Raw genomic sequence first — 68426 nt, forward strand, 5'->3', positions numbered from 1 at the left:
TTCTGGGCAACCCTTGACTCGATCTCCATTGCGGTGCCTCACTGATGGCAGCCATGACAGTTGTATCCGGGTATTTTGATTAGCCACGTCCTGAGTCCCCCGGAAGTGACGCGACGCGGAAGGATCCGAGTTTGGCAGAGGGAAGACTGAAGTGAAGGGTTTCCCGGGAGAGGGTGTGATAGGTCCGCTGACGGCGGGAGGGAGGTTGTGGTCTTTACATCAACTCCAGTTCATTTTATGTGTTTGTCTTTGTGCTTAACGCGATCATTGCTGTGCCATTTTATTCTTTCAACAACCCCAGGAATTAGAGACTGTAATTTCCATTTTAAGAATTGGAGAAACTGAGGCTAAGAGAGGGCAATTTGTCCAAGATCATGCAGCCATATTTGGTGAAGCTGGGCCAACCGAGACAAGCTCTCTGGTGACTCCGTTTTGGAAAGCCCAAGCTGTTGGCGCTTGGCAGCCTGGTATAGCATTTCTGCAAGTATCTTGTTCAGCTCAGTAGTATTTTGTCCTGGGGATGGGGCCAAGCCCAACCATTGTGATTTTTATTCTGCTTTCTTTAGGGTACAGATTTTTCCTCCTCTCCAGTGCCAGGGATTGAAATCCAGGAGCTTGTCCAGGAGTGCTATTTTAAGCAATTTATTTCAAACTCTGCAAAATCAAGCTTCATCTATTCTCATCCTCCACTTCCTACTATTACTTATTAATAGAACAGATGCAGAGGAAAGAGAAGAGAAAAATAAGACAGGATCTGGGAGGAGAATAGAAAAATAAAAGAATTTGCTGATTTAGGAGTTGACGTTATGTTGGGATTCCAAGGTAGCATGAAGCAATAGTCTAGCACAAGCCTGGTTGCCCACTAAAAGGTAGATTCACATACAATATATGTGTTTTTCCACCCAAATTTAGCACACACGTTGATAACACTTAACCAAAAATACACCTTTATGTTCGTATGTTAACAAAATTTGGTATGGTTGAACAATAAAATATGTGAAGTAAAATCCCATAGTTTCCCTTAGTGTCCCCTGTTGGTAAAGATGGTGCCCGGAGTGCTTCTCTTCTGGGAGCTCAGGTCCATGACCACTGAATGGGCAGGAACCATCACCTCCAATCCCTGTGAATGGTGTGAACTTTGAATGGCCCGCCTCCAATCCTTGAAGTGGCATGAACTCTCAGCCAATGAAGAAGTAACAGCCCACTTGCCTTGCTCCTCCTCATCCTGCATTAAGCCCATAAATATCAACACCCTGTTCCTGTTTGTTGTCTTACTCCCTCACCCTCCCTCTTCCCCCTCCCCCCTTCTCTTCTCCCTCCTCTCTCTCTCCCCCTCTCCTCCCTTCTCTCTCTCTCTTTCTCTCTCTCTCTCTCTGTCGCCCCCCCACCTTCTCTTCTGCGACTGGCCACTAGGGTCCTGCTGTTTTGGCTTGTTGAGTTTACAGAGCTTTTCCATCATCCTTTACATCCCCTGTTACCATGTCATTTATTCATGCGGTGATTTGCAGCATAACTAAGCATTGAACTGGAAACTGCCCACAGCATTCTAGTGTAATAACACTGAAACACAGAAGTGAGGTACTTGACTGTAAGGTCCTTGCTTAGCATCTGGATGGCCATCTTAAGTGACAGCCCCATTTTAAGGAAAAAGTTTTGCTTTCTGCCCAAGGGTATTTCTGAGAAAGGCTCACCACTCCCTCATACCAACCCAACCACTAACTGCTTGCATTAGGGCCCTTGGGGCTTGCTGGGCCTGCCCTATAAAAGTCACAGAACCCAAGCCTGTTTTGCCTCTCTCGTCTACAAAGAGATGGCCTTTATTTTTCAGCTCATATGTATCTCTGCCTGGTCTTCATTTCTCACTTACGTGTCTCTTGTTCCTTGCTTTCCCTTCACTAACAAAGTGCATGTTTTCAAAATAAATACCTTCATGTTAATCTGACTGTTCTGAGAAACAGTGTTAAGATGGTATTAAATATGCAGGAATATTATAGGTGATTACTCTGATATCAGAGTAATCACCTATAAGAAATTCACTTTCTGGTGAGGGGCACTTTTAGTGTCTTGCAGAGGACTGCTTTATGTCATCACATAGCTTTTTCACTGTGCCAGCTTAAGAAGAGAGAAAAAGGATGAGGCAAAGGCAAAGAGAGCTAGAGGAAAGGAGGGAGAGGTAGAAAGCAAAGATCCATTCTGATGACCCCGTTTAACCTTGATTACTCCCTAGGGCCACATCTCCAAATATAGTCACACTGGGGATTAGGGCTTTAACACATGAATGGGGTTTGCTGGATACGAATATTCAGTTCATAATAGAGTGTGACTCTGGATCAAAGATCTTTTGTGGGGGTAGGGAACATTAGATCTGTTTGTGCCTTAGACTCTTATGTAGGAGATAATGCTGTAGACTTTGCAGCCTCCTGTAGTTTGGATCTTAAATGTTCCCCAAAAGGTCCAGGTGTAAAAGACATGGTCACATTACTTGGGGGCTATAGTAGTTGAAATTAGGTTTAGTTGTGAGCATGGAGTAATAGACATCTCCAAAATAAGAGCATGTCTGTAATCCCAGTGGCTTGGGAGGTTGAGACAGGAGGATTGTGAGTTCAAAGCCAGCCTCAGCAACAGCGAGACACTGTCTCTAAATAAAATACAAAATAGGGATGGGGATGTGGCTCAGTGGTCGAGTGCCTCTGAGTTCAATTCCCGGTACCCCCACATAGTTATTTAAACATGACAATTTTTTTCCTTCATATAGAAGTCTGGATGAAATCAGCTTAGTTTAATATGGTGTTTCATTGAGTGAGGACTCCAGGTACTTACTATCTTATTGTCCCACTATATTTGGCTTCTGTTTTCCAAAATCACTTCTTCATCCATGATGGCTCCTAAGGCTCTTGTCATTTCAGTGAAGGGAAAGGACTAAGGGATTCAAAGAAAAGCCCACCTCTTCCATTTAAGGACAATTCCCAAAAATTGTACACAAACTTCTATAAGATAAGTGGGAAAAGTAGTATTTGTTTTCCTTATAAACCAATGCCCACGTTTAAAAATGGGGTGGGGATTCTGTTACTCAGTAACAGGTGTCAGAAAACTACAGCCACTTTTTAAAAATAAAATTTTATTTGAATGTAGCCAAGGTCATTTGACCTGTTGCCTATATCCATGTTTTTTAAGCAGCTTTATTGACATACAATTCACATGCCATACAATTCACCTGTTTAAAGTTTTACAGTGCCTTTTAGTGTTTACAGAATTGTGCATCTATCACTGCAGTCAATTCTAAAATATTTTCATTGACACCTCTTCCCCCACATTTTCTTTATCCACTCATCTGTTTAAGGGCACCTAGATTGGTTCCATAGCTCAGATATTGTGACTTGAGCTGCTGTAAACATTGTTGTGGCTGCATCACTGTAATATGCTTATTTTAAGTCCTTTGTGTATATGCAAAAGGAATGGGATAACTGGGTCAAATGGTGGTTCTATTCCAAATTTTCCGAGGAATCTCCAAATTACCTTTCAGTGTGGTTGCACCAATTTGCAATTTCCAAGAGCCATGTATGAGTGTACCTTTCCCCCACATCCTCACCAACATTTATTGTTACTTGTATTCTTGATAATTGCCATTCTGGCTGGAGTTAGATGGAATCTCAGTGTAGTTTTAATTTGCATTTCTTTAATTGCTAGAGGTGTTGACTCTTTTACATATATTTGACTGATCATTTTTCTTCTGTGAAGTGTCTTTTCAGTTTCTTTCCCATTTATTGATTGGATTGATTTTTTTTTTTTTTTTGGTGTTAAATTTTTTGAGTTCTTTATATATCCTGGAGATTAATGCTCTATCTGAGGTACAAGTGGTAAAGCTTATCTCCCATTCTGTAGGCTCTCTCTTTACATTCTTGTTTCCTTTGCTGTGAAGAAGCTTTTTAGTTTGATACCATCCCATTTATTGATTCATAATTTTACTTCTCGCACTTTAGGAGTCTTGTTGAGGAATTTGGTTCCTAAGCCAACGTGTTTGGAGAGTTGGGCCTCTTTTTCTTCTGTTAGGTTCAGGGTCTCTGTTCTAATGTCTAGGTCATCATGTCTGGTTTGGTGTCAATATCATGCACTTTTTTGTTAATATAGCTCTGTAATATTATTTACGATCTGGTATGGTAATACCTTCTGTTTCACTTTTCTTGCCAGGAATTGCTGGGCCATTATGGGCCTCTTATTTTTCCAAGTGAATTTCATGATTGCTTTTTCTATTTCTATAAAGAATATCATTGGAACCTTAATGGAAATTGCATTAAATCTGTATAGTGCTTTTGGTAAGATGGCCATTTTTTTGTATATATTTTTTTAGTTGTCAATGGACCTTTATTTTATTTATTTATTTATATTCTGTACTGAGAATTAAAACCAGTTCCTCACACATGCTAGGCAAGTGCTCTACCACTGAGCCCCAGCCCCAGCCCAAGATGGCCATTTTGACAGTATTAATCTTGCCTATCCAAGAACATGGGAGATCTTTCCATCTTTTAAGGTCTTCTTCAGTTTCTTTCTTTGGAGTTCTGTAGTTTTCACTGTAGAGGTGCTTCACTCCTTTTGTTAGCCTCAGCTATCATGAATGGGAATGTTTTCCTAATTTCTCTTGCAGTTGATTCATCACTGCATCTTTTTACATCTAATTTAAAAATCTTATTTTGGACTCAATGCTGTTGAATTGTGCCAAATATCACAGAGGCTGTAGATCTCCATAGCTTCACTATTCTGCATTTCTTGAGTATTTATGGAATAATGGTCTTTACTATGGTACCAGTAGAGACAGAATTGGTACCCTCTTTATGATTATGAACTGGTAAGATAGTTACCACCAGGATAGAAAATTGTCATTTCTGTACCTCCCACTTCTATGAGTACCAGACCACAACTGGCAAACCCAAACTATTGGTTGAGACTCACACTGAGTACTGGGAATAACTCCAGAGCTTATTATAGTCCATTCCCATTCCTTATAGAACTAGAGCTAGCAGAGCAATATTTGTAGCTGAATACATGCTTCCTAACACATGGACATATAGTTTTAAAAAAGAATATCAATAACCTCAGGAAAAATAACCACCAAAAATGGTGGTCCATAACAAAGAGAAATAAACAAACCTATTGATATTCTACTTTTCCCTGAGGTTGACTTATCTCTCCCTTATCTGAGGTTTGAACATGTGAGCAAATAAATCCTCCTTTATGTTTGAACTCATTTGCATTGAGTTCCCAAAACTTGCAACCAAAGGCACATCAATTAATATGGAATGTGGACCTGCCAAAATGGTTATACAGCATAACATTATTCATGCTAAAAAGAAGTGACTGTCAGAAATAAACCCTTGAAAAATATAAAAAGTTGTTCACTATCAACTATGATAGAAATTAATTGTGACTACCAGCATTTATTTTCTCCTATTATTCTTGGGCACCTTCCTTGGATCTAGGTGTCACCAACAGAATGTGAGAAGCAGTGATGTGTTATTTTCAAGTTGTTATGGTTAAGAAAGGGTATTGGCTTATTCTTTGTCTTTTTCTGAAAGACTGATATGGAGAATTCAGAGAATTCTGAGATTCTAGGGAAAGGTGAAATCATTGCCTATAAGAAACCTAGGTACCCTGACCAACTGCATGGAACTGAGCCTTCTCACTATGTCTATTAACCCATGTTAGACTGGGACTTGAAGAAACAATTATCCTTTATTCTGTTAAGATAATGAAAAATTTAAAAACCCAACCTGACATGTTGCCTACTCTAATGTATTGATAGCTTTAAACACTCCCTTATAAGCTATGTGTGGTGGCATGCACATGAAGCTATTTGGGAGGCTGAGTCAGGAGGATCCCTTGAGTCCAAGAGTTTGAAGTCAGTCTGGGCAACATAAGAAGACCCTGTCTCAAAACAAGAGCTATTTTCTTATATATTTTGATGTAACTGACTAATATGGGCAAAGATATTGTGTAAAAATATCGACCATTGGATAAACATGATTAAGATTTAACCAAAAACTGGTTCTAGTGGCTCTGGGAGAACATGCTTTTATTCTCCACTGCTCAGTCTATGTAGATTTCTCTAGTATGAGGTATGAAGGAGGCAGCTTTCTGAAGCATTGGGCCACTATGCTCAACTTTAAACATGGGTTGCTGAGGCATAGCTTGGAAACATAGAATAGTGTTGGACTGTGCCTTCTCGAGTCACTGTTCACTTTTACCCACTCCTCAGACCCACATGTACACATGTCTGGAGCCCTGCAAGCTGGCTGTCTTGTGAGCCAGTCACCCAGCCTTTGTCTATGCAACTGCCTAGAGCTGCCTTTGATTAAGCCACAGAGAGATAAGCACTAGTTGGCTATGGCTCCCAGTTCTAGCAGCATCTACAGAAGTACTCTGACTTGTTCTGAGCCCTTTACTTCCTGCCTATAGCCTGTCTACCAAAGTTAGTTCCCCTGTTCCCGAGAGTTACTAACTTGTTCTGTGCAATAGGGTACGCATATACTTTTATACAATTGCATCTTCTAATTCATGAATGTGGTATTTATTTAAGTATATTCCATTTATTTAAGTATACTTTGATGTCTTTACCAAAGCCTTAGAATTTTCTCTACAAAAGTCTCAAAAACGTTTTATTTTAATGTTTACTCCAGGAATAGTACTTCTTTATTGCTCTAGTAAATGGCATTATCTTTATTTAGTTTTTAACTATTGGTTGGGGATGTAACAGATTTTCATGTTGATTTTGCATATCCAGCAACTTTGCTGAACTTTCACATTCATTCATATATAGGTTCTTTCAAATTTTCTGTATCCCAAATCATATAATCTGTGAATAATGACAAATTATTTTTCTATTCATATTTTTGTTTCTTTTTCTTGCTTCATGTATCAGTAAGGATACCAAATATAATGTTCAGTAGAAATGGTATTAATGTCACTCTTCTCTTGCTGGTGTCAGGTGGAATGCCTTTAATTGTCCATTCTTAAGTATGGTGTTTACAGTATTTTTGTATATGAGCTTTATCAGATTAAGGAATTTTCTTTGAGATTTTTAATACATCCTTAATTATTTTATTGATGCTTCATACCTGATGTTGGCATTTTAGTTCCCTTTTTCTGAAATAACAAATTATCATGAAGTTACTGGATTAGAGAACCACACATTTATTATCTCACAGTTCTGCAAATAAGAAGCCTTGCTGGATAAAATCAAGATATCAACAGGGTTTTGTTCTCCCTAGAAACTCAAGAAGATAATGTGGTTGCTTGCTTATTCCAGCTTCCAGGGGGCCATGAGCATTTCTTGGTTCATGGTTCCTTCCTCCATTTTCTAAGCCATCAGCATTGGATCTTCAAAATCTCTTTTCTACTCTGATCCTCCCATCTTCTTGGTATTAGGACTCTTGAATTTAAATTGGATCCACCTAGATAATTCAGTGTATCTTCCTATCCGACAATTCTTGTGTTGTTCTCTTTAGTTATACATGACAGTAGAATGTATTTTGACCACCTGACAATTCTTAACATACATTTACAAAGTCCCTTTGCTATGAAGGTAACATAGATTTTCATGACTATGTCATGGGCATTTTGGGAGGCATTATTCTATATAGCACAGGTAGAAATATTGATTATTAATTTTCCTCACCTTTGGCCAAGGAGTTCATATATAAATTGGGTGAACTTTGAAATACAGATATACAGATACTACTTCAATGAATCACTTTTTTGTTGTTGTGTATTTCATTTTTAAGATAGTATATTATACTGTACCTCTCATATTTTTACTGCTCAACACTTCTCCTGTTCTTCTGGGAGCAACCCCAATCCCAACTTTATAGTTGCTGCATGGGAGGCTCTAGCCACTAGAGTAAATTTGAAAGCTTTGGATTTTTCAAATTGAACCTGGAAAAGAGTCAGGTTAGTCTTTCTCATCTCATAGAGGCAGAAAGGGTGGAAGAGCATAGATAGAAAAGTTTAGCAACTATCAATAGTGACATTCTGTACTATTTGTACAAAAGTCTTTTGTTGCAAAATAGAGTGAAACTATTAAGAGAAGTCAAAATAGAAGATTGATGGGAAAAGATCTGAGAGTTTCTGTGTCAGTTTCAGGGAGTTCCTGAGACTCTGTAGTTGTGTGTTTAACCTTTCCGTCCATTACAAAGGATATCATACTTTAGTTTTTCCCAATGAATTTATCTTTCTAGCTTTATCATAATAAAGATTTAATGCCTGTAAAATAAAAAAACTATTATGAAGCATGAAGTACAGGGCTTCTCCCCTCCTTCTTCCAATTTATTATTCCCATTGCACTGCATCAACTGCTTTTAACAGTTTGCTTAAAATCTTTCCATATTTTTTCTAGGTATATTACACATATGAAATTATATTATTGTATAATCCATGTTTGTCACTGTCTAGTTCAGCAATATATTATGGAAGTTTTTCTATGTCAAGATATATGAAATGTACTTCCACTTTTTAATAGATGCATAATATTCTTTTTAAAAATATTTATTTTATGGTTGTAGTTGGACACAATAGCTTTATTTTATTTATTTATTGTTATACAGTGCTGAGGATCAAATCCAGGGCCTTGCACGTTCTAGGCAAGCATTCTACCACTGAGCCACAACCTCAGCCCTTGATGCATGATATTCTATTGTATGGTTTGCCCTGATTTATTTGGGTAATTTCCAATTTATGTACATTTATGATGTTTCAAATTTCATGTACTACAAAACAAAGATATAAATCCTTTTGTTTATTTATCAATATTGTACACATACTATATGCCAGGCATTATTCTAGACAAAAATAGGCACTATTCTATGTGTGTATGGGGGGTAAAAATAAACAAATGTGAACTAAATAATTTCACCTATTGAAGATTTCTGAAGACAACAGGGCAATCTGATGAGGAGTGCTAAAGGTAGGTGTAGAACTTCTTTAGCTGGAGGATCTGGGTTGTTTCCACAAGGTGACACTTGACCTAAGTCCTGAGAGAAGCAAAGGAATCATCCCTGTATGACTAAGACAGAAGAAACACACAAAAGTCCTATGGCAATAATAACTTGGCGGTTTGGAGAAACAGAAGAGACCAGTTACAGTTATGGGTCTCATTTGCAATCAGTAGAAGACAATGTAACAATTTAAGTAGAAGAGGAATTCACTGAAAGACACTTGGCAGTTCACAGAATTTCTGGAATGGCCAGAATATCATCTTGGAGACTAGCTCACCAAGACAAATCCCCAAAAAAATCACACTACAAAACTGGTCTAGTGAGAACAGTTGCCAGCCATGACTGCTGGTTATATTTGCTGTGGCTTGCACCAATGACAATACTGAGGTTCTGTAAATATAGAAAAATAGAATGGACATTAGTGTACAACTATCTATCTATCTTTGTAACATGGTTTTAATTTAAATATCAACGCCACTGGTTTGACAATACTTCCTGTATTGGCTCTCCTATTTCAATGTGCTTGCCACAGTCTGTAACCTATATTTGCAATACTACTTTCCAATTTAAAACCTCTCATTCAAGTAGACCTTAATGTATCTTTGTACAATTGTACTGTAGGTTTTAAAGAGAAGCACATTTCAAATTTGACAGGTGGTGTTAAATTACCTTCTTTAGATGTTGTAGCAGTTTATACTCCCACAAATAGTTTGAAGATGACCACTTCCTTGTCAATTCTAGATTTGTTTTGTAGAGCAGGTTTATAGAGTTGGCCAGGCCTGGACTTGATTCTGGCTTCAAGATTCAGTGACTGTCTATCATTTGGAAAATCAATTCACTTTCAGGGCTTCATTTACCTTGTATGTGTGAGGTTTCAAAGATAAACATGTTGCCAAGACTGCTGATTTCCCCCTAATATCCATTCTCCCTTTCTATATTTACCGAACCTCAAATTTAATCTAGATCCATAGCTAGTCAGAATCAATGTGATTTCACCAGTTTCCCTTAGTTATATTCAGGGGCAAAACCTACAGACTTGATGTCAGCAATGATACTGGAGAGAAAAATTCAGATGTTTATGCCACTGAGTTAAAGTGATTCAGAACAGTCAAGACTCTGGATGTGAAGAAATTTTTGAAATATACCAAATAATTTATTTTATATATTCATATTAAAAATACAAATACATATTACATATTAATATATGTTTCATAGGAGTGATATATAATTGAGTTCATGCCTAAATAAATTGAAAAGTTCTATTTCAATATGTCCACAATAAAAAATTTAAGTAATAAGACTCATGTACATTGCTTGTGGGACTGCAAATTGATGCAGCCAATATGGAAAGCAGTATGGAGAATCCTTGGAAAACTGGGAATGGAACCACCATTTGACCTAGTTATCCCACTCCTCAAATAACTGTACTCAAATGACTTAAAAACAGCATACTACAAAGGACACAGTCACATCAATGTTTATAGCAGCACAATTCACAATAGATAAACTGTGGAACCAACCTAGATGCCCTTCAGTAGATGAATGGATACAGAAAATTGGTATATATACACAATGGAATATTATTCAGCATTAAAAGGGAATAAAATCATGGCATTTGCAGGTAAATGGATGAAGCTGGAGAAGATAATCCTAAGTGAAATTAACCAATCCCCAAAAAATAAATGCCAAATGATTTTCTGATTTAAGGATGCTGATCCATAATATGCGGTGGGAGGGGGGTGGGAGGATTAAATGAACTCTAGATAAGGCAAAGGGGAAAAGGGAAGGGAGGGGGCATCAGGGTAGGAAAGATGGTGGCATGCAATGGTCATCACTACCCTAAGTATATGTAAGAAGACATGAAGGATGTGACTCTACTTTGTGTACAACCAGAGACATGAAAAATTGAGTTCTATATGGGTAATATGAATTGTAATGCATTCTGTTGTCATATATAACAGATCAAAATTTTAAAAAATTTAAGTGGTAAGAAAGGATTATTGGAGCAGAGGTTGTAGCTCAGTGGTAGGGCATTTGCTTAGCATGTTTGAGGCACTGTGTTTGATCCTCAGCATCACATAAAAATGAATAAATAAAATAAAGGTATTGTATCTATCTACATTTAAAAAATATTTTTAAAAAGAGAAAGCTTTTTCATTATTGGAAACATTTTTTTTATGTTCTTGGACTCAATTTAAAAATAGACAGTAGTTCCTGGCATGGTGGCACATACCTATAATCCCAGAGGCTTGAGAGGCTGAGGCAAGAGGATCACAAGTTTAAGGCCAGCATCAGCTTCATAGCAAGACCCTGAGCAACTCCGAGACCCTGTCTCAAATAATTAAAAATATAAAAAGGGCTGGGGATGTGGCTCTGGGTTCAATGCCTGTTACAAAAAAATGACAATAGTTGTATTTTTTAACAGATACCTCACCCTCAAGCTTAGCAGGGCACAGGGCTGCCAAAAATAAAGAGTCAGTGTCCCTTGTAACTAGGTCATGTGACTTAGTGCTAACTAGAACATGAGATATGTGCAAATCTCAAGTCACAACTTTGAAAGGTTTGTGCCTCTTCCCTTCTCCTTATCCCTCTCCCTTTACTGATTGGAATCAGGATAGAGTGGTGAGTCACTTGGGCCATAAACCAAGGGTAACAAATTAGGAATGGCTGGGAAATGAGATGGAACGGGTTTAGGTCTCCAACACTGTAAGCTACCACACTAGTCCTAGACTACTTAAACCAGATTGTTGCATGAAAGGGAAATAAGTTCCAGTCTGCTCTTGTCCACTGTATTTTTTTAAATTAAATTTGTTATATATGAAAACAGGATGCATTACAATTCACAAAGAGCACAATTTTTTATATCTCTGTTTGTACTTTGTCCACTGTATTTTTATGTCTCCATAATAGTTGCTAAACTTATACCATAATGAATTTGACCTACTTCGTTGACTCATGGTGAATATTAAATAAGATCATGTATGTAGAGTGCCTAGCACAAGCATGTAATTAATGTGTGCTGAAGTAGCTTGTCTTAAATTCTTATTATAAGCCATGGCAGATTTTAAATTTTAATTCAATTTCTTTTTTCCTTTCTTTGTGAATTTGGTACCTACTTACTAAGTGTCTACTACATGCCAATAACTATACTTGACCCTAGGTACAGAATGGGGGATAGATACAATATCTAGAAATAAAATATCCAGAATGAAAATCTAGGATTTATAATATAGGTGCTTAGTTTCCATGTAGCAAGCAGGTCTTGAAGTGGAGATAAATGTCTGATAGTATTGAGAGGGAGTGAGGGACAGCCTGGAAGACCAGCAACTCTGGCACACCCCCACCATTGCAGTTGAAAACAGACAATAACCCTGAGTAACTTATTTTCTTCTATCTTACTAGGAAGGCTGCATTGAGGACTAGTAAGAAATAACAACTACAAAGATGAGTCAATTATCACTAGTCATTAAGGTTTGTAATTTCTATGAGAGAGGAAACAAGTAGAGAATTCACAACCAAAATGAAACAACTAATGACTAATAAGTAAAATTAATATTCTCAGTTTGATGAAAAGGTATTTGATGCATAAAATAAGAACACGTGATTTTAAAAAATCCATTAAATATCTTAGAAATGAAAAATGTGATTGTTGAAATAAACCCTTGGTATGTAGACTGAATAGCAGAGTAGAAGTAAATGAAGATGTGGTGAATTGGTATGTTGAACCACAAAGGGAATAAGAAGAGAGGTCAGAAGAAGACCTAGCTAATGTGTGCTCAGTGCTTACTGTGTTAAAGGCATTATCTTATCCTTTGTACATATGGAACCCATACAATTCTAAGAATAAACCTGTCAGGAATGTGCTATTACAATTCCTATTACACTGATAAAGAACATAAAAACACAAACAAATCAAGATCTCAGCCCAAATTTTACATCTAGTAAATAGGAGAGCCATGCTTTGAATCTAAGAAGTTTGATTTCAGAGTTTATATTTTAAAAACATTAGGTTGTAGTGGAATGATAGAATGTTTAAATGAAATATTGAGAGATGTAAAGCATTAATTCAAAGGCATTAGCATCCATGAAGAATTCCAGCAAGGACAGAATACAGAGGATAGAAAAGAAGAAACACAGAAATAACAACAAAAATAATATTTAATGATAATAAATTAATAATAATAAATTTCCCCAGAACAAATGAAAGACAAATGAAAGTGACTTATCTATATTGAACATACCATAGAGAAGCCTGCATACATTGTAGAGAAATTTAAAATATCAGGGATGAAAAAATAATTTTAAAAGTTATCAGGGATCTCCTACAAAAGGAGAATCATTTAAGTTGGATTTTCACCAATATTGGATGGAAAAAAAGGAAAAACTAGCAACATTTTCAAATTATTAAGAAAAAAGAATTATGGAGCCAAGAATTCTGTACTTAGTCAAAACTCCTTTTCAGTTGAAAGGTGGAAAGAGTATATTTGAAGATATTTCAAAGACTCAAAAATCTTGCACCTGCAGAACCATAAAAGGAGCACCTCTGGAAAGAAGATACAATTGAATGCAAGACACAGAGTTCCATATACACTTAGTGAAATTTATTTTTGTTCATAAATTTTTTTATTTAGTTGTTGATGGATCTTTATTTGTTTATTTATATGCAGTGCTGAAAATGAACCCAGTGCCTCATATATGCTAGGCAAGCGCTCTACCATTGAACCACAACCCTAGCCTTACAAAATGTTTTGTTGTAGCTATCTGGTGTGCATATTTTAACCAATATTTTTGTCAGATGTTGTTTTCCAAAAATGGACATAGAAATATATTCAGTCCCACATGATTTTCCAGAAACTCCTCACTCCCCAGCACAGGAATTAGATTATATATATATATATATTATATATATATATATATTTTTTTTAATCTGGGCAGTTTGTAATGGTTCTAAACAACAGAGTACGCCAAAGTGATGTTTTGTGACTTGAGGGTTGCAAGATACAGCTTCAGTTTGGTTCTCTTTTATTGAACAGTTTGATCTGGGGAAACCAGCCACCATAATGTGAGGGAACACAAACTAGGTGACAAAGAGACAGTATATGGAAAGGAAAGGAAGTGAACCTTCCAGCCAGCCTCCACCACCAGATTTCTAAGAGAATGAGTCATCAGATGATTCCAGCACCTAGCCTTAGAGTCTTCTGATTTGGTCTCCAGACATTGTAAATCAAGACAAGCCATCTCCTCACAACCCTGTCTGAGTTTCTGATCCACAAAATCTATAAGAATAAAATTGGGTTTTATAATACTGAGTTTGGAGAGTAACTTTTTTCACAGTCATACGAACTAAAATATGTTCACAGAGTAGAAAACTTGTATAGGAGAAGACTAAAGGGAAATAAATATGATAAAGTTTTGTCATGTCTGGGGAATGAAATGAAAATTTACTCAAAAATTATTAAAAGAGTAAGTTTAACACAGTCTGTGATGATCATCTAAGGATAAGATAAGCACTAAATAATATGCTTCAATTGCAATTTTTAAAAAATCAACTTTACCCTGTGTGGAAGAGACATCTAAAAATAATACAAAGTCATTAAAAATAGATTTAAAAAAAAAAACATGGTAGGGCTGGGCTTGTGGCTCAGTTGTAGAGCGCTCACCTAGCATGTGTGAGAAGGCACAGGGATTGATTCTTAGCACAACATATAAATTAAGGTCCATTGACAACAAAAAAAAAGAAAAAACATGGCAGCAGACCTAAGTTAGCAAAGATAATATCAGACCATAGTATAGCTGACTGTGAAACTATTAAGATCAAGGGACAATTTCATAATGATGAAAGTAATAACCCATCATCAAAATCATGAACTTTGCTGTGGATAGCCTTATAGACTCAATAAGCATTGCTGTGTTCTATGGAAAAGGAAGGATAATTCATAAAGAAGATCCAAGAGCTCAGATGGTAGAACTAGGAGATTTGAAGACTCATTCCTGTGCATGATTTGGAATGAGTCCTAATCAAAGATCTTTTTGCCCAGCTGGATTTCAGAACTGGTGCAGATCATGCATTGTGCTGGCCCCTTCTCCCCCAAACCTACCCTTTTAAACAAAAGCATCTACAGTGGTTATCCCATGCCTACACCACCATTCTGTGTTTGGCATGGAAAATGCAGAAGGTCCTTTAAGTTCACATGCCTTCAGACTGAGAGGAACAATACTAGAGGTGCTTTTGTTAAGAACTACACCCAGCGAGACCCATTCATATCTGGGACCTATAAATTCAAGGATTTTGAGTTCTTGCTGTAATGAAATTTTTGAGGGTTATTGTGTACTACATATATTAATGGCATTAACAACTGGGGAGAGATAGTAGAATGTGATAACCAGCCACCAAGACAGCTTCCTGTGATTTTTGCCTCTTGGTGTGAACACACTTGTGTAATCCCTTCCTGCATTGAATACAGTTGGTCTCTGTAAACAGCACAACATTGTGTAAAGGAGAGAATGTAATTTCTGAGACTTAGTAATTAAAGACCAGGTGGCTTCTATTTTGTGTTCTCTTGGATCGTTTTCTTCAGTGAAAGTCAACTACCATGCCAGAAGTACACTCAACCAGCCCAATGGAAAGGTCCATGTGACATTACATTGGGACCACCTGCTAACAGCACTACTTTGCCAGAAATATGAGTAAGACACCTTGGAAGTGGATCTTAAGTCAAGCTATGAGTGATTGCAGTCTTGGCAAGCATCTGAGCAGTCTAAGAGACTGTGCCAGAAACAACTGGCTAAGCTGTTCCTGGACCCCTCACCCATACAAACACCATATGAGATAATAAATGTGCATTGAAATTTTATCTGCTAAGCTTTGGGGTAATTTTTGATGTAATTATAAATAGCTAACCCATGAAATTTTCACAAATCTGAGGATATTTTTTTCATTAAAAACTACAACTGAGGTAAATATTTAAAAATCATACTAAATATACATAAGAGCCAAAGTACTAAAATCAAACACAAAGGGAAATTTTTTAAAAAGAGAAACTCTTTTATAAAAAAATAAAAAAAGATAATGGAACAAAAATTGGTTAGATAGCTGTGACTTCTCAACAGAAACAATGGAAGTCAGAGGCAGTGGAAAGATATCTTTAATATGGCACGAGAAAATAAAAATCGCCAACCTGGAATTTCATATCAATCAACGATGAAGTCCTAAAGGAAAAGAAATGCATCTTCAAGCAAGTGAAAGCTGAAAAATTCATCACCAGCCAACATATACTAAAAGATATTAATAAGGGTTACATTTTTTCAGGAAGAAGGAAAAGGAGCCCAGATGGAAGCTCAGAGTTATAAAATAGTATGAGAGCATGTAAAAGTAAATCTGTCTCTTGGGTTTTAAAATATAGAAAGAATTAAAGTACATTAACAAAACCTTATTAGCAGGAAAGATGGATTACTGAGGTAGAGTGATCTCTTTTTATTGGGCAAAGGATAAAGTATTAATATACATTAGACATTAATAAGTCAAGGATGAATAATATAAGCTATAGGTAAAGCACTTGAAGACAAATATAGATGACTATCTAAACTGAGAAAAGTGACAGAAAGGAATAATAAAACACCCAAAGAGAAATAAAAGCACAAAAGTGATAGGAAAAGCTGAGCATTGTGGCACAGGCCTGGAATCCCAGTGTATTAGTAAGGATTCTCTATAGGAACAAAGCCAACAGGAAATATATTCCTACATACATATATATGTATGTATATTATACCTGTGTATAATATAGAAAATATATACATATCAACCAGAAGCTGGATAGTCCCACAATGGCTGTCTGCAGGCTGGAGAGTTGGAGGAACCAGTAGCTGCTATATCCAAGAAGCTGAAGCCTCAGAACAGAGGTATCAATGAGGCAGCCTCCCTGGAGAGTCACTAGGCAGAGTCTGCTTTGGAAGAGTTAAGGAGCTGTAATTCACATAACTCAGCTATGGAACCTAGCTAATTCATTAATTTTTTCAACAGATTAATGAATAAAGAAAATGTGGTATATATATGCAATGGAATATCACTCAGCCTTAAGAAGAATGAAATTATGGCATTTGCTGGTACATGGATGGAACTGAAAACTAAGGTGCTAAGTGACATAAACCGATCTCCAAAAACCAAAGGCTGAAATGTTCTCTCTGATATGCAGATGTGGACTCACAATAGGTAGGGGAGCAAGGAGTGGAGGGTCATCAAATTGGGAGGAATAGGAGGAGGTGGGGAAATGGGAATGGGAAACACAATAGAAAAACAGTAGAGTGAATTGGACATATTCCTAGTTTCATATATGAATTCATGACCATTGTAACCCCACATCAGGTACAACCACAAGAATGGGAAGTTATACTCCATATATGTGTGATATGTCAAAATACATTCTACTGTCATGTGTAACTAAAAAGAACAATTTTTTAAAAAAAGTTAGGGAGCTGGAGTCTGATATCCTCAGGCAATTGTAGCAGCAATCAAGAACCCTATCTGTATCTGGGATTGTAGCTCAGTGGTGGAGTGTTTGCCTTGCACATATGAGGCACTGGGTTTAATCCTCAGCACCACACAAAAATAAATTTAAAAAATAAAGGTATTGAGTCCATCTACAACTAAAAAAATTTTTTTAAAGAACCCCATCTATTGCTGCTTCCTTTTTCTTCCAAACTTTTTTTCCATCCAAAGCCTCCAATCTATTGGACTGTGCTGTCCACACTTAAAAGTGGATCTCTGCTTCAGTTCACTGTACCACATGCTAATCATTCCCAGAAACACCCTCACTGAGACACCCAGAAGCCTCTTAATCCAATCTCTTAATCCAATCAAGTTGACAATTCAGATTAATCATCACACATAGTTACTCTGGAGGATGAGGTAGGAGGATCACAAATTTGAGGGCAGCCTGGACCCTGTCTCAAAATAAAATTTAAAAATGGGCTGGGGATATAACTCATTGCCAGAGTGCTTGCTTAGCCCTGGGTTCCCTGATATATCACACACACACACACACACACACACACACACACACACACACGCGCGCGCGCGCGCAAGTTTGAACTAAATGTGGAATCATGAAGATTAGAAGTTGGGGTTGGGGAAGTAGACATAAAGAACCTTAACTTGATCAGTGCATGCACACACTGAAATAACACACTGATCCCATTAATATGTGAGATTAATACATGTTAATGAAAATAAGAAATTGAATGTTTTATATTTCATTTACCTATTAAAGTGCATGAATATATAAATTAGACCAAGCTTGCTGATGTTGTTGGGCAAATCTATAACTCTACCCAGTGTGTTAAAATCCCTCTTCGAGCTGGGTGTGCTGGTGCATGCCTGTATTCCCAGCCCCTGAATAGACCAAAGCCTTTGAGGTTAGCCCAGAAAGTTAAAAGATCCTGTCTTCAAATAAAATTAAAAGGGCTAGGGATGTAAGTCAGTGGTGCAGTGCTTGCCTAGCCTACACAAAGCCTAGGTTTAATCCCCAGTACTGACAAAAGACAAAAACACACAAACAAACAAAAAGTCCGATTTGATTATAGATTCCTCACATTTTTTTCATTTAGTTGAGAATTTCTGCTTTATAAATTCCAAGCTTATGTTGTTGTTTGTAAGTTCAGGATTGTGATAAATCATTTTTATTGTTCTTTTTATTATTACTATATAGTGACTGTTTTTGATTCCTGTTAAAGCTTGTATCTAAAAATGATACTGTGGACCCATATTAATGTTTTCAACCCATCCTCCTTTAGTTTACTATTTCCTTAGTGTATCTTTCCACCCTTTACTTTGAAACTTCTGTATAATTTTGTTTTAGTTTCTCTCTTACCCATAACACAGAGATAGAATTTATTTTTGAAATATTCTGAGAATCTATATTTCAATATATAAGTTTAACCTGTTAAAATGATTGTTGATATATTTGAACTTATTTTGCATAATGGTATATCTACATGTTTAATTTACCACCTTGTATCATTATGTCCTTAAGTTTTCCTTTCTCATATTGGATTAAAAAACCCTATCTTTGGGCTGGGGTTGTGGCTCAGCAGTACAGTGCTCACCCAGCACGTGTGTTCAATCCCTGGGTTCAATCCTCAGCACCACATAAAAATAAATAAAATAAAGCTATTGTGTCCAACTACAACTAAAAATTAATACTAAAAAAAGAATTAAGCTATGAATGCTTAAATCTTTTAAAAATATTACTGCCTTTGATTTCTTTCCTGACCTGGAAACTATGAAATGTTTATTCTTTTAATAGTAATCCTTAATATATGATGTACATAATTATATATAAAATTTTCTAGCAATGTCCGTAACTATTTCTTTTGAATACAATATGAACTTTATTGTTGAATGCCAAGCCCAATTCCAAATCTTGTACTTGTAATTGCATATAGTTTTAGCTTCAACTTTTTTCAAAAATAGTAAAATTTTTTTGAAAAATTTATTAATTTATTGAATAATTTTGTAAGTTTGAGGAGTCACCAATTTTGCTAAATCTTCTCCCTTCCCTCTAGACTCACTTACCTTCTGGCTAAAGTGCTTTATTTAATAGTATTTGTAGAGAGATATATAATAGGTAAATTTACTTAGTCTTCATGAAGACAAATATCTTTATTTTGCCCTCATTGTACTTATTATGTAAGCTAGATATGAAATCCTAGGTTGACAGTCATTTTCTCTTAACACCTAAAAAATTATGACAATGTCTACAGCATCTATGATATGTTTAAAAATATGTTTTAAGACTATTATTCATTTGTATTTAATGTTTTTTTTCCTCACTGGAGACTTTTTAAAAAATTCTCTTTATTTTTGATATTTTGAAATTTTTCTATGGCATGTGCAGGTATGTTTTAATTTACTCTATGCAATTCTTGTACATTTTCAAATGGAGGATTCTTGTCTTTCTTCAATTTAGAAAATGCCCTGCCCTCATCTTTTGAAACACTTTTTTTTTTCACCATTAACACATTGGCATACTTCTGGTATTCCTGTAAGTGATGCATGTCAGAAACATTCAATATCTTCTCCATACCATTAACTGTTCTTTTAATACATTTATCTTTCTTTGCTATAGCTCAGGGAAATTCCTCAGTGCTATTTCGCACTTACTTTGCTATTATAGCCACTGCAGACTTCATCCAGTCTGTTAAGTTATGGTATTTTATTTTATTATGGTATTTTTCCATTTCTGAGATTTCTAATTATAATTTTAATGGATTGGCTTTAATATCAATCAGTGTTTTATTTCTACCTGCCTCATAATTCATTGCCTGTTCTTTTCAGCATCATTCTTCCATTTGCCTTTGTGAAGCAGTTCAATTTCTTCTGGAGTGAATTTATATTTTAAGGTTTGATTTTATTGACTACTTTCATAGCATTAGATTACATTATGAAGTTCAGAATTTGATTATCAGGTTCAATATGAGAAGTCTGGGAAGTTTTGTCTTTTATTTCTCTTTCTCTCACTTTTACTCTTCCCCATCTAGTTATTTTGAAGTTGTGTTTCTCAGCTTACCTCAGTCCACAGGGTGGAACAAGATTTTATATTATAAATTATAGGCCACCTGTTGCAGAGTAAACAGAGGCTATCATAGCTTCCAATACAGTCAGTAGTGTTTTTTCCTCTGGGACTTTCTTGTATTTGACAGGGATTTTCTTCTGATTTATATCTCTTATTTTCTGATTTCTATGTTTTGCTATTTTTGAGTTTGCTACTTAATTTTAGGGAAGAATTACCTATTTAGGAAAGAGTGTGAGTTAAATTTTGGAGAATATTTGCTTCTGAACATGTCTTGATTCTACTCATTTAAATAATAGTTTAATTTCTCTTTGAATTAAAAGATACAAGTTGATTGTTGTCTAGCGATTTGTGAAATGCTTGAGAAACCTGGTTCTATTTTTATTCATAATCTTTTTTATGTGACCTTTTTTTCATTCTGTAAGATTTTAGGCTTTGTATTCTAATGTAAATTTTATAATGATGTATTTTGATATGGTCGTGTTGGTGAAATTCAGTGTGAAATTCATTATGTAAGTTCTTGTCTATGTGAAATTCAGTATGGAAATTCAGTCTGGGAAATTTATTGTATTTAATAATTCACTCTCATTTCCCTTCCCTCAGTTTCTGGAGCTTTTATTAATTGGATGTTAGATTTTAATTTTTGTTTTCTATTAGCTATTGTGAATACTACTGCTATGAATACAGGTGTACAAATTCTCTCCTCAATACCCTTTTCAATTCTTTTGGATGTATACCCAGAAGTGGAATTGCGGATCATAGATAATTCTATCTTAATTGTTTGCATAAGATATGTTTTTCTGGGGCTAGGCTGTGGCTCAGGACAGCACTTGCCTAGCATGTGTGAGGCAATGGGTTTGTCCTCAGCAACACATAAAAATAAATAAAATAAAATAAAATAAAATAAAGGTCCATCAATAACGAAAAACATTTTAAAAATACATATATTTTTCCATCCTTTCACTCTCACTGTCCGTAACTATTTCTTCTGAATACAATATGACCTTCATTGTTGAATGCCAAGCCCAACTCCAAATCCTGTATTTGTAATTGCATATAGTTTTAGCTTCAACTTTTTTCAAAAATAGTAAAATGTTTTTTGAAAAATTTATTAATTTATTAATTTGATATGGTCATGTTGGTGAACTTCAGTGTGAAATTCAACCTATTTGTATCTTTAAATCTAAACAGAGTAGTATATAGTAGTATATGGTTGGATTGTGGGGTTGTTTTAAACCCATTCTGACAATCTCAGCTTTTTTATTGGAGAGCTTAATTCATTTATATTTAAAGTAATCAAGAAGGGACTTATTCCATTTTGCTATTTGCTTTCTATATGCTGTATAGGTTTTGTTCCTTACTTGCTGCATTACTTTTTTTTGTAGTTGATTGTTTTTGTAGTAAGGTATTTTAATTCCCTTCTCATTTGATTGTTTTGTAGTAAGGTATTTTAATTCCCTTCTCATTTCCTTTTGTATGTACTCTATAATTATGTTCTTATATAACATCTTAGAGTTATAATGGTAATTATTAAGTAATCACTAAATTAATGAATTTACTTATACCAGTTGAACTTTAATAACTTACCCTAAAGTCTGCTCTTTCATTCCTCTGTGCCCAACTCTTCTAATTATTTTAATTAGTGATATCACAAAATTACATTTTTATACATTGTACTTTTAAAAATAAACTAGTGATTGGTTTTTAAAATTCATTAGTCTCTTAGATTATGTGGAAAATGAAATATGTTGTTACAAACCAAAGTTAGAATAATGCTAAGTTTTAGAGTAATAATTATTTTAGATAAATATATTAGTTTCTCAAATCCAGTAGAAAACAAACATAAAGTTAGAAATTATTGTTACATAATGCTAGTTTCTTTTAAATTGCACATATATTTACCTTTATTGAGATGCTTATTTCTTGATGACTTTAAGCTACTGTCTAGTGTCCTTTCTTTTCAACCTGTAGGGCTCCCTTTAGCATTTCTTATGGAGCAGATCTAGCGTAAAATCATTTCTCTGCTTCTCTTTCTCTTCTTTCTGGAACTCCCCAAATGCATATGTTGGCACATTTGATGATGTTTCCCTGCTCCTTCAGGTTTTGTGCACGTTCTTCATTTCTTTTCCTTTCTGCCCCTCAGCCAGGATAATTTCAATTATTCTATATTCAACTTCACTGATTCTTTCTTGTGTCCGCTCAGAATTGCTTTGACTTCTTTTTGATAGGTTTTCCCTATCATTTTATTGATATTTCCGATTTGTTCATACAGAATTTTGCCAACTTTTCTCTCACATCTTCCTTTAACTCTTCGGACGTTATTAAGAAAAACGGAGAAGGGTTCAATTTAGCGGTCTACTTGAACTAGAAAAGGGTTCTAGAACCAGTCAACATTCCAGGACAAAAATGGTTCAGAATGCCCTCACCTCCTTCAAAGGGTGCAATGAAATTTTATAACCAGGAAAACAAGAAGTGACATAGGGATTACGTGATTGGTGCAGCGTGGTGTTTGCCTATTGGGCATAATTTGGCAACCTTCAGCCTGGGATTGGCAAAGCGGTAAACTGCTGTGATTGGCTGAAATTTAGTTGCTTAGCTACGAGAGTATACTCTGAGTTTAAGTTACAATCTACTGCTGATCAAGTCAGGCTGCGGGCACGGTGTACCATACCTCTTTGAACTCCGGGAAGCTGGTTTAGTTCTACTTAATACAATTCAATGGAATCTTTGAGACGGTGGTTTTAATGTCTACCTAATGGGTCTGGTCTTTCTCAGTGACGGTTTTGGTTGGTTTATTTTTTTCCCTTTAAATGGACCATACTTTCTTTTTTTTCTTCTCTCTACCCCTCCCTTCCCTTTTTCTTTCCTGCACTGGGGCTTGAACTCAAGAGTGCTTTTCCACCGAGCTACATCCCCAGCGACCCCCTACCCTTCTTTGAGTTTTTATTTTGAGATGGGATCTTGCTAAGGCCTAGGGCCTCGCTAAATTGCTGAGGCTGGCCTGAAACCTCCGCCTCCCGACTGGCTGGGATTACAGGCATCTGTCCTGGCACCCGGGCATACTTTCCTTTTTCTTTTGTCATTATTTGGTGTTTTTGAAAGTTGGATATGTGAATCTAATGACGTGAGTGAAAGAAATGACCACGCCACTCAGAGCGACCAAGAGACCTTTATTGCAGCAATGTCTGATTAACAGGGAAGGAAGAGAAAAGAGAGAAAGAGAGTAGAGAAAGAAGAAAGAGAGAGGGAGAGAGCAAAGTGAGAAAGAGAGAGAGAGGGAAGAAAGAGAGAGGGAGGGAGAGAGAAAAGAGTGCGTGCAAGAGAGGGAGGGCCCAGCAGGAGAGAGTTTTTATAGCCCAAATCTAATGGGGTCTCTGGGTCTGCAAGCTTCCTTTTTGGCCTACAGTGACTAGATCATACAGTAGTTGCTAAGGGTGTCATCTTCTGCCTTCAGGCAGATGGGGTAGGGGTCAGATGTGGATTTCCTTTGCATCAGACAGGTGGGGGTGGAGTGTTCAACCTTGAGTGGGACTGAGTGTTCAGACTTGAGGCAAACAAGCTGATAAGGAACCAGATGAGTGAGGGCGAGGGTTGAGTGTTCAGCCCACCCTGCAGCTAACATTTGTTCAGCCTGCTCTGTGACTAACAGTGAGAACTCTGGCAATCAGATTCCTCTCCTTCCCAGGAGTTTACTTTTTTGTTTACTTGCTTTGGTTTTGTTTTGTTTTGTAGCCTGTCAAGGTATACACTTAAGGTCTCTTCAGATTTTTTTCTGAGCCTGTACCTTTCCCTGGGCACATGAAATGACTTCTTATTTTCCCCTGGTTATACAGCTTCATTTGAATGTCTTAGTCTGGCTCTCAGAAGGGATAAAAGCCTAGCGTGCTGACACACACGGGTAATCCCAGGGACTCTGAGGATGACTCAGGAGGATCTCAAGGTCAAAGCCAGCCTCGGGGAATTTAGCAAGATCCTAAGCAACTTAACTAGACTACCTCAAAATAAGAAATAAAAAAGGCTGGGGATGTGGCTTAGTGGTTGAATGCTCCTGGGTTCAATCCCTGGTACTCTCCCCCACCATCCCACCACCAAATAATGAAAGGGAAGTAAAAGGCACTGACCCTTTATATTCTCTTGCAGTTGCTTCAGCCAGAGGAGGAGGTGGGTTTTGTTACCTTGCTACCTTGGAGAACCAGCTTGGGTAGGGTGGTGGTGGTGCAAAGATGACTGTCCCCCTCTGTAGCTGTGTTTAGAAACACAAGGGTGAGGCTCTTGACTTCATCCCCAGGACACCCCACCACCACCAATACACACACACACACACACACACACACACACACACACGACCTCACCCTTCAAAACAGAAGAAGATCCCTGTGTTTGAAGAACAAATATTTGGTCCTTATTGTCCAAATCACTCTTGCAAGCTCTGTGTAGGTTGATCCAAGAAAAAGCACCCAGCTGCCAGCCTAGGAGATACAGGGTGGGGGATGAGCTAAGAGCTCAAGTTGACCAAAATTAACTGCAATTTACCATCCAACACTTCCCTGGAAGTTTCAAGCCTTAAATAGACCTTTAAAATTCCAAAATAGTTACATCAGAGACATTCTACCAATCCTTGGATAGGTAGGGTGCCAGATGCCTGGTGCTTCCTACTCTGAGATCCTTCCAGAATACTTTTCTAAATATCTTTCATTTTTTGTAAGCCATTTTTTGGAGGAGATTTTTTATTTGTACTCCATGGATTCTGTTAATTATTTTTATTATTAATTCTTAAAATAATCTGTGTCAGTACTTGTAAAGTTGGAAGAGTGTTTTCAGCTCCCCTTCCTATTTATCTAGAAAGTGGTTTAATCCTTCTGTTACACTTTGAGCTAGGAGCTGAATGTTGATAGCTTATATCGATTTTTTCGGTTATTCAGCTGCCTAAGTAACGGAAAAACAGAAGAAAAGTGGAGTAACATCAGTCTACTTATGAACATTTTTCATTTAAATTCGTTGAGTCTCTGTTGTCTTAGAGGCAGTTCCCTTTGTCTTTGAGGAACATAGGCTATGTTGATGACAAGATCAGTCTTCAAGTAGAGGCCTATGGACCTATGGATGTATTCTTCTCTTCACTCTCAGTTGATTTATTCAGTAATGCAAAAATGGTTTTTGGTACCAACTTCCCCTTTTCTGCTGTGATCTAGTCTTCCTCTAGCCTTCTATTTTAGTCAAACTTTTCCAGTCCTTTTCCAAAGGACCTAACAAGAACAATTTTAAAGGAGAAAAGGTTTATTGGGGGCTCTCACAGTTTCAAAGGTCTCAGTGCACAGATAGCCAACTCAATTTCCCAAGGCCCAAGGTGAGTGAGGACATGATGCCAGAAGAATGAAAAAACAGCTCAGATGTCACAGAAGGAAAGATAGATAGATAGATAGATAGATGACAGACCTCTGCTCAACAAAGACAAAATATGTACCCTCAATGCATGCCCTCCATGCCTACCTTCTCCAGTCATATTCTACACACCTCCTGTTACTACTAAGTTAATCCCTATAAGGGGATAAATGCACTCATTAGGTCAAGATTACCACAACTCAATCATTTTACCTCTAAACTTCCTTGCATTGTTTCACATGTGAGCTTTTGGGGGACACCTGATATCTAAAACATGACATCTTCATTTCCTGTTAGGAAATCAATGAGTCACAAAGCAGGTTGATCATAGTGTCTCCTTCCTCTTTCCTCCTTTCACCTTATGCCAACTTATGTCATTGAAAATGTTAAAATGTAATTCACATGCAGAAAGGTAGACAGAATTTTATAATGATTTTTTGATTCCTGTTTTTCAGGATTAACAGTTATCAATTCAAGACCAACCTTGTTTCATCTAAATTCTCTCATATGTCTTCTTCTTACTTTTAAAGTAAATTTCAGTTACACTATCATTTCATTTGTAAATATTTTGGCAAGTATTTCTAAGTGATAAACTTTTAAAACTATAATACTACATATGTATCATTTTTAATACCTACATCTTAATATCGACAGTTTTCAAATATCCAATTGTCTCATAAATGCTCTATGTTTTTGTTTGTTTGAATTATAGTGATTGGTAAGTAATTTTTGTCTCTTTTTAATTTGTAGGTTTTCCTTTCAATCTCTTTTTTTCCTTAATAGTTTTGTTAGGCTGAGAAATCATATAATTTGTCCTGTTTAGTTTCTCAAAATTCATACTGATTTTGCCCATAGTGTTGTTTAATATGTTCTTCTGATCTCTGTATTTCCTGTAAATTGATAAGACTATCTCATGGGCACTCTTCTGTTCTTCTGTAATACCTAGTTTTCTATCTTTCTTATTATGCTATTGGCAGATGCCAAATATATTTATTTGCCAACCAAAAATTATTCATCCTTTCTCCTTGTTAGTTAGAACTATAATTTTAGATCAGGTGGTAATTGGCCCCATCTCAGAATATAACTAATGATTGATTTGAGTCAATCACAATGGCAAACAATTACCATCAATTATTTCAGAGGTATGTATGTTACTCAGTCATGACCAGTGAAATATAAAGAGAAACTTATTGGGAGAAAAAAAAAGTTTCTCCCTGATTAAAAATGATAAGAAGAAAGACCTTTTCTGCTTTTGCTCACATCTACTTTGACTGCTGCCAAGGGAGGATAAAATACCTGGTGCCACGGTGGCTACAGGATCTCACTCTTTCTCTTGTTCTTTATAAATTATCTTCTATTTTTCTCTGGAAGCCTTTAGAATTTCCTTTTTGCCATTGATATTCTTAAATCTCACTATAACATGTTGAGGATTTTTTAAAAAATTATATTTCCTATTTGACAATTTATTTAGGAAAAACTTTTTTTTTCCAAATATTTTCTTTTCTCTCATATAAGGCTTCCTATTTTCAAATATTGACACATTTACTTTTGTCTTCCAAATCTTTTGTCTTTTCATTTCTTTCCTTTACTATCTTATCATGCTTTTCTGCATCCTTCTGTGAAAAATCCCTTAATCTGTTCTTACATTCACTGAGTTGTTTGGTGGTTTTTTCATTTTCTCATTTAACCATCAGTTGTTTCTTTTATTTCAACTGCTTATTTATATATTTTGTATTTCCCCATTCTTGCAATAATTTCTTGTTCTTGTTCTATATAATCCCTCATCTCTTTAAGTATTCTTAGCATGTTTACATCTTTGCTGTAGGTAATTCTTCATCAGAAAGTTTATATTGTTTGATTTAATATCTTTCCTTCTAATTTTCTTCTTGTGTCTTGGGAACTTGTACTTGTTTTCTGGTTGTGTGTTTGGGTCGGGTTGAAAACTAGGTCCTAGTTATAGTTAGTGTGTGTTTTTTGTGTGTGAGTTTGAGAAAAGAGGAAAGAATGATCCAAGCAATGAGCAAGTCAGGCCAAACATTTCTGAGATGATTTGCTCTTGGTTGATGAGATTTTCAGCAATTTTCCTTCATCATTTTACTGATCATATGATTATCATCCACACTGGAATGCTTGACTATAAAGAGGGAGAGGTGGGGAAAATAGGTATACATCAAAAATTTCCTGGTCAGAGTTATATTGTCCCTTTACTCAACACTGATGTAATTTTTTGGTATGAGATCAGGGGAAGACTTTTGTATTTTCTGGCATATGTTAAACTCTTGGCTACCCTGTGAATTATAGCATCATCTATTCTCCCCCACCTAAGATGTTCTGAAATCTGTTCTTATAGGAATCCTAGTTGTTTTTGTGTACTTTAATGTCATCCACATGCTCTCCTCTGTGGCACATAATAGGTGTTCAAGAAAGTTCCAGCTGAATAATATTAAAATAGACACTGGAAAAAAACGTTGGGAAGGATACTGCTTGAAGCTCAACAAACATTTGATAGATTGCCAAGAATAATCACCTTATAACCTCTTTGACCAAGAAGTATGACCACATTATGGTAGATTACCTAGGCTCTTTGTCCCTTTTTTTTTCCATTTCTATATGCACTTGAGGGTAAGGAGTTTGAGCTTGAGGTAAGAGATGAGCAAAAGGAAGAGATTCATTTTTAAGGGACTCTTGATCTCCAAATATATAATTTAATTATAATTATAGTTCTTAGGATAGCTTCTTGAAAGCTAGAATCAAGCTATCTAGGCTAAAAAGCATACTTAAATATTTGTAAATGCATATATAAGCTTGTTTATTATGGCATGGTATGATGTGATTTAGAGATGGTGATTTGTAGAGTGAAATGCATTTTCCATTTATATATTATTTTCAGGAGAAAATTTCACTGTTTTATATTGATATACTTTAGGTCTGTGAATCAGATATTTTAAAATTCCCATCAAAATTGCAAGGGCATTCATGGAAATAGAAAAAGTAGTTATGAAATCTCATTGAAAAAATAAGAGGCCAGAATAGGCAAAGCAATACTTAGCAAGAAAAATGAAGCAGGAGACATCACAATACCACACCTTAAATTATACTACAGTGCTATAGTAACAAAAACTGCATGGTATTTGCAACAAAACAGACACATATACCAATGGTACAGAATAGAAGACACAGAGGCAAACCCACATAAATACATTTATCTCAGACAAAGACACCAAAAATATGCATTGGAGAAAAGATAGCCTTTTCAACAAATGGTGCTGGGAAAATTGGAAATTCATATGTAGGATAATGAAATTAAATCCCCATCTCTCACCCTGCATAACACTCAACTCAAAATGGATCAAAGACCTAGGAATTAGACCAGAACCCCTGAACCTGCTAGAAGAAACTGCAGGCCCAATACTTCAACATATTGGCTCAGGACCTGACTTCCTTAACAAGACTCCTAAAGTGCAATAAGTAAAATCAAGAATCAATAGATGGGATGGAATAAAATCTAAAAGCTTTTCCACAGCAAAGGAAGCAATCAAGAGCATGAAGAGGCAGCCCACAGATGGAAGAAAAATCTATGCCACCTGCACCTCAAATAGGGCATTTATATCCAGGAAACACAAAGAACTCAGAAAATTCAACACCAAAAAATAAACAACCAAGTCAATAAATGGACAAAAAAATTAAACAGACACTTTCTCAAGAAGGATATGAAGAGTCAACAAATATATGAAAAAATGTTCAAAATTCTCTAGCAATTAGAGTAATGTAAATTAAAACTACACTGAGATTCCATTTCAGTCTAGTCAGATTGGCAATTATCAAGAATACAAGTAACAATAAATGTTGGTGAGGATGTGGGGAAAAGGTACACTCATACATGGCTCTTGGAATTGCAAATTGGTGCAACCACTCTGGAAAGCAGTATGGAGATTTCTCAGAAAACTTGGAATGGAATTACCAATTGACCCAGTTATCCCACTGCCCAGTTTATACCCAGAGGACTTAGAATCAGCATACTACAGTGATGCAGCCACATCAACATTTATAGCGACACAATTCACAACAGCTAAGCTATGGAGCCAACCTAAGTACCCTTCAACAGATGAATGGATAAAGAAAATGTGGTATATATAGACAATGGAGTATTACTTAGACTTAAAGAAGAATGATTTATGACATTTGCCGGTAAATGGATGGATCTGGAAAGTATCATGCTGAGTGAAATAAGCCAATCCCCAAAACCAAAGGTCAAATGTTTTCTCTGATATGTGGAAGCTAACCCACAATAAGGATGGGGGGAGAAATAGTAGCTCAGTGGATTAGACAAAGGGGAATGAAGGTAAGGGAAAAGGATGGAAAAAGGAAAGACAGTGGTATGAATCTGAGATAATTTTCTTGTGTACCACAGTGACTCTCACCATGTACACATCCACAAGAAATTAATTAAAAAATAACTATGGGTAAATATAGAAAGATCAATAGAGGGAAGGGAGTAGGGGTGGGGAAAAGAAGGGGAAGGAGAGGTATTAGGCTCTGAGTTAGAACAAGATATATTCCATGCTTATATAATTATATCAAAATAGATTCTGCTGTCTCATATGACTAAAAAGAATCAACTAAAAAAAGCAGAAGTTTGTAATTAAGATGGAAACTTTGTGCTATCACCACCAACATTATTGTATCACTTACATTACTGTATGTGCAAAGGATTATGCCGCAATCTTCCAACCAATGGTTAAGTGTGTTTTGCATAACTGAGAATTTTAGAGATCAAATGCCCTGAAGCTAATAAATAGCAGTCAGGTCTTCAGAACCAACTATTTAAAGCATTAATTTAGATACCCTATCCCCATTAACTATTCTTATCAAGTATAAAATATTCCAGAATCTTTTCTTAAGCTATTATTTAGCTTTCTTTTGTAGTTCTTTTTTTTTCAAAAAAAATTTTTAGTTGTAGTTGGACACAATACCTTTATTTTATTTATTTTTATGTGGTGCTGAGGATCCACAACCCCAGCCCCTGTAGTTCTTCCCTTTCTCTCTTTCAGTCCTATTCTTTCCTTCCTGTTTCACTCCTTTTCTTTGCTAACTTCAAGGTTTAATACCTAAGAGGAAAGCAAAAGAATTACTAAGTTTGTGTATTAGGGATGAAAGAAGAGGAAAGGGGACAGATAAGGTAGATCTAATATTTAATTTACTTAATACATATACTTTATTTATTGTATAATATACAAGGAGGTTTGCAAAGTTTTATAGATGAATATATACATATAAGTAAAAGGTACAGTGAATGAAGGAGAGGGTGTACTTTCTTAATGTGAAAAACAAAAACCTCATCAAAACAAACTTTGCCCAACCATCATCTTTCATTAACCCCCCCAAAATCAGTTCCCTTTCCTCTAAGATGTGCATGCCTGCTTCTAGCTTGATTAGAAATGAAGACTGGGAGAGAGAGGGATGTTGTATAAGTCAAAAGAAAATCCATTTTGTAAACATGTTTATCATTCCACCGTGTCCCTTTTGACAATTACATAAGAATTTCTCCTTATGACTACTCTGGTTTTCTGTTCATTCACCTTTTCTTGGTGGAATTTTTAGATCAACAGGCACAGTGACCAATAGAGCTTCCTAAAACAAAATGAGGATCCTTCACATGCTATTTTTATTAAAGAATAGAGAAAATCTTTTGTATGGCTATGAATCGAAATTTTCCAAAGCATACTCTTAAGACAATGAAAAGTATTCATCATATCTATCATTTAAAGTTTTTTTTTTAATATTACAAATGATACACATGCTTAAAAAACAAACACGGAACATAAAATAGAAGCCAAAAATGTCATCTTAAACACCCCTTAATATCTTGTCATATCCTTCTGCACCCCACCCCTCTTTTCTTTTTCTGTTGTTAGTTTGTAACAGTTGTCGCCAGACTCACTTGTGTGTATTTTTAAGAAAGATAATTTGTGTAAAGAATGAGACCGATTTAATAGGGTGCATTTCTGAGATGCTCTAAAGGAGAGAAGAGGGGCCACATTTCTACTCTTGGTCTAGTCCTGTTGGGGGATGTGGGGAGGGGGGGGTAGATTCCTTTGATTGGGACGAGAGCCTCTCTCACTGTAAAGACAACTTTTAGACCTATTGTTAAATATGTATAAGTTGGGAGTTCAACACGTCTCCCAGAGTCGTGGACGGCAGCTTCTTTCGTTGACCGGGACTTCAATGGCTGCTAAAATCTGCTTGTCAGTGGCCAGTGGTGGGAAGACGCCCTTTGCTAAACCGGAACTGATTAAAATCTCAGAGTTGAGACCATTCCCAGTCAGCAAGAGCTTGCCAAGTGCACACAGTTCCTGCTTCTGGTGTCTACTCTGAAGAGCACAGAATGGACGTCTGTCTGCCATTTCATTGGCAGTAGGATCTCTGCAGCTGCTGGTGAGCAAAATGGGGAGCAACAAGTCGGTACACAGGGTATAGCGCTAACTAAAGAACTCAGCGGAGAGTCCGGCTCTATGGCCTACTCGCCAAGATGAGGCGCGGACCCAGCCGGCCTCCGTTGTCTTCCGCTCGCCTCAGGTGCAGCGCGGATCCCTCCGCCGCAACGTGCATTCCCGATAGCGCTGCGCTCGGCTTTCCGGAAATACCCGGATGGAAGGGTAATGGCCGCCATCAGGGACTCGCAGGCAATGGGGACCACGACAGGTATTCCCTGTGAGCGGGACCGCCCAAACCGGCTAGGATGCCGGGACTTCTAGAGCACCAGCTAGGAGCCAAAGAGCGAATTTGTGGGGGCTCTCGGGTCCCCAATACGGGCTAGGGGATCCGCCTCTTGTGATAGGAAGCGCCTGTTAAAATAGTCCCGGCCATGCAGCGCTTCCGCCTAACTTGCTGCAAAGTTTTTCTGGAGAAGTCAGTCTTTTTATTCGGCGCTTTTGCAGGCTGCTAGGGTTGGTCTGTTCGCTTCGTAGCTGGGGGTTGTTTTAAGTGTGAGCTTTTGGAACTCTCCACTCTCCCACATCCTAGGGGCTGGGCGGGAGCGCGGCACGGTGTGCCTCCGCGCGCCCGAGGGGGCAGCGGAACCCCGGAGGAAGGGGCGGATCGGGCGCGGTGTTTGGGGCGAAGCGGGGCGCGCGGCGCTCGAAGCACCACTCGGCGGGTACCGCGGCTGGTCGAGACTGCATGGGCACCCCTCAGGCCCCACCCCTCGAGCTGTAGGTTCGCTAGCCCGACTCGACGGCATCCCTATTATGGTCTCAGTCTATGGTCTTTGGGGGCTGTTTCTTGCAGAGGTGCCAAGCTCCCTGGCGCTCGCACCCTTCTTGCCCTCTTAAGGGCTGTGCAAAGGTGCTCTTACCTGTAGACCCCAACCACTCAATGGCAGATGAGTTTTGGTGTAACTGGCTTTTTTGCACTTGAAGTGTCCATTTTGAAACTGTTCTTAACATGGTGTCCTCTTTGTCGAGTAGGTAGTCTCTGACTAGGTGTCTTTGGTAATTGAAAGTATTTGGGGGTGAATGTACTTAAGATAAAATGTTTTAGCTCTTAAGTAGACCAGTGAGACAGTTGTATCTTTAAAGTTCCGAAAACAAAAGTTGAGGCTCGGTTTCCCTTTTTTATGTTTAAAATTTGGTCTTTTAGTGTTTGTGAACCATTTTAGTGAAAACATGGTTGAGTTTCTTACCAGAAGTCTTAAAAAAAAAAAAAAAGAAAAAACTCTAGGAAAATGAAATTAGTGTTTAAAGGATTCATAAGAATGTTGAACTTTGTATGATTGTCTTAGTCATGAACAGTGAAGATAACAAACACATCAGGTTAGGAAATTAATTTGAGAGTCTGTGCATATTAGTCATAATCTACAGATATTGTTTGAATTGCCTTTTCTGCAGCAAAAGGTTTAATTTGAGCATAAAGTTAATATCTTCAGGTTGAATACCATTTTAATTGACTCATGGAAATTCCTTGTCATTGTCAGAGTTTAACTCCAGATCTATCCAAATGGGTTCATTTTCTTTCAGCAAATCTTTTTTCCCCTGAAATTTACAGACATTATGTTGCATTAATATTTTCAGGGCATTGGCATTTTGTGGGGGAAGGTAAACAGTAGACCACGTTGGTTTTTGCTAAAATTGTAATTACCAATTCAAACATTTTATATATGGTTGTATGAAAAGATAAAAGGACAGTGACCACAGTGAATATCTACTGTATGAACATAGAAGTGCTTCAGATTTTTACTATGTCACATTTCATATCCTGTCTTTTCTGGTAATAGTATCCTATGATGCCCAAAGTTTTTCTATTTTGAAATATGAAGAGAAATATTTTAGTCTGTATCTGTAATTTGACTTCAAAATACAACTTACAATGCCCTTTTAACGTACTTTTATTGTTATTTTTTGGTTTGTATTTGTTTGGAATTTTTCTCATTGGAGTATTGTGTGCTTTAAGGCACTAATACAACTTTTTTTTTTTTTTTTTAATTATATGAGACTTGAATTTTGCCTAGATTCCTTCAGGTACTCTACTAAAAGATTATTGACAAAACACTATAATCAGAAGAAAAGGACTATTACAAAATGTTGAAATTTTGCTTATTATCTGATCCAGGTGTGTAGGCAGTGAATGGGATATTGACTTCACATGATGAGCAATTTTCATAGGACATTATACCAGAGTGAGAATTGTTAAGAGGTAATATGGTAGTAGGATAACAGGGTTGGGCCAGACTAATGTTCCCTCTCATATTAAATAAAGATATTAACTATTTTGATTCCAAGCTTTGAGTTGTAACTTTTGTAAATATATAATGTTGTCACTGGATATCAATGACAATGTAATATGCATAGGTTCAGAGAGGTGGTTTTTCAAAATTATGCTATATTGAATGTTGAATGTTACCGAATTGAGTACAGAAATGTTTCACTAACAGTTTTCGTAATCAAAATTTTAAAATCTTGCATTTTGTTTGCAGATAATCATCTCTTCCTTTGATCACGGTTGCTGATTGTGACATTGTCCAAGCATTAAATTGTGTGCCTTTTATTCCTTCAAGAAAGAGGTATTGTAAAGACTGAAATACCTGGAGTATTTGATTTGTTACATAGTAAGTTCATATGTTTTAATACTAGATTAAATTAAAATAGTTATTTAAATATGAGTTTTCAAAAATTATAAGTTAGATTTTTTATTTTTGGTCGTAATAAATTATTTATACATGGGTTTTCCTTTTAATAGAAACCAAAAGGTAATTTTTGGTCTTATAGTTTATTATTTAATATTTTTCTTAAAGCTCTAAAGATGAATTTTAGGTTTGTCATTTTTATGAATGTAGAGGTAGTAATAGGGGCATCTGAGTAATGAACACTGGAGATAAAAATGATAGAAACTTATTTTATAGCTGTATAAATGGCCAGAAAAGTGACTGTGTTTTTGGTCTGGTCAGTGCTAAGTAGTACACCTAAGAAAAATTATGAAATATGTATTTATATTAATAGCATCTACATTATGAGTCAGAAAAGGGTGTGGGAATCACTATAGATTTATTACTAATTTCCTGGAGACAGTCATCTGAATATCCTGGTGTGGACAAAAGAAAAGGCAAAAATCTGGTAATAAATCCATGTTATTAGAGGGAAAGCTATGGAAATGTAGTGGGAAATATTTTACTCTTATACTGATTATCTACTCCTCACACACAGATGTCCTTGTTTGTATTTGATAGGTCTTAAGATATTTGAAATCCCAGAATTCTTGGGTATCTCAGTATCTTAAAATTCCTGTCATCAAAGGTATTAAATATACTCATTAATATAGCACTAAATGAGGAAAAAGATTTTGTATGTAACAGCTGAAGAGCTGAAGTAAACCATATCACCCTGCATTATTATTTTATCAATCATAACTGTGTTCCTCCTTGATCTTCACAGATGGTTTTCTTTTTCAGGGACACTTTTCACAAAGGCATGAATTTTTAATTTTGTCAAAAAATTTATGACAACTATTTTGAGTAGAGAGCAACATAGCTTGAGTTGAGGTACCAGTTTATCAATGTTTTTTTACTTGAATAACATCTTTTATAATATTTGTTTGAGCCTCTTGGTAGGAGATTTAAATGGGTACTGTGTTGTTCCTGAGTAGAGAAACTACTAAGAGTTTTTTATTCCATATTTGGTCTACATTATTCAAAAAAAGAAATATAAGTGCTTAGAACAAGAGCTTTGGATGTAGTGAAGTAAATAAGAGACTGCTGTATGATGACTTAGCAAATGATTTGGATTGTTTCATCTTGCAAAATTTATGAACAAAGTTTGACTAGAAATTTGTTGTGATTGGTCTGGCTGTGGGCTGGGGATATAGCTCAGTTGATAGAGTGTTTGACCCCCTCCCCCCCAAATAAATAAACCTATTCCCTGGTCGGCTGTGTGAGAAAGTGTCAGAATATTAAAATGAAAGTGCTTAGGAGAAATACTTGGCCTTGGTAATGCAAGCCTGTAATTCTAGCTACTTAGGAAGCTGAAGCAGGAGGATCACAAGATGGAGGCTAGCCTCAAAAGAAAAAATAAAAAGGGCTAGGTATGTAATTCAGTGGTAAAGGGCCTCCAGGCTTAATCCCCAATATCACCCCATAAAATAAATAGAAGCTTAAAAGAATTAAATAGGCTTCCCAGGGGGAATCTCATTTCAAGAGGTAGTAATAGCTAAAACCAAGTATTGGCTTTATAAAAAATTAAGTAACTCCAAGATACAGTAAAGCATCACTAGTTCCTTTTGAAAATTGGGTTGTAGGTTTTGACTGGTAGAAGACATACAGATTTTTGTCTATTTAGTATTGCATCATTTGGGAAACAACCCTCACTATTCTGAGTGGTTGGTGAGCTGTCAGTCAGTATTATAACTTATCCCAGTTACAGCAGTGATTATGTCTTACTCAAGCAGAGCCCATTAGAATTCTTTGAAATTGATGTATGAATGTGGAAAGAAGCTCCCTTTTCATTGAAGTTATTAATTTGGGAGGGAGCTAGTGACATTCTTTCCCATGTGTATGTGAATCCCATTTGTAGAGGGGGAATGTGAAGCCAGTAGAGATGAGAAATGGATAGTGATAGAGTGCCAATTTCAGTCTCAGGGAACATAGACCCCTGGGCTAAAATTCCATGTGTAATTGATTTGAATGGGATTGCAGCAGAAAGTGTTCTTATGATTATGTGACCCTTATAAATTTAAGGTGTGTGCATTGCATGGTCATTCACATACTCCACATATTTGCTTCTTTCCTCTACCTTATAAAAGATGCTTTTCACTTACTACTTATTCATCATTCATGCATGCATTTAGTTCTTCCTTCATTCAACTTACAAACAGTTATTGAGTGTCTATTACATGTAAGTATGTGCAGCTGCCTGAATGGTTAAGATTCTGAATGAGGCTGAGTGGATGGTGGACTTTATCTAATATAGCACATTTAAGAAATATATTTAGTTTACACAGACCAACAAACATGCTTTGAGAATAATCAGTGCTGTGCTTAACATTTCAGTAAGAATTAGAGGAGTTTGAAGAACTCAAAGTGCTTTCAGATAAGGAATACAAATTCATGTGTAGAGAACAACACAAAAAACAGATAAATGAATGCACAGTTGTTTTTTTAAATCTGAGTTCATTTAGGAAGGAAATTAGGGTTGGCCCATGTAGGCAGGTTTTTTTTTTAAAGGAGTCATAACTACACATGGGTTTTGACTTGTAAGTGGAGTTTTGATAGGCACAGAGAATAATTAAAGAAACAGTGGAGTTGGAAATGATTATTGGCTGATTCAAGATGGGGTGGAGATTGCTTTGTAACATTATTTTTGGGGAGTAAGAAGATAGTAGCAAATAAGATTTGACTTTTTAGGTAAATATGTGTGGCATTTAGAAAGCCAACCAGGAATTTCATTTCTTTTTACTTAGATAGAGGTTTCTTTGAGTAAAATGCTTATATTCCTTTTAAAATAATGCCATTTAGGGATGGTAAAACATAAAATAAATGTAACAAAATGGTGTAAAGTCATTCATTGTGGAAAAAACTCGGTTGTTTATCTATTTTGAATTTTTAAAAAACAGTAATTAACTTGGAATGCTAATGTATGTTTCATACATATTTTTTTCTTACCTCACCCTTTTCGAGAGATCTTTCAGTATAAACAGATAAAACCATACCCTATTTAGAAATACAGCCAGTTTAAAACTAATGTAGCAATATATTTATAAAAATATTTTAAAAGAGACAAATAACAAAACTGAAGCAATATTTGATTGCTTATAGAATTCATTTTGAGCTGGATACTAGGAATAGTATAGAGGTTAATATGTCACTTTGTCATTTAATGCTATTGTGTTTTAGACCCTTGCCTACTTTTTCCCCTCACAGCCATTTATCTGACCCTCAATTTGGAGAGTATCATTTGAAATATACCATTATACCAGAGTTGGCAAACTTACTATAAATGGCCAGATAGTAAATGTTTTAGGCCATATGGTTTCTGTCACAGTTATCAGCTGACATTATAACATGAATGCAGTCACAGACAATATGTAAATGAATGTGTGTGGCTGTGTTCCAATGAAAATTTACAACATAGGCCACAGTCCAGATTTAGTCCACAGGTTGTAGTGTGCCAACCTCTGTGGTAGACTTAATCAGGCATTTCACAAGCTCTCAGTCCTGTGTGCCTACCTGCTAACATCTTTATTCTCCTCTCTAGTTACTACAAATGATACTGTGCTCCTTTCCAAGTTCAATTGCAACTTATTCACTAGTTTCTATCCTTTCTGACCTGTTGAAAGGCATTGTTACTGCATTCATTCCTTTCTTTTACAGTTTTTCATTTACTAGAATTGATTCTTTCCTTATTCTGGGAACACTTTCTTCATTTGGCTTTCAGAATATTACATTCTGATTACCTTTAGTTTCACTGTTTATTTATTTTCCATTTCATTTGATGGTTCTTATCTTTTTCCTCTCAGACTTTGGTCTTCTGTATTTATTTCTTGTTTATTTCATCCTGTTCCAAATATATAAATTCATATATCTCTTCTTGACTCTTAAAATTTTATCTTCCACCTAAACCTCTTTATTCTATATCCAGTTACACATTCCACATTCCAGTTGGATGTCAGATAGACATCTCAAAGTTTACACAACTAACAATGACCTTTTGATATAATTCCCTGCTACTTTCATAGTCCTTTTTTTTTTTTTTTTTTTTCCTTAGTAAGGAGCAACTCAGTTCTTCCAGTGACTGGGGTCATAATTTTTAGTTATTCTTGATATTTTTTTTTCTCTCTCAGAAAGTATGTCAGCTGATCTTATGTTTTTCAAAATATATTCAGAATCTTACCATGCCTTATTGCTTTCATCAAGACCCATCATCTCATCAACTGGATAGTTGTAGTATATTAACCTTCAAACTGGTCCCTTGCTTCTGCTCTTAGATCCCTCTTAAATGCTGAAATGTAATCTCTTTAAAAAATAATTTGGCTCATGTTACTTCTCTGCTTCACTAGCTTCCCATCTCATACGTAGTAAAACCAAAGTCCTTACAGCATCGTCCATCAAGCCCCAAGCCCTATTTTTTGAGGAAGCAGTACTAGTGATTGAATCGAGGGCCTCATGCATACTTGGCAAGCACTCTGCCACTAAACCACATCCCCAGCCCTTTGTTAAAATTCTTATTTTGAGACAGGTTCTTGCAGAGTTGCACAGACTGACCTTAAACTTGTGATCCTCCTGCCTTAGCCTTCTGAGTAGCTGGGATTCCAGGTGTGTACCAACACAACTGCTCCCATGTTACTTCTTTGACCTAACTCTTACTGCTTCACCTTTCATTCTTTTGTTCAGTTGTGCTGATATTTTTGGTATTTCCCAAATAGGTTAAACATGCTGTACACTCAGGGTCTTGGTATTTACTGTTTCTCTACTTGGAGTACTGGCTCCCTCATTTTCTTAAGATTTTGGCTCCAGGGGGCTGCAGTTGTGGCTCAGTGATAGAGTGCTTATCTAGCATGTGTGAGGCACTGGGTTTGATCCTTAGTACCACATAAAAATAAATACATAAATAAATAAATAAAGGTATTGTCTCTAACTAAAAAATTTTGGCTCCAATAATACTTTTTTGTTTTGTTTTTGTTTTGGTTACTGAGGATGAACCCAAAGCCTCCACATTACTCTCCAGCTCCTAATAAGACCTTTCTAAGTGAGGCCTCCCTGACTTCATATTTAAAATTGAACTCTCTGGTTCTGTCTTTTCTTCCCTGCTTCATTGTTTTCTGCAGGGAAAACAGTGTCACCTTTAAATGTATTATATATAACTTATTACTTTATCACCTAAATAACTAGTAGAGTGTTAACTCCATGAGGGGAGGGATTTTTGTTTGCTTCATTGACTTTTGTATCCAGTACTTAGAACAAAGACTGGTACCTAATGGTGCCACCTATAAGTCCAGCACTATCCCAGATGCTGGTGTTACAGCAAAGAACATGTGTGTGTGTGTGTGTGTGTGTGTGTGTGTGTGTGTGTAAAACTAATTAGGACAAATTTAAATTTAAAATTAAAAAAAGGTTATATAAGTTTATAAATAATCTGGGGAGTTTAAATTTAAAAGATGAAATGGCATAACAATGTAACACATTTTGCCAAGGCACATGGCAGTAATTCCATCTACTTGCAAGACTGAAGCAGAATCACAAGTTCAGAACCAGCCTTAGCAACTTAATGAGACCCTGTCTCAAAATATAAAATTTAAGAAAAAGGACTGGAGCTGGAGCTCCATGTAGGCGCTTGCTTAGCATTCTCAAGGCCCTCAGTTCAATCCCAAGTATTACCAAAAAATATCCAAACAAATAAAATAGAACCAGATTGTGACTGACTACCCTTTTTGTAAGTATTTAAGGAAGGGAAAGATTAGTGAGAATTGCTTAAGTCTCATGTCCCTGTAGGAGAGAATTGGAATATTCAACTGTTACTGAATTTAGTTAGAGGAAAGGGAATGACATGCCTGCTGAAAGGAAACAGCATGAACAAGGTAAATTAAGGCATGTATGTGTGGGTAAGCATCTTTTATATTAAGCAGTTATGCATCATAGTTCATAGCATGAGAAATGTTTCCCTAAATCAGGAACTGTGTCTGTGTATTTTAATCTTTAATTTTAAATTTGTTCATGCCATCCTACCTTAATAGTATGTGGCTCACATGTACACTAAATTACATTTGCATACTTAAGCCTACATTTCTATTTTCTGTGTTTGAGTTACTTTTTAGGCCACATTGATTGGAAGGGAGCTGGCTTTGGTTATATATGTCAATTCTACAAAACTTTTTTTCTTATTTAAAACATAACAGGCATTAGTTCCTCTGGTGAATTTTTTAAAAACTTGAAACAGCTACAAAACAAAAAAACGTTAGTTTTTTCCCAAGTTATGAAGACAGTAGCTATTCAAGGGCACTTATATAAGTTCTGCTTTGAAAGTAATAGTCTTAGGGGTGTTTTGTTTTTTTTTTTTTTTTTTTTTGCTTTGTTTTCTAGATTCTTGTATTTTTCAGTAAATTTTTCCTGCTGCAAGCTACTTTGATCTCCAGTCATATATAAGTGTTTTATACTTATTTATCTCTACAGGAAAAGAGTAGGTAGCTCAAGAATGCAGTAGTTATAGAAAAAAAAAATCATGACTGTTTTCCTTTCTGTGTAATGTGACAAGTTGCATGCTGAGTCATAAATATGGCTGTGCTAAAATCAGAGTTAAAGTTTTTTGTTAGTGTTTAACCAACTAAAGTATAGTTAGTAGCACATAGAGTCTTCTTTTTTAGGCTCTGTAGAATGACTTTGCTTTTTATTTTGTTGTAAAGAGCGATATAACTCTCCAGGAATGGTACCTTTTGATTCACTCTGTTCAAATCATCCTTATCCTTGGCATTTTGCTTTGGGAATTTCTTTGTACCCAGTGTAAGAGTTGTATGTTAACATTGCTACTTTCCTGTTTCCTCATTTTTAATTTTAATTGTTACTCTAGTCTTCTAATTTTCTCACCTCTATTTTTACTCTTTGGCCAATTTATCTTGCCTTCTGGTACCATTCTAAGAATATTTCTGAAATAACTGCTTTTGAAACTTCTCTGTCCTCATAAACTAACAATGGCTCCTAGTTACCTTTCATATCAAGTTCACATCTGTCCTCTGTAGTCTTTCTTACTTAACCACCCATTATGCATTCATTCTTTCTTTGATCTAGCACTTGAGAGAAAAATGCTTTCCTTCCAACTTTTCTGTTTTTCAGGTTTAGATTGCTTTTGCTTTCTTTCTTACATGTTTAAGTCCTACTTCTCTTCAAAAGACCTTTACAGAATCTACCCTTTTGTGAAATAAACACAGTTAGCATTGATCTATCAACTTTCTGTCCTAAGTAATAGCAATCAAAGTGAATTACTAGTTCAAGCTGAAAGGAGGAGTTACTTTAAGGAAAAGGAAAAGGGATTCCTAAAATTCAAGGGCAAGAACATACAGGCAGACCTCAGTAGAGGCTTATGGCTACAAGCAATATCAGAGTAATTAGTTTCAGTGAGGGTACTTGGGAAAGCCAATGATCTCTTCCTATTGATTTGGTTTGTTTCTTTTATGCTGTACCATGCTGTCATTCTTTTAAAGAATTAACACGTCATCAGTAGTTTGGAGAATGTCTTTCTATATAGAGTTGTCTATTTTTTAAAAATATTTATTTTTTTAGTTGTAGTTGTACACAATACCTTTTATTTTATTTTATTTTATTTTATGTGGTGCTGAGGATTGAACCTAGGGCTTTGCACATGCTAGGCGAGCACTCTACCGCTGCTGAGCCACAACTCCAGCCCAGATTTGTCAAATATGTTTAACAAACATATAGTCATTGAGTATTTCTTCTGACAAAAATGACATAGAAATGAGGATCTTTTAATTTAAAAATGTATTGCATGCCTTAATCTACAACTTCCTTTATTTTAAAAATTAAAAGTATTATTCACAATAAATATCTTTACAAGTCAGTTCAGTGCCTACATCTTCTTTCGCTCTCCCCACCCCAGTCCCCATCCTCTGTTTCTTTTTCTTCACTGGCCAACAGTGGGCATTAGAAATATACAACATGTCCATTTGGGGCTGTGGCTCAGAGGTAGACTGTTCGCCTACCATACATGAGGCATTGGGTTCGATCCCCAGCACCACATACAAATAAAATAAAGATATTGTGTCCACCTATAACTAAAAAATAAATATTTTTTAAAAAAGAAAGAAATTATATAACATGTCAGTGCTAAGAATGTAGTTTGGTGTTGGAGCACCTGCCTCCCATGTGTGAGTGCCTAGTTTAATCCCCAGCACCTCAAAAACTAAAAACATGTGACATCTGTAACAATCGATTGGCAGAATTTTTCTTATTTTAATTTGTTTTGGATTCTACGGATGTTGCCCATATTTTCACTTAAGAGTCCTCTGTGACTTTGTTCTTTGCCCATTTTGTAATGTGTTTTTATTATTGTCAGATATATTTATATAAAAATGCATAAAATATACACGTCTTAGATAATAAAACAAATAACCTTTATATTAACTGTTTTAAGTTAACCAATGTGTTCTCTTTGGTTCTATTCTCCCTACCCATATGAAATTGCTATTCTGACACTTTGGGTATTTTTATAAGAATTAACTCCAAGTTTTTTAGTTTTGAAAATTTGGTAATAAGCCTAAATCTTGCATCTAGCTATGCAATGAAAAGTAACAGTGGTATTAGATGAAGGCTCCCAGGGGATGCTAAGGTGAACAAGGCACCTGGGCCATAGTCTAGCTTTAGTTTTTGTGGTAGTTAACTGGAAGCCCTTTTGGGGATGTTGGTGTATTAAGTCAAGAGTGAAACCTAGGAACTTGAGGGCTCACCATAATCAGAATCTGATGGGTCTGTAGTGTGGACAGATATTGGATATCTGGAAGAATGAGTAGTCTGGTTTGAAATTGGTTTTTGAGGTCACCATGTGACAAGTTACATGCTAAGTCACAGTGTGAATATAGGAACATAGAAAGGAAAACAGAAAAACCATCAGTAGATATCAACACAAGTCAAATACAGATGAGATCTGGGCCTGGCTCACCTGGGAATTCTGTGCTAAGGTTGAAAAGATGGTGTGAAGTTCTTAATGATGAGTGTTCATCTTTGACCTGCCTGGAACATGTGATCTGATGCCCAGCTTTTATACTGGGATTTCCCTTTACTGTTTATTCTCTATTTGGGTGGAATGTATCTTCTAGGAACTTCTTAAGGAAGGGTATCTGGCAGGTAAATTTTGAGATTTTTCTTTCATGTCTTCATTTTATCCTTACACTTGATCAATAGCTTGGCGAAGTATAGAATGTTCAGTTGGAAGTTTTACCTCAGGATTTGAAAGCATTGTGCTTTGTTTTTGTCTTCCCATTGTTGTTGTGAGAAGTCTGGAGCCTTTTGATTTCTGAACTTTTGTTATATGACCTGTTTTTCTCTCTATAAACATTTGGGATATTCTTTTTGCCCTACTGTCTGAATCTTTTGCAATGATATGCCTTGGTTCATATGATATGCCTTGCTGTGCATATAGAAGACATTTTTATCCTGGAAACTGATTTTCTACAGTTCAGTACTGTAAAAAATAATTTATGATTGCCTCCTTCTTTTTGTTTGTACTTTCTTTCTCCATCCCTGTGGTGTTAGACCTGAATTGCTTCTCTTAACTTTCTTGGTTCTCCTATTTTTATCTTGTATTTTAAACCTTCTACTTCCTGTCCTTCTTTTCCTTCCTGTATTGTACTGGGGATTAAATCCAGGAGCATTCTACCCTTGAGTTACTTCCTGAACTTTTTTCTAAAAAATTTTAAACCTTTTGTGACAAGTTGCCCAGGCAGGCCCCAAGCTTACAATCCTCCTGCCTCAGCCTCCCCAGAAGCTGTGATAACAGATGTATGCCACTATGCCTAGCTTTTTATTTCTTTTATTATTATTTTTGAGACAGGGTCTTGCTGTATTGCCTATATTGTCCAGGCTGTCCTTGGAATCATGGTTCTCCTGCTTCAGACTCCTGAGTAGCTGGCCTACAGGCATATGCCATTGCTTCTGATGTTTATTATATTTATTTAGAGTTCTTCTTTGTTCTCTTAATGTTCCTTTTTTGGGGGGGGTAACATTCTGTTCTTTTTTTCATTTTATTCTTATTTGTTCTAGGTAGTTATACAAGATAGCAGAATACTTTTTGATTCATTGTATACAAATGGAGCACAACTTTTCATTTCTCTGTTTGTACATGATGTAGAGTCACACCACATGTGCAGTCATACATGTACCTAGGGTAATGATGTTCATCTCATTCCACCATCTCTCCTGCCCCCATATCCCCTCCCCTCCCTCCCTCCCATTTGCCCAAGTTCTTCCATTCTTCTCATGCCTCCCCCCCCCCCATTATGGATCAGCAGCACTGTTTTTATTTCTATTTTTTATCAATGAGTGATTTTTGTTCTTTTTTCTTTTTGGTGGTGCTGGGGATTAAACCCAGTACCTTGTGCATGCAAGGCAAGTGCTCTATCAATTGTGCTGTATTCTTCAGCCCTTTGTCAATGAGTTTTAAAAAATATTTTATCTTAATGTATAATATCCACTTTAACAATTACTTTTTTCCATTGATTTGGTATGGATTATGAACTAATTTTAGAGGACTGCCTCAGATGTCTGTTGAGAGCCACAGCTGAAGGGGCCCCAGCAAACTTCCAGCTGCCAGCAAACTTCCAGCTGCCAGCTGATGATTGGCTCACAGCTGTCCCAGCAAACTTCCAGCTGTCAGCTGATTGGCTCCTCTGCGGTGATGCTCATTGGGCTGTTTCTCCGCCCTTTCAGACCACGGAGCTGCTCATTGGGGGACTCTTTTGGCTCCGCCCACATGACCCAGCCAGTCGGCCTCAAGAGCAGGAGGAGTGGGGGGGGCGTTGAGAGGCTTGTGGGAAGCTGGTGGTGGCAGTTGGGCTCTGAGAGAATTCCTGAAGAGCTGGTGTGGTGTGTGTTCTAAAAATAAAGTTCGTTTCTGCTTGATAAGTGGCTCGTGAATTGTGCCCAGCCAGACTGCAGCATTTGGTGGCACACGCCACACCACACGAGCTCTTCAGGAATTCCCTCAGAGCCCAACTCTGAGGGAATATTTGCTTATATGATTCTATAATTTGCCCTGTTCTGAGTTTTTAAATATAATTTGCAACCAAAGGAGATTTAAATCCAGAATCTTATTTAGTATACAAGGAACAGATAATCCTACATCTAGGTATGACAGTATTTGTAGTTGTAAAACACATTGTCTGTGTGAGAGAGAGAAACATGAAAAATAGGTAAGGGCTATGCAATAGGTAGGGAAATTAATAAGCCTTCCAGTAGCTCTTGAATTATATTTTCAGTGTGGCCTTTTTATTTTGTTGTGAATGTTACAAGTTTTTAGGACTGCAGAAGTGCATATTGGGATGAGAATAAATGTAAATTTATTCATCCTTCAGAAGTACTTAATATGCATTGCCAGGCACAAGTTTGAGGCCAGCCTTAACAACTTAGCAAAGCTTGTCTCAAAATAAAAAAGACTCAGGATATAGTTAAGTGGTAAATGTGCAGGGTGTTTTAAATGCAAGGACTGAAATTGTATCAGTCTTCATAACAGCAAAACATTGGAAAAGATTTCAAGTCCTACCAGTGAGTATCTCTTTAAATAAGCCAGAATACATCTGTTCTGTGAAATACTCTGCAGCCATTAAAAAGGGTATTTCCAGGCATTGGCCTGGAAAGAAGTCTATGATATAAAAGTGAAAGAAGTCAAGTTGCAAAAGTATGTATTCTATTTACATAGGAATAAATTGAGAAAACCCCATATATATGTATGACTTTTATGTTTACTTATCCATCCTTTATTTGATAATAATGCTCTGATTCTTTCCAGGGAACTATCCAGTCTCTATTCTCTAATCTCAGTTTATGTTATTAGATGGTGTTCACATGCTTCTGGCTCCAGTGAAGGCCGCCTGCAAATCAGGCCTGGTCATTCATAAAAATTTCTCTCACTGTAGGGATTGGTGCTTAAGAAAATTTGGGCTGAGACTTATGTTCTACTTTTGAGGGAGTAACATGCTCTTTTTTTAGTCTTGTACATAGAAGGATGTTAGCAGTCATCTTGGCATCACCTTGAACCTGAAAATGAAGCCAAGAGAATGAGAGATACCAGATACTAATTACATTGTTTGTATATCTAAGTGAAGCCTCCTCTTAGCTTAGTGTATTAGACATCTCCAGTAGTTGTAAATTCTGTTTTGCTCAGATCAGACTGAGTTGGATTTTTGGACATCTGTAACTGAGAGCACTAACTTCTTTGCAAACAGGTATGTTATAAATATATAGAAAATGGTCTGGGATGTTACCCATCAATTCTTCCAGTGCTTCATGGAAGAATTGCATTGAGGGAGAGGATACCAAGGGGGCTTTCTTCTTTTTACCCTAAATTTGGGTTATTTTGACTTTTTTACATGCCTATAAAAATGAGTGGAAACAAAAATTGGTTAAAAGCCCAATAAAAGAATAGTGTATTTATATACTGTTTTTCTCCACTCTTCTTTCCCTTCATTATTTTGAATTATAAAATTTACTATAATACTACTTTTAAAAATATTTACAAACAATACTGAAGATGTTTTTTAGTGTCTTACTTTCTTATATGGACTCTTTCCTCTGGTCATGGTAATGTACTCATTGTCTTCTGGATACCTGAGTCACATTGTTGACAGCTTTTTTCATAAATGGATGTTCAAAGAAAGCTCTAAGTAGTATCTGTATTTAAATTCATAATCAAGCCAACCATATTTTCTAAAATAATAGGAATACATAGTCTAGCAGAGAAATTTGTGCTGTTTCTATTATGGCAGGAAACTGGAAAATGTAGTGTAGACCCTAAAATGTTAGGCTTTTATAAATATTTGGATGGTTTTTATAGAAAGTCAAGAGAATGTTAAAAGGTGACACCAACCCATAAGGTTGACATTTGTGATGTGCATATATAGACACATGATAAATAATCTTAATTTAAAATAATTTGTCATTGTCAGAGAAATGAGAATGCTAAGTGAACTTTCTAAATAACTTCTTTTTGTAATGGGAAATGAACCCAGGGGTGCTTTACCACTGAATTACACCCCTAGTCCTTTTTATTTTTATTTTGAGACAGGGTATCATTAAGTTGCTGCCCTCAAATTTATGATTCTCCTGCCTTACCCTCCTAGTTGGCTAGGATTATGGGTGTGTTGTGCCATTGCGTTGTACTGAGCAGCCCGTTTACTTTTGATATGCTAAAATATATTAAATAATTTCATACCTTCTTAAATAGGGTATTCTTAGTACAATATGACTCTTTCTTGACATGTTTTGGGGCCATTATGTTTATCAGTAGTTCTGTATTGTAGAATGCCCTCAGGTTATTGGCACAGGTATAACTGTTTCGTACTTAGGCTATGTTACTTTAATTAGCTATGCTTCTAAGATTTTGTGCCTCTCCCCCCTTTCTATTGGGGTGAAAAATCACATAACATAAATTGGCATTTTAAAGTATATACTATAGTGGTACTTATTACATATATCTTCTGTGCACCCATTGCCTTCATCTAGTTCCAGAATATTTTGATCTTCCCAAAGGAGACCCCATACCCGTTAAGCAATCAGTTCCATTTTCCTTCTTCCTTTCAACTCCTAAAAACAATGAAGCTGCTTTCCATCTCTGTGGTATTAACTATTCTGGGTAATTCATGGTATCCCCTCTTCCTTTTTGAAAATATTTTTGCTCTCTCTCTCTGCCAAGGAGCTCTTAATCTTCTTCATTTGCTAAGGATTGTGAAACCAACACAATTTCACTTAAATTGTTAGGAAAAGTCAGATCTGCCTGAGAGTATGCAGAACTTGCCTATGAGGAGAGCTCATGTACTTTCATGAGTGGACTTCATGGCATCTCTTTTGGCTGCCACACATCCTGCTTAATATTTTCTGTTCTTGTTTATATACTGGAAGAGCTGCTGGATAGTCAGCACTGAATAAGCAATGTGTTAATGTACATGTCCTTTCTGCTTTAGATTAAAGCTGCAGTAGGGCAAGGACCACTTTTTTAATCTCTCCATAGCACCCATCAAAATACTTGATATTTATTAGGTATTTATTAGTTTTTATTAGAGTGAGTTGGTTTTTGGGGGGAGGGTGAGTATTAGGGAATGAACTCAAGGGTACTTGGCCACTGAGCCACATCCCCAGCCCTATTTTGTATTTTATTTAGAGACAGAGTCTCACTGAGTTGCTTAGCACCTCGCCATTGCTGAGGCTGACTTTGAACTTGCCATCCTCCTGCATCAGCCTCCCAAACTGCTGGGATTACAGGCATGCACCACAGTACCCAGCAGATTGAGTTGCTTTAAAAGCCTATTTTTACTCTGGCTATCAGTCTTTGGGAAATGTTACTTTATAAGAAAAATTTTTAATTATGTAGATATTTGAAATGGGATTGATGGGATTTAGAAGTATGAAAATATAGGTGTTTTTTGGCACTTGTAGAAATACAGTTTTGGACATGTAATATTACTATAAGAAGTAGTTTGCTTTTTGTAATGAACCCCATGATAGTCCTCTCTATATGTAGCAAATAGGTAATACCATCTATGTGGTAATACCACACTATGGTCTTCGGCAAACGGAGAACCCTTAATTATAACGTTTCACATGTTTGAACCTTACAGTCAGATTCTGATATGGTGAAAGTTACATAGGTGGTTATAATGCTTGTCATTGTTGAGAAACTGCTCTATAGGGAATATTCCAGTTCATATGGAGTGCCCACCAGGTACATGGGAACTTTTATCTATCCCTTTATTATTATTTTTTGTAGTTTTGAAGAACAAAATGTTTTTAAAAATGTAAAAATTACATTTAGCAATACAGTACAATATTTAGAGTAAAAAAATTAACATTTTACTATATTAGGCATGGCATATTAAAAAATCAGTAAGCTGGCACCTTTCTAATATATATTGTTAGTTTAGCATGTACATTAATGTGCTTTTTTAGATGTGGCCTAAAATAGATTTGAGAAATAATATAAGGATATTTTAATCTGTAAAGCAATTTGACTTTTAATTATATTCCTTCAGTAAAAGATTTCTGTAACACTGAAGTTTTTAGGTATTTAGATTAACTAAAATTTAAACATGAGATCTTTGGTCATTATGAGTGGAGCTTAATATGATTTATACTTTATTTTCTTTAGCTTATCCAGTTTTATCTAATATTTGCTTATGTATTTAAGAACATAAAAATAAGAAAATCTAAGTTTTCTAAAATATAATTTTATATGTTTACTATTGAACTTTTAGTACTCAAATTCCAATCTCAGCAACATACTTGGTAATCAGAAGGTAATGGTTCTTAACAGTTTGTTAATGGTTCTTAACAATCTTTATGTGTGTTTTCTTTTTCTTTCCTTCTTTATGTCTTTCGTTCTGAGGATGGAACCCAGGCCCTTACACATGCTGGGAAAGTGCTAGCACATCCCAAGCCTCACTGAGTTTTCAGGGTGGTCTTGAGTCTAGTTCTCTTCCTTACTCAGCCTTCTCAGAGCTGGGATCACAATTGTACGCCCCCCCACACCTGGCCTTGTGTATTTTCTCAATTTTTTACAGCAGCCTTGTGAAGGAGGAAGGGGAAGTACTGATTTTCCCCCATTTTTCCAGGGAAGAGATTATAACACAGATTCAAACTTGTTAGAATAACCCGACCAGTAGGTACTTTAATTAGTGGAAGTGGATAGTAATGGTTATATTCTAACCTGCCAGAGGCTTTCATTACTCCCATCTGCCTGAGTACTTGGGACCAAAAAACCTCAAATAGCCTAAATGGTAGGAAACCAGACCAGGTAGTAGACAGACTTCAAGAATAAGGGATGTTTCTGTTTCTTTCAATTTTTTCCTACTTATTATTTTTTCACCATTTAGTAGTGATAACTTTAGATAGTAAATGTCGTCTTTTTGTTGTTGTTTGTGTTAGATGAATCAGGCTTTTATTTTAAATGTAGATTATCTCTGGGTAACTAAGGAAATAGAAAATTCGGGGTGAAATCTTTCGGGATTGAGAATTACCTTATGAGTAATGTAATATGTGTAGGATCAACTATGCGAGTGAAAAAGTAAAAGTTAATAGTATGCACAAACCATGTGTGCTTAACTGGTATAACTGGAGCTTATGTTTTTAGAGCTCTCTTGTTAGGATTTTTTTTTTTTATTCCTAGAACTGGGCATGAACCCAAGACTTTGCAAGCAATCTACCACTGAGCTGCATTCCCAGCTCCCCACCTTTTTTAAAATCATATTTTGAGACAGGGTCTCACTAAGTTGTCCAGGCTGGCCTCCAATTTGTTATTCTTCTGCCTTAGCCTCTTGAGTAGCTGGGATTATAGGCCTGTGCTACTACCATGCCTGGCTCTGAAGCCATTTTTATTCCATCAGATATAGCGGTGCATGCCTGTAGTCTTAGCTACTTAGGTGGTTGAGGCAGGAAGATCCTTTGGGCCTTGGAGTTCAAGGCTGGCCTGGACAACATAATGAGAACCTATCTCAAAAAATAACTTTTTAATCCTGTTTTAAAACTATTTTACTATAAAAATCTTAGAGCTCTAGGGTACTTATCCAGCTGTTGTTTTCTTTTAATGAGGAAACTGAGGTGCAGAGAAGCTAAAGCTTTCCCAGTGTCATATAATAGAGTTTAAACTAGAGTATGCTTTCCTGACTTCCAAATGAATTTTAGTTTTACTTTAAATGATTACTTCTTGCTACGTTTTTCTTAACATACTTAACAGGTGGTTTGTGTCTTTAATATACATGCTTGATTAGTATTTCTAGTCTGCTAATATGAATGTAGAGATATAAAACTTACTTTGAATTTTGTGATAAAAATTTCAATTTTTTTGTTTAATTTTAGGTGAAATGTTGTGGGGAAAATTCTGGTTATTTTGAAGATGTCTCGACACAGTATCATTTCCTGTTTAAATTACAGATAACTTCAGAGATTTTCAGAACAAAAGAAACTGAGATTTTTAATTAAATCATGCCATCTGAACAGAAACAGTTTTTTTGTGATGAAAACCAAACTACATTTAAAAAAGAAAATGATGTGGAAAAGGTGATATCTGATCCTATCAGATCAGCACCTAGACCAAAAATTTCAGAAAGTAGTTTTCATTATGATCTTAAAAATGTGAAAATTGATTTGCCGAAGATAAATATTCCAAATGAAGTCCTAGTGAAAAGTGAAGTTGACAAATATAGAAAATTATTTCAGAGTAAACCACAGACTGCAAGAAAATCTATCAGTGTAAAGACTGTGAGCTGTGTAGAGGAGTGCATATTACTTCATAAGTGTGAGAGACCTGAAGAAGAGGGTATAAAAATGTCTGCAAAAATACTCAATTTCAGCTGTTTAAAATGCCAAGACAGCACTCTATATAGCCCAAATGATTTGCAGAAACACTTTCAAATGTGGCACCATGGTGAATTGCCTTCATATCCTTGTGAAATGTGCAGTTTTTCAGCAAATGACTTCCAGATATTTAAACAACACCGACGAACCCATAGGAGCACTTTAGTAAAATGTGATATTTGTAACAATGAGCGTGTATATACTTTATTGGATTTGACAAAGCATTTCACATCTACACATTGTGTTAATGGTAATTTTCAATGTGAAAAATGCCAATTCTCCACCCAGGATGTTGGCACATTTGTCCAGCACATTCATAGACATAATGAAGTTCATTATAAATGTGGTAAATGCCATCATGTATGTTTTACCAAAGGGGAGCTTCAGAAGCACCTTCATGTGCATTCTGGTACTCTTCCCTTCACTTGTCAATATTGTAGCTATGGTGCCACCCGTAAAGACTATCTTGTAAGACATGTTATAACTTTGCACAAAGAACACTTGTATGCAAAAGAAAAACTGGAAAAAGACAAATATGAAAAAAGGATGGCAAACACTTCATCGGGACTCAAGTTAATACTGAAAAGATATAAAATAGGTGCATCAAGGAAGACATTCTGGAAACGTAAGAAAATTACTAATGGAAGTGACAGAAATATAGAAGAAAACACTCAAGTGCTTAATAAAATGAATAAAACACAGACCAAATTTGAAGACCAGAGCTATCATGGTGAAGAACATTTAAATGAGGAAAAGGGTGAAAGACTACACTGTGAGAATAGTGATAAGCCTGCAGAGTTGGAGTCAGGAAAACCAGCTCTTTTGTCCACTGGGCAATGTAATAGAGCTGAGGAGGGATCCAATGCTACTTCAGGTTTCTTGAAGACTGCTCTACAAGGACCCACAGTATTAATGGTGAAAAATAATAAAATAACAATTCCTGCTAACTATAGTGCTAAGTTTATGGGCTTCAAGATGGTAGATGGAAAACAGCATATTGTAATAAAATTGTTGCCTACAAATAAGCAGAATTTATACTCACCCACCTCACACTCAGATGCTGCAAAAGACAGTACTACTAATTTGCACCCCCAGACTCTGGACACACCTGGATTTTTAACAGGAGTAACAACTGAGATAAGTGACACAGTTTATATGAAACCACCTCCGTTTTCATGTTCATCTCCTGTGCTTTCAGGGAAAGTAATTTCAGAGAAAGAAATGGCTTTTATATCAGAAAAGAATAACATGCTTCCAACAATGGATTATGGCAAAAGTGTATCTTCTTTACCAACAACATCAGAATTGGTTACCACGTCAGTGACCACAAAAGTTGAAGCAAGAGATAATGTTGACTTATGGGGAAATCATATCATTCAGAGTCATCCTGAGGTGTTAGATACTACCATTAAAAGTCCAGACAAAGTCAACCATACTACCAAACCAAATGCATACAACAGTGGAGACATGCACAACTATTGCATTAATTATGTCAACTCTGAGTTACCTGTTGAGTCCTCCAATCAAGGATCATTGCCTTTTCATAATTACTCAAAAGTGAATAACTCGAATAAACGTCGAAGGTTTTCAGGAACAGCAATGTGTGAAAACATTCAGAGAGAATCTTCAAGCAAAACAGTTCAGCAACCAGTTAGTGAGACAGCTTTATCACTAGTGAGGAAGGAGAGCTCAAACCCAGATAGCCTGTTATCATCTGTCAGCTTTTTAAATGATAAAGATGGAATTTTAAAAATGAAAGCTGAAGTTGAAGAACGATGTGTTTTAGAAAAGGGACAAAACCTGTACACTAATGAAAACCAAAACTTAGAGAATGTAACTGAAAAATCTAACTGGAATGACATTTCTAGTGTTGATTCACCTCTGATGCCTAGAATTACATCTGTTTTTTCTCTCCAGAGCCAACAGGCATCCGAATTTTTGCCCCCTGAAGTAAACCAATTGCTTCAAGATATATTAAAACCAAAATCTGATGTAAAACAAGACTCTGACATTCCAAATCAAAGCCTGCCACTTCATTGTGACCAGTCATTTCAGAAACACGAGGGAGAAGGCACAATAGTTGAATCTTCAAACGACTTCAGAGGGCAAGAAATCTTCACACTTCTCTCTAGTAATGGAGGTGTTGATGTGCCCCCAAATGATCTGAATTTAAAATGTAATGGAAAGGAAAAACAAGTGCTATCTGTATCACAAGATGTGAGAGATTCAGAAAAGACACCTAGAATTTCAGGTATTGGCACATTACTTAAGACTCAGTCAGATGCAATAATAACACAGCAGCTTGTAAAGGACAAACTACGAGCCACTACACAAAATTCAGGTTCTTTATATATGCAGAGTCCACTTCTAAACACAGAACATAAAAAAACTATATTTGTTCAAACCCCAAAAGGTTTTTTTATACCACTGCATGTTGCCAATAAGCCTGGATTCCATGTTTTTTCAGGAAGACCACGTCCACTAGTTAGTACGCAAGGTGTACCTCCTCTTTTAAACAAGAAGCCTGGGATGATTTTGACATTCAATAATGGGAAACTTGAAGGTCTTTCTACTGTAAAAACTGAGAGTGCTCAAGTTTGTGGAACTGTGACCAAGGATCCTTGCAAAACACCTTTTTTAAAGGTAGAACAAAACAACAATTGTCTAACACCTGCATTTTGTTCCAGCATTGGCAGTTGTTTGAGCATGAAAAGTAGCTCAGAAAATACATTGCCATTAAAAGGCCCTTACATTATTAAAACATCAGCAAGTTCTTCAGTGAAAGCTATTCCTATTCCCAATGCATTGTCTGAGCAGCAGGGAACAAAATTAAATATCTTGGATTCAGTAAAACCTCAGAATGAAATTTTTTCAAAAACACCACTTTATACCCTCTTGCCTGATGGCACACAAGCTGTTTTTTTAAAGTGTGTGATGCCAAATAATGCTGAGCTGCTTAAGCCTAAGTTAGTCCAAAATAGTTCTTATTATCAAAATATACAGCCAAAGAGACCTGAAGGAACATCACAAAAAATATTGCTGAAGATTTTTAACCCTGTGTTAAATGTGACTGCTGCTAATAATCTGTTAGTTAGCAACTCTGCATCCTCACCACAGAAAGACGGTGTACCATCTAATCAGACTATAGGTGGAGAGCAGAAAGAGCTAGAATCTTCTAGAGATGCCTTACCGTTCTTATTAGATGATTTGATGCCAGCAAATGAAATTGTTATAACCTCTACTGCAACATGCCCTGAATCTTCTGATGAACCAGTATGTATCAGTGACCATTCAGAGGCCAGGGTATTAAGATGTACGACAAATTGTACAATTGAGAGAAATTTCAATAGAAGAAAGACTTCCCCCAAAAAATTTTCAAAAATAAAAACAAGTGTAAGAAATAAAGATTCTGAAACTGCCTTTGTAGCTAGAAACAGAAACTGTAAACGAAAGTGTAGGGATAGTTCCCAGGAACCTCCAAGAAAAAAATCATCATTGCATAGAAAGTGTAAAGAAAAGGCTAAAACTGAAGATGTTCGTGAAACATTTGGATTTAGCAGACCTAGGCTTTCAAAAGATTCAGTTAGAACTTTGCGGCTTTTCCCTTTTAGTTCCAAACAGCTTGTGAAATGTCCTAGGAGAAACCAACCAGTTGTGGTTTTAAATCATCCTGATGCAGATGCACCAGAAGTAGTGAGTGTGATGAAAACTGTCGCTAAATTTAATGGACGTGTACTTAAAGTTTCATTGTCAAAAAGAACTATGAATGCTTTACTGAAACCAGTTTGTTATAACCCTTCAAAAACAACTTATGATGATTTTTCCAAGAGGCACAAAACATTTAAACATGTTAGTTCTGTGAAAGAAAGGTTTGTGCTAAAATTAACACTCAAAAAGACAAGCAAAAATAATTATCAGATTGTAAAAACTACCTCTGAAAATGTTTTGAAAACTAAGTTTAATTGTTGGTTTTGTGGTAGAGTATTTGACAATCAGGACGCTTGGGCTGGTCATGGGCAGAGACATTTAATGGAAGCCACTCGGGATTGGAATATGTTAGAATAAGGTATTGAAAAGCAAGGAAAAGAAAAGCAACATTACCTTAGAAGAAAACACTGGGTTGAAGTACCATACTACATGCAGCTTTTACTTGGTATAGTTCCTGAAATTAAATAGTTTTAAAAGTCATGTGTTTTTGGAAGAACAAAAGCTTTATGTGTGGTACTTGAAAATGCCATCGTTGCACACACAAGTTTTGGAAGAAACTAATCAGCACAGTTGTACCTTGATTTTTTTAAAGATGTGTTTGTGGGAAGTTAGGGCTAAAGAAAATTTTGATAAAAAGTTTTCCCAATTTACTTCTTTAGAGACTCTTAGTAGAGGGTAATGGCAGCTCCATTCCCTCTCTTCTTCCACCAGCCTTATAAATCTGATATATACAGCTCCTCTGAAGATGGAGAGCTCTTTCATGATGGAGTTGAGAAATATCTCCTCACTTGTGAAGATATACTGAGAGCTTGGGTAAAAAAGTTACTTGACATTTGCTAAATACAGTTTAAAGGGTATTAGACTCCTTTGAAAGTATCTTTTAACTTACTATAGTTACATTAAATAAAGCTCAGAGTATGGGGCAAGTAAACCCTGTTTTATGTTAAGCTCTCTTCTATGTCAACAATTGGAACATCCTCCCAATGTGATTTTGATTTTCTAAATGGCCATGTCAAGCATTGCAATAGATGGGCAGCCTCAAGAGAATCTCTTTGTCTAGTTTCAAGTCCAGTTAAAGAATTTCAACGTTTTCCTTAAGCTGATTATATTCTCCAATGATCCCATTGCACAGAATTGTGCTCATCTGAATTAAACTGTTTCCCAAAAACCAAGTGACCATCTTTTCTTGATTGCCATCCCTTAACCGTGGAACATAGAAACACTTCTAAGGGAATAGATTTTCTTGAAAATTAACATTTTTTTTTACAGAGATGATATTTTGAAGCATGATTAGCAAGGCAGATCATGTTTTTGTCAGTTTAATTACTATTATTATCTGAACATGTCCAAATTAGGACAAACCATTTTTGTTAGCAACTTTTCAGTATAATGGACAACCCAAAGCAGATATATACTAATTGTTGGTGTTGGAAAATGGGGAAGAATTAACACTGGACTCTGGTAGTTCAGGACAGATTCCTAAGGAACATGCCCAAAGGAGTTTCTGAGTGAACATTTTCATAACAATCAATAGATTTAAATTTTTTACCTTGTAAGTTTGGATCAAATTTTGTTGGATCATTGGGTAATGAAGTTCTTATATTACAAAATTGTGTGTTGTATGGTTTTTGTTATATTGTTACTATAAGTGTTAATGATATTTTCATTGATTGGATGAAAACTTCAGGGCTTCTTTTCTGTATATAACAAATCTGTACATATTTTTTGTACTTTGTTATGTAAATTTTGCACAGAAAGTTTTGTCACAAAAATTTATTTTCTTTTAGTTTAGTTCTGTGCATGCACTAATAAAACTGGTTGTTTAATTTAAAGAGAATATGTAAAACTTTAACCCATGTTATTTTCTATTTTTCTTGGTTATTATTTCAGATGTGGATTTTTTTTAGGTAAAATTAATTTTTCAGGGATTGAACACTATTGTTAGCAAGTGCCTAAAAAAGATGTGAAACAGTTTACATATGTCAACTGTAACAGTAAGGTCCCAAATGGGCCCATTCCCCTAATAGTTTTTTATTTTAAAGAAAGCCATACATAGATGCTTCAAGCTATCTTGCTATGCACATTATACTTGTACTGTTTTTGTGCAGTTTATCTACTTTCTTAGTGAAGTATTTTTTTGTATAAAACCTGGTAAAATCGTGTTTCTTAAAAATTGAGCCTAAGAATGGAGTTGATTGGAAATACACAGTATATATTAATAATGTATATGGTGTTTAAAGAATGGTAAGCATTGTTAATTTCATTGTTCATTGTTGATGAATGTTTTCTTCAATTAAAGTTATCTTAAGTTTGTGTTTACATAAGAATTTTTTTAACTGTGCTAAAACCTAATGGGAGATTATACCCATTATTCTGATGGGTAATTATTTATATTTCCATGTGTGTGAAGTTTTTTGTTTTTTATGCTATGCTAGTGAACTATACAAAATAAAGTATGAGCCTCTTCCCCAAAAAAAGTCATAGATGAAATTTTGTTTGAGAAGGGTCACATTTACCATAATTTTTTCTGTTGTGCTGGCAAGGTGAGCCATAGGTGGCTTATGCTCTTCAGTACCCTACAGCAGTAAAACTGAAATGCTGTGTTAAGGTTAGATCTGTAATGAGCTTCCTGTGACTAGAAAGGAAAAAAAGGAATTATCCTGCCAGTCTTTGTGATGCTCTAAAAATACTTTCAGAGTAGCCATTCCAGAAAAATTACTGTTGTTATATATTTGTCTGAGAGTTTTAAAAACCGTTTAAAATCAGTGCATATGGGATCCTTTTGGTTTTAATTTAGGTTATTCTGAAGGTTGCAAACCTGCTTGGAACTTCTTTATTGTCGAGTAGGAAATAAACAGAACCCTCTGTTCTTTATTTTTCTTGACTAAAGATGACTGAGCTAATCAAACTTCAGAGTCAATAATTAGTTTGATTATTTTCCTATTTATCCATTCCCATTGATGTGGGGCTCCCACTGTTTAGCATTGACTTTACAAAGTAATTTACTTTTCAAAAAATTTTATCTTGCTGAGTATTCAGTAGCACAGATTGAAATGCTATAGTTTTTATGAAAATTTTCATTGAGGGGTCAGCAGTTTGTTTTTCAGGAAAGGGTCAAATGGTAAATAACTTGGGCTTTATTGGATATAGTCTTTGTTGTTACTCATCTCTTATAATGCAGAAATAGCCAGGGACTATACATAAATGAAGGTGAATGTGTTTTAATAAGACTATTTTTAGGCAATGGGGCTGTGGTTGTCACTCCAGTGGTGAAGCGCTTGCCTAGTATGTGTGAGGCACTGGGTTTGATCCTCAGCACCACATAAAAATAAATGAAGTTATGAAAAAAATATTTTTTAAAAAATAGGCAGTAGTTTAGGTTTTGCCCACCAGTCATAGTGTACCAACTATTGCTTGAGGTCCCTCAAAGCTGTGCTTTTTAGGGTAGGGTATGCATTTAAAAAATACCAGCTTGATGGTTTGTGATACACTCCATCTGTTTAAGAGTTGCAAAGTATCAAAACTGAATTTGATATAAAGTTGCCACTGAAAATGTTATTTTTCTGTAAAAGCGGAGAGTACATAATGAAAAACTTTAAGTGTAATGAAAACAATAAGTGGGTAAATATGTCATCTGTGTGCCAAGACTAATGCAAATTAGGGAGGAAAGTAAAAATGATGAAAAAGCAGAATTGCAGAACTTATTATCTCCAGGTTAGGTCAGAACTAGCTACTAGTTTTTTCATTTGAAATAGTTGTTAGGAAAAAGTAATAAGAGATCTTGGATAGGACATGATGGAGGTGAGTTGAATATTACCCACTAATTCCACACAGCTGACAGATATTTAAAAAAATGAAATTCCTTTTTACCATTGATATTTGCTTACTTGGGATATATACCTGTTTGGGTTAGTACACCGATTATTTGCCTTAGAAATTTATTAGGGTCCTTGTTCTTGGCAAGGTATCTTGATATCCCATCTGGCAAAACTTGCTGGAGGAATTAATTTTTTGTTTCATTGTTGCCAATTAAATGACATTAGCAAAAAATTCTCCTTATGATGCAGAGTAGAAATGGTTGATTGTGGTGTTCATTGGTTTATATGTGCTTCATTTAAAAACTAGATGATCAAGAAATATTATGGAGGACTTGCTTTCAGTGTCTTGAAAATCCAAGGGAGTATGCTGAAAATTACCTTCCTTGAAAACTACAGTAATTAGCTGGAAAACAGTCTTTTTTTAAAAAAAGACCCATTTATAGTAAAAGGCACAAAATAACCTGATTAGTTGTATGAAGCTACTGGAAAGACACAGGAATATGTGGGTGGAAGATTAGATAAACTCACTTGGGAGATTATATTTTCCACAACTTTGTCCTTCTCCCTGCTTTCCCTGCACCCAACAGCAGCTCCAGGGAGGATGTGGGTAGCACATTCAATGAACAGCCAGTTTTTCATTAATCCCACCTTCTGCTTCATAGCACAAAGGCAGGGAGCTGTAGAGAGGGTTGGAGTGAGCTTCAAAGACTTGACAACATACTACATGTTACAAGGGTTCTGTATGAGAATTCTCTGGAGAGACAGAACCCATACAAACTAAGGAAATATATGAGAGGGTACATAGGGGAATTGGCTTACATGATTATGGAGGTTGAGAAGGTGGCCTGCCAGCTGGAGACTCAAGGATGCTAGTAGCATTGCTCAGTCCAAATCTCAAAATCTCAGAACCAGAGAAGCCAGTAGTGTAAGGCCTCACAACCCACACAGGGCTGTTGACATCCAAAGGCCAGAGAACCAGAAGGTCCAGTATTCCAGGGCAGGAGAATGTTACCAGTTTGCAAAAGAGAAGTGTGCCCACTTCCCCATTCCATCAACACACAAATCTCTGAAAATAACTTCAGAGACACATACAGAAATAATGCTTTACCAGCTCTCAAAAGAATTCTTAAAATTGATACCTAAAAATAACCATCTGAGGGCCTGACTTTATTTGGGACAGGACTGGAACAATGAATACGCTAAAGAATTGCTAAAAACCATAGAGCATGCACCTAAAATTTAGTTGGGGGATAATGGTTGATGATGATACCAAGATAGACAACAAGGAGTTTAGACACGATGGGGAAAGAGAAAGAGCCTTGATAAAATCACAGATACTCTTGTGATTAGGAAGAATGCATCCTGAAGTCTGTGACCTAAGAGTGACCAGAGAAGGAACTTCTGAGACATGAGTTCCTGGCTGAATGCAGGGCCAACTTTTAAACCCTAAGCTATGAAAGCAACCTTCAAGCCACACACACACCCCCAGGATAAGGTGAAAATCTTACTGATTCAGAGGTTAGAAGTACAACTTTTGACCACTGAATAGCTGACTACACATGTGCTGACTCAAGCAACCCCTAGGAAAGCCAGGGAGGAAAAGTTGAATACTAGTGCCTAAGGTGGCATATTGAGGAAGAAATAGGCTTCATGAATTTGTCCAGCCATGTCACTAATAATGATACATCTGAAGTAGGTGAGAAAGATCAAAATGCAGAGATGCTATAAGTTACCTAAAATATACAGTTACAACACAAAATTATGAGGTAGCAAAGAAAAGTGTGATCCATAATAGAAACTTCCTTTGAGGGGTATCAGATATAGGATAAATGCTGAGAAGCTATTTCTAAAATGTTCAAAGAACTAAAGGAAACCATATTTAAAGAAATAAGGAAAATATGACAATGCCTAATCAAATAGAAAACATAAGGAGATAGAAATATATATATGTTTTCTATTTGATTAGGCATTGTCATATTTTCCTTATTTCTTTAAATATGGTATATATATACATATATTATATATAATATATATATTATATATATTTCCATATGAATATCCTGGAGTTCAATAGTACAATAACCAAGGTGAAAAATTCAATAAGGTTTGGGCAGCAATTTAAACTGGGAAAAGAACCAGCAAACATGAAAATAGATTAAGAGAATATGTAATTTGAAGCATAGATAGAAAAAAGAATGAAGGAAAAAAATCTTCACTCTAAAATAATACACAAAAAATTAACTCAAAATGGATCATAGATTTTAATGTAAGCAAAAACTAAAACATTAGAGGAAGATATTTGTTATCTTTATTGAGGCAAAGCTGCCTTAGATATGAAACAAAAACAAAAAAGGGCAATTTTTAAAACAGTACATAGAATTTTATTAGAGGAGATTGAAAAGCTGTTCTATTCACCTAATTCAGATGAATCTCAATTTCAATGAGTGTTTGACCTATATAGTTTTATTCCTTCCCATGCCGTTTTTGTCACATATTACATCTTTTATAAAGTATCCATATATATACATTTATACTTGTCGATTTATGGTTGTTGTATTTTAAACCAGGAGGAAACAGAAGTTACAAACTAAAAATTATTTTATTAAAAAAAGTATGTTCTTTGTGCTTGTGCTCATATTTATATTTACCTTTGTCAGTGTTTTAAAATTCCCTCATATGAGTCTGAGTAACTTTTTAGTTCCCCACTTTCACTTCAGCCTGAAGGGCTTTGCTATAGTCTGGATCTGGAGTTTTCCCCCCAAAGGCTCTTGTATTAAAGGCTTGGACACACCCTGTGGCACTATTGGGGGCACATGGAACCATTAGGAGGTTGGTCCTAGTGAAAGGAAATCTTTGGGAGTGTATTCTTGAAGGGGATATTGGAATTTCTAGCACCTTCCTCTCTCTTTGGCTTTCTGGCAAGAAGATTACATCTGCACTATGAAAAGAAACAGGATGGGAAATGTCAGGCTTCCTTCTTTTCTAAAGACCCTCTCACAGGAACTCAAGGATCTGCTACATCATACCCAAAATGACCTCAGGAAGTTCCATTACATCTCACCTCTTAAAGATTTCAGCACTACTTAAAGAGTGCCACCCTGGGGACCAAGCCTCCTATCCTACCACACCCAAGCTATAGCACATATATGACTTCAGAGAACTGCAGAACAACACAACACTAATTGCATCATACACGTAATGGAAGTCCAAACAAAAAATATCTAAAGAAATTGTGGAAGGCAAGAAGAAAATCCTGAAATCATTAAGAAAAAAAAAAACAAGGAACCACCAATAAAATTGACAGCAGACTTCTCAGCAGACACAATGAAGGCTGAAGGGAAGTGGACATGTTCAAAGTTCTGAGGAAAAAAATACTGTTAACCAAAAACCTTATTTTAAGCAAAACTGCCTTTCAAAATGGAAGGCAAATAGATATTCCCAGGTAAATTAAAATAATTTGTTGCTTGCAAACTTGCTTTATAAAAAAATACTAAAAGAATGTTCAGGTGGAAAGCAAGAAAGACCTCAAATCTGTAACATACTTTATATCTTAGGGAACTACGAAAAAATTAGGAAACAACTAAAAAGCAAAGAGAGGAAGGAAATGAAAAAGTAGAGTGAAAACAAATGAAACAATATGAAAAGTTATTAGAGCAATGAATGAAACCAAAATTTAGTTCTTTTTAAAAGTGTAGCAAAATTTTCAACCACTAGTGAGGCTGGCCAAAAATAATCAGAGAACATTCAAATTACTATAAAATCTAATGAAAATCGACATCACTATTGTCCTTACAGAATACAGTGAATATAAGAGAATACTGTGGATAATTGTGTGGCAAATAATTAGATAACCTAGATGAGATGGAAAAGTTCCTAAAAGAACTATCAAAATCACTTAAGAAAAAATTAGAAAGTATGAAGAAGCCTATATCAACTAAGATATTGAACTAGCCTGCCCCCAAACAAACAAATAAAAATTCTAAGAAAAACCCAGGTTCAGGTACTTTTAGAATTCAAAGGTGAATTCTATTGAATATTTAAAAAGAAATACCAATTATTTGCAAACTCTTTCCCCAAACAGAATAGAGGTGTTATGTACTGAATCTTTGAGTACCCCCAAATTCATATGTTGAAGCCCTAACTCTCAATGGAAGTATTAGGAGGTGGCACAATTAGGTTTAAATGAAACCCTGAAAATGGGGTCCCCAAGGTGAGATTTGTGCTCTTATAAGTGGAAGAGACACCAGAGTTTCCTCTGTTTTCCATGTGAGTATACAAGAAGAAAACATGTGCAAACCAGGAAGAGGATGGATCTTCACCAGAACCTGTTAGCACACTGATCACAGACTCCAAATATCTGTTGTTTAAAATACCCAGACTATGGTATGTTGTCATAGCATCTAGTACTAAGACAGTAATCATAGTACTGAAAGCAAAGAAATTTTAACAGAAGCTAGATACCAATATGTACATTTTGTATTGATAATCAGAGATAAGCATTACTATAGACATAATCAGAAAATTTGCAAGCCAGAAGACAGTAGGATGACATTTTAAAGTGTTGAAGGGAAATTGAAGTCATCTTAAAATTTCATAGTAAAATATCCTTCAAAAATGAATATACAACAGGACCCCAAATGTACAAAGTTACAAGAAATTCACACCAAGTCACATTATTATGAGAATACCTAACATACAGAATAAGGATAGAATTTTAGACTCTGCCAGGAAAAAAAATGTCATATTACATTTAGGAGGAAACCAATTCAGATCTCAGCTGATTTCTCAACCCAGACTGTCAAAGGTAGGAGGTCTTGGAATAATATATACCAAGTTCTGAAAGAAAATGGATGCCATCCAAGATTACTATATCCAGCAAAATTAAGCTTCAGAGTTGAAGATTAAATTAAAACCTTCCAGGATAAACAAAAGTTAAAAGGATTCACAACTAGAAACCTGCACTATATAACATTCTTGGCAATTTTTTTCAATATTTAATTCAAATTAAAAACTGGAAATAAACCAAAATGACTGGGAATACAAACCATATCTCAATAATAACCTTGAACACTAATAACCTAAACTGATCAGTCAAAAGATACAGACTGGCAAATTGGATTAAAAAACAAGACCCAACAATATGCTGTCTCCAAAATACTTCATAGGCAGAGACATACACAGACTGCAGGTGAAAGGATGGGAAAAAACATCACTCACATGGATCATGTAAACAGGCAGGGGGTTTTGTCATGTCAGATGAAGTGGACTTAAGCCAAAGTTAATCAGAAGAAACAAGAAGTATATATCATACTGCTTAAAAGAATTATATGTCAATAAGACATAATAATCATAAATTATTATGCCCCAAACAATGGAGCATCTACATACATCAAACAAACCTCTCTCAATTTCAAGAACCAAATAGACCACAACACAATAATACTGGGTGACTTTAACACACCTCTCTCACCATTGGATAAATCCTCGAAACAAAAACTAAACAAAGAAACTTTAGAACTAAATAGTACAATCAATAACTTACAATTAACAGACATGTAGAGAATATTTTATCCATCCGTGATTGAATACACTTTTTTCTCAGTAGCACACGAATCCTTCTCTAAAATAAACAACATCTTATACCACAAAGCAACTCTTAGCAAATGCAAAAATATAGAGACAATTCTTTGCATTCTATCAGATCATAATGGAATGAAGTTAGAAAACAATGATAAAATAAAAAATAAAAGCTACTCCAACACCTAGAGACTAAGTAATATGTTATTGGATGACAAATGGGTAGCAGAAGAAATCAGGAATGGAATAAAAAAAGATACTTAGAAATAAATAAGAATAGTAACAAAATATATAAAAATTTCTGGGACACTATGAAGGCAGTTCTAAAAGGAAAAATCATTGTATTGAGGTCATTTATTAAAAGAATAGAAAATAGTCAAATAAATAACTTTACATTATATCTCAGTGGCCTAGAAAAAAGAGAACAAATCAACACCAAAATCAGTAGAAGGCAGGAAATAATTAAAATCAGAGCTGAAATCAATCACTGATATTGAAACAAACAAAAATTTTAAAAAATTGAAAAAAAGCCAGTTCTTTGAAAAAATAAATAAAATTGATAAACTCTTAGCCATGCTAACAAAGAGGGAGAAAACTTAAATTATTAAAACATGATAAAGAAGGAAATATCACAATGGACACTATGAAATACAAATGACAGTCAAACTATTTTGAAAATTCATACTCCAATAAAATATAAAATCTTGAAGATACTGACAAATTTCTAGAGATCTATGACTTACCCAAATTGAATCAGGAGGGCATATATAATTTAAACAGATCTATTTCAAGCAGTGAAATAGAAGACTCCAACAAAAAGTCTACCAACTAAGAAAAGCCCAAGACCAGATGAATTCTCAGCTAAGTTCTACAAAATAATTCAAAGAAGAATTAACACCAATCTTCCTCAAATTACTCCATTGCCACAGTCTGGCTGGGCACAATTCAGGAGCCACTTGTCAAAAGAAATGAACTTTATTTTTAGAACACACACACCGCACCATACAGCTCTTCAGGAAAAACCCTCAGAGCCCAACTGCCACCACTGGCTTCCCACAAGCCTCTCAACCTCCCCCACTCCTCCTGCTCTTGAGGCTGATTGGCTGGGTCGTGTGGGTAGAGCCAAAAAAAGTCCTCCAATGAGCAGCTCTGTGTTCTGAAAGGGCGGGGAACCAACCCAATGAGCATCACTGCAGAGGAGCCAATCAGCTGGAAGTTTGCTGGGGCCCCTTCAGCTGTGGCTCTCAACATCTCCCCCTCTCTGTTTAAACAACAAGCATGTGGCTTAGGGACTGTGCCTGCCTTAGGTTGTCCAATACTATATATGGTTCTTACCCATCATCAGATGAGCTGACCTCAAGGCGTCAGCCTCCTGTCTTAGGTTGGTACCATTGCAATTGGATCTTACCCGTCATTGACTACTGGTCCAGCATACAGCCAGACTTGTGGATAGGTCTTTGTACCAGCAGGGAGGGGGGATGAGGTTCTTTGCCTCACCTCTGTTGGCCCCCAAATTTTAGCTGAAGGACCATCACAAGCAAAAGGGAGGAGGATACACCAAGCCAATTGATGGCTCCTTTTGGAAAAATTGTACCACCGATGACACCATCAGCAAAAATACCCCAACACTACCGCAAGTCGCTGCACCAACAGATAGTTCACAATGCATACAAATGAGTTCACAATGCATACAAGTGATACATAGTCCAGGCAAGTTCTGCAAGCAGTTCACTGATAGCTATTGCAGAAGTTGTAGATTGGTTTTATCTTTGTCTTCACCGGCACTGGGATGAAGATAGGAATTCTGGCAATAATGGCTAAAGAAAAAATTATGTAACATTCCAGAAGGCACTAAAAGAAAACAATTTTCTGAACAATTTACATTATCTTGAACAGAATTATTAAATATAATGAAAAGGAAAGGTGAAAGTAAACAAACAGATCTGTTAACCTCCTTTTTTGTTCACGTATTAAAACAATCCTCAACAGCTGTTTACCCAATTTAAATTAAACCATTTAAATCACGTGAATAAAAAAAAAATATTTGGATCCATTTTTTCATGAGCGCTCATCATATATGATATATGGACATACGTACATACAAACATACAACACAAAACACAAGTGTGCACACATAATATAATACATACAACACATAATAGTAAAGGCCTTAAAACTTGTAACAGGTGAAATCTCCATTGCAATATTTAAATACTCTATGGTCAAAAAATAGAACTGATCAGCAAAACATTAACTTAGGTCTGTCTGAGCTCAAAAACCAAAATAGAATTTCATGATGTGGGAAAGGGTAATAATAAAATAGATATTGAAAAAAGCATCCTGGTTCTGTCGCAGATGTAAGAATAGCCAAACTGGAGTTTTGTATATCAGCTGTTATGGATTTGAGCCAAATCATCTTCTTTTTGGTCTGGAGAAATCGCTTTAGTTAATCTTTCTGGAATCCAAATCGGCTGCTGTTCTCCCTGTGGAAACACACAAACAGACCCCCGACTCCAGACAATCACTGGGTCAGAACCTCAGTTAATCTCTCTGGAATCCAAATCGGCTGCTGTTCTCCCTGTGGAAACACAGAAACAGACCCCTGACTCCAGACAATTACTGGGTCAGGACCTTTCCATTGTCCTGTTAGAATATCCTTCCAAAGTACCTTGGGCTTATGTACATTTTTTGGACACAAATGCCTTTCCGCAGCACTAAGTCCTGATGAATCCAAATTTAAAAAGTTTAGAGTAAAAAGGGTTATTTTAAGTTTATCTTTGAGGAATATATACCCCTTCCCAATTCCCTCTTTTTGCTTTAATAAGTACATTTTTAGTTTGATGAG

The 68426-nt window shown here is 36.0% G+C and overlaps 1 protein-coding gene across 1 annotated transcript; it reads left to right on the forward strand.

Moving 5' to 3' along the window:
* Positions 1-32576: 32576 nt before the first annotated feature.
* Positions 32577-58539, forward strand: Znf518a (zinc finger protein 518A). Its single transcript, XM_076834328.1, has 3 exons — positions 32577-32632; positions 34902-34988; positions 51981-58539. The coding sequence occupies exon 3, from the start codon at positions 52107-52109 to the stop codon at positions 56541-56543; it is 4437 nt and encodes a 1478-aa protein (XP_076690443.1). The 5' UTR covers positions 32577-32632; positions 34902-34988; positions 51981-52106; the 3' UTR covers positions 56544-58539.
* The last annotated feature ends 9887 nt before the right edge of the window (positions 58540-68426 follow it).

The sequence above is a fragment of the Callospermophilus lateralis genome, chromosome 15 (genome assembly GCF_048772815.1).
Source record: "Callospermophilus lateralis isolate mCalLat2 chromosome 15, mCalLat2.hap1, whole genome shotgun sequence".
NCBI classification, from domain to species: domain Eukaryota; kingdom Metazoa; phylum Chordata; class Mammalia; order Rodentia; family Sciuridae; genus Callospermophilus; species Callospermophilus lateralis.

Coding starts and splice junctions, on each gene's coding strand:
- Znf518a (XM_076834328.1), top strand. CDS start 52,107: ATGCCATCTGAACAGAAACAGTTTTTTTGTGATGAAAACCAAACTACA.